The 64,281-nt window shown below is 42.0% G+C and overlaps 3 protein-coding genes across 3 annotated transcripts in view; 1 reads left to right on the forward strand and 2 right to left on the reverse strand.

The window, feature by feature from the left end:
* Positions 1–3,516: 3,516 nt before the first annotated feature.
* METAP1 (methionyl aminopeptidase 1) lies at positions 3,517–32,511 on the forward strand. The gene is made up of 11 exons (XM_054064972.1): positions 3,517–3,652; positions 14,696–14,747; positions 17,055–17,167; positions 18,499–18,559; positions 19,692–19,783; positions 20,443–20,526; positions 22,024–22,162; positions 25,468–25,599; positions 27,935–28,078; positions 30,238–30,303; positions 30,472–32,511. Exons 1-11 carry the CDS (start codon positions 3,539–3,541, stop codon positions 30,630–30,632), a joined length of 1,158 nt encoding a protein of 385 aa, XP_053920947.1. The 5' UTR covers positions 3,517–3,538; the 3' UTR covers positions 30,633–32,511.
* Positions 32,512–34,393: 1,882 nt separating this feature from the next.
* On the reverse strand, positions 34,394–45,682 carry LOC104055303 (alcohol dehydrogenase class-3). Its single transcript, XM_054064973.1, has 9 exons — positions 45,623–45,682; positions 42,208–42,309; positions 41,123–41,264; positions 40,437–40,524; positions 39,403–39,622; positions 38,566–38,826; positions 37,682–37,817; positions 36,706–36,844; positions 34,394–34,704 (listed from the first exon to the last, which is right to left on the reverse strand). Exons 1-9 carry the CDS (start codon positions 45,632–45,634, stop codon positions 34,680–34,682), a joined length of 1,125 nt encoding a protein of 374 aa, XP_053920948.1. The 5' UTR covers positions 45,635–45,682; the 3' UTR covers positions 34,394–34,679.
* A 14,720-nt stretch (positions 45,683–60,402) lies between these two features.
* LOC128852019 (alcohol dehydrogenase 1-like) overlaps positions 60,403–64,281 on the reverse strand; it is a 6,341-nt gene continuing 2,462 nt past the window's right edge. Inside the window, exons 6-9 of the mRNA XM_054065253.1 lie at positions 63,956–64,216; positions 63,507–63,642; positions 61,233–61,371; positions 60,403–60,622 (exon numbers count right to left, since the gene is read on the reverse strand). Coding sequence (XP_053921228.1) covers positions 60,598–60,622; positions 61,233–61,371; positions 63,507–63,642; positions 63,956–64,216 — 561 coding nt within the window. The 3' untranslated portion in view covers positions 60,403–60,597. The remainder of the gene's footprint in view (positions 60,623–61,232; positions 61,372–63,506; positions 63,643–63,955; positions 64,217–64,281) is intronic.

Raw genomic sequence — 64,281 nt, forward strand, 5'->3', positions numbered from 1 at the left:
TTCTGGGTACTGTTTCCTACAAGGGCTCTCCTTCATTCTTATTTTTTACAGTCACACTACATATTTTTTTTTTTATGCTCATCTTTGAGACATTTGTCTTTGTGCACATTTGTGATGGTTTTGCAGTTTCTCTTTTTTTAACATGCACATCCAGACACACCCAGCCTACATAACTGTTGCATTTGGTACCAGAATCTCACTAAGAGCCTATACCATCTGGCCAAGCCATAATAGTGCACATTTCCATGTGGTCAGGCTCCTGGGTGGTATTTTTGCATTGTTTCAGCTATCGCTAAACAAAGAGGTATTTAATTGTGTCTTCAATGAGCCTGAACAGAAGACAGCTACTACACCCGAGAGCTTCACTGGAAAAGCACAATTGCCCAGCCCCCACTGCTGCAATGTACTGAAGCAAAGTGAGGAGGGGGAACGTGAACTATGGCACTCTCTTAATTAAGCAATATCAAATTCAGTGGCCATTTTCTTCCTAACCGGCAGCTGTCTCACCCGCCAGCTGCACTAGCTTTTTTGCAGCCACTCTCTGACCCGTCAGACATTGTTGACCTCTCCTTCTGCCCTCGTTTACTAACCTCGCACTCCCCCAGCCTTGCATCACATTGGAGAAGTTGGGAGGGCAGCAGGAATGCTGCATTGACATAAATCAAGGCGCACAAATGGGCTATGAAATTTCTGACTCGCGCGCCTCTCTGTGCGTCTGTGACACAGGGGGACGGGCAGCTAGAAAGCGACATGAAAAGCCTGACAGAGAAAAAAGAGCTCTGCTTAGGGAAGGTCACAGCAAAGGTCAGTGAACCTCCCTGGTGAGCATGAGTGTGCCACCAGATAATGGGAAACGGCAGTGGATGGACCTCCAGGAGGTGGGAACTGGTTCCCTTACCAAATAAAAAAATCAAGGCCAAGTTGGAAAACAAAAGCATTGAAATACCAAAGGATTCACATAATTTTTACTACAGGGATGATAATACAGGGCTGTTTCAAACTAAAACCCATCACAATAACAATATAAAAAATCGTAGGACAACAAGTTAGTTATTCTAGGTTGGTCCGCAAACACAGTCTGTGTTCTTCCCAAACACTGAGGAGGACAAGGAAGCAAGTTTGTTAACTCTCCAATTAGGGAGCTCGCTGTTCTTTAAATTACATATATTTTGTTTAATCGTTTAATTAATATAATTTGGTTAATTGTTTAATTTATATATGAATCCTTGGCTTCTCCAAGTAAGCAGAAAAACAGCACACTTTTATTTTCACTTCAGGAAAGCAGCTAATAAATGAAACTGAGTTACAGAAGGAATCCCGTCGACTAGTTAGAATGCAAGTCCTCTTTTTTTTTCCTGATGTGCATCACTGTCAACCATGACAAAATGAGCACAATACTGACACTGTCTCAATAAGGATACTGAAAGACACAAACAGGAATAAATTGTCAAGTTATACTTGGACATGAAACGAGTCTTGCACAAGTTTTATGAGGGGTGGCTGAGGGAATTGGGATTGTTTAGCCTGGAGAAGAGGAGGCTGAGGGGCAACCTTATTGCTCTCTACAACTACCTAAAAGGAGGTTGTAACGAGGTAGTTGCCGGTCTCTTCTGAGTAACAAGTGATAGCACAACAGACATCAAGTTGTGCTAGGGAAGGTTTAGCTTGGATATTAGGAAAAAATTCTTCACTGAAAGAGTGGTGATACATTGGACCAGGTTGCCCAGGGAACTGGTGGAGTCACCATCCCTGGAGGTGTTCTAAAGACGTGCAGACATGGCACTTAAGGACATGGTTTAGTGGTCATGTTGGTATTGTGTTGATGGTTGGACTTGATGATCTTAAAGGTCTTTTCCAACCTCAATGATACTATCAAAGTAAATGTGAATCAAACACTCATAACATTTAGTAAGGTATCCTAAATTATTAATGAAGATTATTCTAAGCAGAAGACGCTGGACTAAATCAACCAGTATGCTCCAGGCTTTTTATACCATGTCAGTGGCACCAAGTATTTTTAACCCTGCTTAAGCAGGCAAACGATGTCTGCGACTCCTTAATGTTCTTTAAATGGCACAAAATGGCAACTAAAGTGCGTGAAGGTATCCGTCCTGCCCTACTTGAATTTGTTGGTTGATTTGTTGGTTACTTGGAAAAGGAACACTGATTTTCCACAGGCTGTACACAGTTCAGATTTGACTGAAATTATAGGCTGTGCCTACCAGCTAGTGGGAAGACAACAGAGATTTAAATGGGGAGCAGGATCGCAGCACTAATGGCTCTATCTAGCAAATACGTGCTCTGAAGTCTTTTGCAGCTCTTCTGTACTCAATAGGTCTCTATCTCTCCATCTCGTGTTTTAAAAACAACTTCCTCGGGAATTATGAACTAGTAAAACATGTCTTGCAGCAAGTCAGAGACATTTCAGTACATATTGACAATAGCTTTGACTTTCTTTGTAGAGAATTCAGGCATAGTGAGCTTTATAGGCAAGGGCAGTATCTTTTTTGAGATCAAATGGTATCAGTGGGAGAAGTATAATGTATTAATCACACTTCTTTTTATGACTGAGCATTGGTACCTAATTGTTCTCTTTTCAGGAAGAAAACTAGCATCGTTCCTGTGATAGTGCCACTATGACTCTGCAGCCCGTTTTTCCAGTTTTAGTTACTGCCTTACTGAATATTGAATTTGTGATGCTCAAACACCCACTCCTTTCCAAATGAGAGCTAAAAATAGAGCAAGAGCATTGTAATATCATAGAATCATAGAATGGTTTGGGTCGGAAGGGACCTTAAAGATCATCCAGTTTCAACCCCCCTTGCCATGGGCAGGGAGATCTCCCACCAGCCCAGGCTGCCCAAGGCCCCATCCAACCTGGCCTTGAACACCTCCAGGGATGGGGCAGCCACAGCTTCCCTGGGCAACCTGTGCCAGTGCCTCATTACCCTCACAATAAAAAATTTCCTCCTAGCAGCTAATCTAAATCTCCCTTTTCAGCTTAAAATCACTGGGCCGGGTTATCACGCCACTGGGCCAGGTTATCCCATCACCAGGCTGGGTTATCCCATTGCTGAGCCAGGTTGTCCCGCTGCTGGGCTGGTGTATACCATCACCAGGCTGGGTTATCCTGCTGCCAGGCAAGGTTATCCCATCACGGGGCCGGGGTATCCCGTTGCCAGGCCAGGGTATTCTGTTGCGGGGCCGGATCATCCCATCACGGCCCGGATTATCCGGCTGCCAGGCTAGGTTATCCCGTCGCTGGCCCGGGTTACTCTGCTGCCAGGGTGGGTTATCCCATCCTTGGGCCGGGGTATCCCGTCGCCGGGCAGGTGGAGAGCACAGGGGGGAGCGCAGGGGCTGCAGCACACGACGTAGCGCAGAGGGCAGCGCAGGGGGAGCGAAGGGGCGGCTCGGTGCAGAGGCGGCTCGGTGCAGCCACCTCAGCGCAGGCAGCTCGGTGCAGGCGGCTCCCGCCCGTCCCTCCCCGCCGCGCTGTCCCCGCCCGCCCGGCGTCCCCGCCCCGCAGCCCCGCAGCATGGCGGCCGTGGAGCCCCGCGCCTGCGAGACGGCGGGGTGCAGCAGCGAGGCCAAGCTGCAGTGCCCCACCTGCCTCAAGCTGGGCATCCAGGGATCCTACTTCTGCTCGCAGGTGAGGCCCCGAGCTCCGGCCGGGAGCGGGGGGAGTCGGCGGGGCCGGGCAGCCACGGGAGACCGGGATGCGCTCCGTGCGGGGCCCCGCGGGAGCCACTTGGGGGGTGCGGGAGCACCTGGGAGCCTCTAGAGGGGTTGTGGAAGCTCCTGGGGGAATGGGGAGTCTCTGGGAGGGGGCAGTTGTAGGAGCCCCTGGGGGTGCGGGGACTCCTGGGAGCCACTTGGGGGGGGTGGTGGTGGGAGCTCCTGGGGGGGTGCAGGAGCCCTTGGGGGTGCGGGAGCTCCTGGGAGCCCTTGAGGGAGGGGAGTACAGGAGCCTCTGGGGGTGTAGGAGCTCCTTGTGGGGGTAGGGAGCCCCTGGAGATCCCCTGTGGGGATTCCTGGAAGGGGGTGTGGGAGCCCCAGGGGGCATTGCAGGAGCTTCTGGGGGGCGCAGGAGCCCTTTGGGGTGCAGGAGCTCCTTGGGGGTTAGGGAGCCCCTTGGGAACACTTTGGGGGTGTGGGAGCCCCTGGGGAGCCAGTCGAGGGGGGAAGGGGGTTGCGGGATCCCTGGGGGTGTAGGAGCTCCTTGAGGCGGTGTGGGAGCCCCTGGGGGGATTGTGGGATTCCTGGAAGGGGTTGTGGGATTCCTGAGTGGGGGTGCAGGAGCTCCTGGAGGGTGTGGGAGCCCTTGAGGGCAGTTGTGGGATGCTTAGGTGGGTGCAGGCACCCCTGATCTGCTTCCAGACAGCTCCAGGTTTGGGTGTCCTGGACCCCACCTCCCCCAGGAATGGAGGCTTAGTGGGACAAAATGAGTTGCGCTCATCAAATTCCAGACGTGTATGTCTCTGTGTCTACATCGTCTCTGGCTCTGGAGTTGCTTGGCTGTGATAAACACTGGGAAACTTGTTGCTCTTTTAAATATGAACTTTTGGGAAAACGATTTTCTACTTCTCCCTCCTTCCCGTCCCCCGTTTTTTTTTCATGTCAGTGGCTGTTTTACTTTAAGGGCACCAAACAGGACAGTTCAGGTTAGGCCAGTTGTCCTACTACCATTCAATCCCACGAAACACATTCTGTAGGCCTCAGCTGTCCTCACTTACTATCACAGTGGTAATATAGTTTGATCTTTAATTTAAATAGCCAGGACTGTCTGACGGCTGTTGAGTGGTTCTTATGGCTTGATTTTTTTTTTTTTTTAACTAACTTTAAAATGCATAGCCTGATCCCTTGAACTTTTTGTGTGTGTGATTTCTGGCAGTTTCAGTGAGAACTTATGTGTTTAATTTGGGGATTAATCTGAACTTCATTGTCAGAATTATAATTCAGCGTTGTAGAATCACTTGTTTGGAAAAGACCTTTGAGAACGAGTCCAACCATACCTGTTTACCGCTAAACCATGTCCCTGAGCGCTTAATCCACCATCTTTTAAACACCTCCAGGGATGGTGACTCTACCACCTCCCTGGGCAGCCTCTGCCAGTGCCTGATGACCCTTCCGGTGAAGAAATTTTCGCTGATATCTAATCTGAACCTGCCCTGGCTCAGCTTGAGGCCATTCCCTCTCATCCCCTCGCCTGTTACTTGGGAGAGGAGACCCAACAGCCACCTCACTACAACCTCCTTTCAGGTAGTTGTAGACAGTGATAAGGTCTCTCCTCAGTCTCCTTTTCTCCAGGCTAAACTACCCCAATTCCCTCAGCCGCTCCACTCCTCGTAAGACTTGTTCTTCAGCTCCTTCACGAGCTTCATTGCCCAGTTACTACAAAATATCATTCAAGTTTTGTAGATAAATTTAACAAGATCATTCAGTCACATCGGCTAGATTAACTTCCTAATTGGACAATTTTTTTTCAGAGTCAGGATGTAAACTGATAGTCACAGTTTGCCTAGGACTGGGGAAAACTTCTCACGTGCACATAACACACCCACTGCACGGTTTCTGGTACTTTCCCCTGACGTTTCTGGTGCCAGTTGCTGGGAGTCACTGCTGAATTAGATTGACTGCCACTCAAAATCGTTCTAACAATTCTGTATCTCTAGTTCCTAGGTGGTGCTTTAGGATTTGTTCTGCATTTTACTACCTGTTTTGACATGGCTGATATAAAACTCATTGTAGATGTGTCTTCAGTGTATACAAATACTAGATGGTGATGACAAAAGCATTTATTAATAGATCAAACAAGCCTATGCGAAAAGTTCTTGTAACATCCTCTCTCCTCTCTTGCATCCCCAACTCAGCTGATTTTATAATGGATGCAGAAATTCTTGTTATCTATGTATTAGGTTAATTATTTTGAAATATCTGTTGCTATTGTGAGGTAAAAGGGAAATTACCAGCAATATTTATTATCTTGGTAAAATAGGCTGCTAGATTACTTGCTACATGCTTGTAAAGCTGCCCTGCCTAGAAAATAAGAATGTTGAACTGAGATTCGCAGTCATCTAACTTCTGAGTGGTTTTGGGTGTGTTGTTCCTCCTCACTTGCCTTGTTGTCGTGGTCAGTAAGTTAGGTGGGCATAGTTGTTCCCCATAGGAATGGTGCTTTGAAGGTTTTGAGGTGACACATGAAATTAATGGTAGCCTATTTTCAAGACGTGCACAAAATGTCATACGCTGAGGGAAGAGTCCTCATGTTCAGCCTGCAGCAAGGACCTTCAGACTTGCTTAATACCTTCTGTGGGGCCCAGTATGGGGCTCCCCTGAGCTTGCAGCTCTCCCTGTCATCTGGTAGGTGCAATGGAGGAGAATCACTGCAGTGCCCCACGGGTGTCTTGCAGGCACCCTTGGGAGGGTAGGTGAGGTGCTGCTGACAACGTGGCTGACTGTTCAGATAAGCGTGTGGTAGGCAAATCAGTCTTAAAAGCCAGGAAATGTTCTCTGGACTTCCAGCAAGTTTCAGCTGTCAGTACTGGGCTGGTGAACATTTGTGAAACTTTTCCAGAGTTCTCACTTTGGCAGTTTTCTTTCCATTGTGGTATTGCACGCATAAATAACCATTAGATAAGCTAGTGAGTGGACCGAAGTTGTTATTCCACCCCGCAGCACAGCCAGCACTGTAGCTGGCATGGTCCTATTCCCTCCCTCCAAGGATGAAGGTTTCTACCCCTTCCATTAAGCTGACCCTGGTTCTTTGGTGAGCAGCTTCTGGGGGTTTTAAGGTTTTCTTTTTATGGGGAAAAAGCATTTACACTAAACTTTCTGTTAGTTCAGCTCTCCAAAGCTGTGCGCTGCAGGATCAGACGAGGCCAGCACTTCAGAAGTGTGCTGCCAAAGAGCACTTGCCTTTTGTGGCCCAGTTGAACATAGCCATAAAGTCAACCCTTCCTTACTGAATGTGGTAGTGGTAGCTGTGGGTATGTAGGTGCTTACTCTGAGCTGAGGGCAGCGTGGGAGTGACAACCTACCTGTCTCTTTGAGGGGTGAGAGCATCTGTATGGACATGCACACTGGTTTAATTAATTTGCTTGGAAGCCTGCAATGACTTGCACGTAAAACCAGAACTCCAGTCAGAGCTAAAACCCAATTTGTAGGAGCTGATTTTTCTCCAGTGCTAAGAATAAACAATAGAAAAGTGTGAACTCTTGTAGAAAGGTAACCAGTGTGGAGCAATATGTTTGGATTATGTATAATAACATATAATTTGTTAAGAAATACTAATGCAGGCAGTATAGGACTGAGAATGTCAGTGTAATGAATACATTGATTAAACGTTATTTTTTCATCACTGCACATGGAGAATTGAAGTGAACTTTTCAAGTAGATTGTATAAAGACAGTGATTTCCCTAGTGGATTTATCATTTGTGTTTCTCCTTTTCTTGAGAAAGGGCCTTATTCTGGTAATTTGTTTTTTCCCCCTTTCTGCATCAAAAAGAGTCTGTCTCAATAACATGTCCTGGAAATGCTTACTCTGAAGTAATTTGACATCCTTTGAAATTCCTTTGAGCCAGCACTGTTTCTTCTCTGGGTGTTACACACCTTGGACAAAGGGTACAGCTGCTGAATAACAGTTATGCTTGTGAGTCATGGGTGGAAAGGTGGCCAGGGCAGCCGAGTTCTGGCCTAGCGGGGAGGTTTTTGCACTGGTGATGGAGATGGGGTAAGGATGGCTTTTAGCAGCAGAGGAGCTCTGAGGCGGTATGTTAAACTCCAGCATTATTTTCTTCTTTCAATCTGAGGTGTAACAAGAGGGAGTGTTCTGTCTGCTGTTAACCTTTAATAGCATCTTGATTTTGACTAGAAAATCAGGAATCGAGTACTGTTGCTGCCAGCTACCTTCTTTTACTGTCTTGCTTTCTCTTTTGTAGAGACTTACTACGTACAGCGTTGCATGTGTTTATCATCTTAGGCTGAATTACTGTATCTCACTGTATCTTCGGAATGTGGAAATGACACAGATGCCCAGCATCACATCTCAAGTGTGATGTTCCTCCTACTGAGATGAATTTGCTGTCTGAAATCTGCCTTTATAGGTACAAGTCACTTGCGTGCAGATTATATGTAGCACATATAAATGATTTACGTTTCAACACACAATTTACACCTCTTCTGTGCCTACTACAAGCTGCTGAAGATTAACAGAGGGAAGGTAGTGACTGTTCTTGAGATCTCCAGTTACCACTTTTATATAAGCTTTCTAATTGTAAACTAATCTCTTATTAATGATTTTGTGTTGGTTTCATGAAGACTTCCTGTCTTATACTACTTTTATCTATATAAGTGTCTTGAACAAAACAGAGTAGTGTGATTTTCTGTGGTGTGGAGTGGATGGTGGTGTGGGGTCCCTTCCCCAGCCAAATTCAGAAATATCTATTTCTAGCCACATATTGAAACACTCTCCTAATAGAAAGTCAGTGGCCTGTGCTGTACTTTTCTTCTCCAAGATGTGGAGGCCTCAGATCGCTATTAGAATAGTCCTAACTTATTCAAGGAGAATGGTTGTCCCTTCGTGCTTCATGTGCTGGTGTGTTTTCAGTTCCAAAGAGGCCGAGGTCTGGTTATAGAGTCAGAAGTGAAGACTGTGACATGATGAAGCTGTTGCATGCGAGCAATGGGTGGACACGGTTTTTAGGTGTTTGAAAGGAAATGATTTCTCCAAACTGTAGAGAGGCAGCATTGTCTCTTTTGCGATGGTGGATATCCACCAAGGGTACTCTTTCCATTTGAGGTGGGGTGTGAATTGTTAAATTCCAGAAATGCTGCTCTGTTTTCTTAGTGGTTTCTATACTGTTTTACTCCTTTCTGGGAGGAATTTTCACTGGTACACAGACCTAGGCCCTTTGGATGCTGAAGGTCACGGTGATTTGTGAAAAATTGCGGTACTGAAGCGTGATGTTGTCTTGTCCGTTTGCACTTTCCTTTCACCTTCAGTGTGTGTGGAATGGGGAGCAGTGGACCTGGATGAAACTATTTCTGTTGTGTCAGACCATAGAACCTAGGTGCTGTATTTCGTTCTTGGTTCACTGTTTTTTGCTGTGCCTCAAATAGGCTAGAACCTGCTGCTTGGATCCAACTGCAATGCGTATGGGTTTCTTTTGGTGTAAAGGGCGTGCTGCAGATACTGCCTTCTAGATCTTTTGACATATTCCCTTCTCTAGGAAGCTGGTGTTTTAAATTACCTATAGATCACCATAAATACTGTGGTAAAACTTCAGACTCCTAAAGGCAGGCTTTTGAGCTGGTGTTCAGCGTACTGAAAAGATGGTCCCGTTTGAATTTCTTGGGTCTGTTGTTCCTTCGCTACTCTCAAAAATCACTTCTACACCTCTGTAAACCTAACAAGCTGCAAAATGCAGTCCCTTCCTCAAAGGAGGGGTTTTGTCGTGTGGGACCCAGGAGTCTGGGTGAGATCAGGCTTTACCTGAAGGAGAAAGCCAGTGATGCCATACCCAGGTGCTGCATGTAGGCGCTGCCCTTGGATTTCAGTCTGAAAATGCATACTCGGCTCTTCTGAAAAACAAGCTGGTCATGTGTATGCTGCTCAGACTAGTTTGGGAATTTTGTACTGAGTTTTTCAGGCGAGAGGCTGTCTCTGTGGGCTTGTACCAGGGCTGGAAGAATAGGGTTCAGCATGCTAAAAAGAGCCAACTGCTTTATTTTAACATCAAATGTATTAACAGTTGCATCCCTTAACTTGAATTTATGGATAAAATGTATGATTGATTTGCATTGTATTAAATATATATATATCACTGACAACCTGATATTTTTCCTAAGCTAAATGCAGTACTTAAGTTATTTTGTCTTCTGTTTTGCATACCTTCAAGGTGGTTTGATTGGAAATGAGATGTCATTAAGCAAAATTACGTGATCTATGATTAAGCCAAGACAATTTTGCATTCCAAAGGACATTTTTTAATTCTATTAAAAAAATTGCTTAGAATAATTTTAAATAGGGGTACCGCTTGGCAGTGTTTCCTAGATGTTTTCCCATTACAGTTCAGGGTATAATGACATGCAAAGAGGCAGCCAGTCTGTCCCCATGGTCTCGATTCCTGTAGAATAGGTAGTTTTGGAAATTCATTACAGTGGCTCTAAATGATGAGCAGAGTGGATGGAGAGGGATAATTCCATCGAAGTTGGACATGGATAGGAGTTCTCAGTAACTGCGCAGTGGGGCGAGTTTTATATGCCTGCTGATAGGTCTGTTTACAGTGTCAAATGCCAGGTTGTGTAAAGCAGCGGTACTTGAAGGTGAAGGGGAGCCTGAAGAAGTGTCAGCCTTAAGGCTGGAAATCATTGACAAAGAGTTGGCAAAGCCTAGCTTTGCAAAAGCAGTTCAGAAACACAGTAAGTATGACTTGTAGTTGGTGTTGTGGTGCCCGCATAGTTTCCTGTTCTTGGGTAGCTTATTAAAGCTAGTGTGGTTATATGCTAATCTTGGTAGTTCTAGCATTCTCTTCTCTGGAATGTTCAGTTGGCTGTGCTTTTCTACCTCTTAATCATGTTGCATGGATACGTGAACTGGAAGAACAAGAAGCTCCCTATAATTACTGTAAAGATGACAATAAACATAGGGAAGAAATCCCTGCTAAGTAGCTCAATAATTGTTTTGAAGGATTTGGTTTGGTTTTGTTCTTTGAATGACTGATTGAGAAAAAGACTCCACAAGCCTAAAGCATTTGGTAGTGATCATTGTCTTCATAGCAAAAATACACTCTACTGTAAAACAAGTTCTGCTGTGCTGCATGATTCTGTCGATATTTGAGCCAGTAAATAGATGTTGGATGAGTCCCTAAGGTAAAATATTTGTAGAGAGTGGATCACCATGAGATGGTCCAAGAGAAATCTTTCTGGATTCTAATGCTGATTGTGCCTTCGGTTAGCTTTTGGTAAATAAATGTACGGGTTCTGGTGAACACTGCGTTGAGCTTGTCTCTAAGCTTGGAATCAGTGGGGTTGGTTTTAAGAATGGCTTGGAGCCAGAAATATTGTTGAGGTTTCAATGTGTTGATGGCTTCTGTCTGAAAATCACAATTGTATTTTTCTTACTGATAGAATAGTTGTAGCCAAGATTGTTCTAAACAAATTGAGGATTTGTTTAGAAGCCCCTGCTTTTTTATTGTCATACATTTGACCTCTCTCTATGTAGAGTCCTCTTCAGCATTTCCAAGTCTGTCTTGATTGCTGTTTAAAAACTGCATGCAATAAAAAGAAAATGCTTTAAGTGGGAAGGACGGGGATATTAATATCAGACATAATAACGGATAATGTAGTGTTTGAAATGAAATCCAGGAAGCCTTCCAAGAAACTTGAAGGCAAATTCTGTTATGCTGTTATTCTTGTGTTGCTCTGTTATGCCTGCGTACTTTCCCCCGAAGCTAATTAATCTTCTCAAATCTGGCCATGCGAGGACATGTGTTCTTTTTTTAACCATATCAGAAAATGAATTCTCTCTTCATTTTAGTATTAAAAATCACCCTGGATTTTTTTTCCACTGGATTTTGTTTATTTAATAATTGAAAATTTTCTATCCTGATCTATACATGGAATGGGAATATGAAAGAACCTTTAGAGGCAGGAATGATAATAGGAAGATTGAAGTAAATGTCTCATCAGAAGGCTGAGAGGAGAAGCCTTAGCAAAAAGTAAAATTTTCTCCAGAAAGTTCTCCAGAAAATGGCCCAGATGGAGAGAAAGAGTGGCTTTCTTCCATGGCTTGTCAGCAAGTCTGTTGTATAGGTGAGAGTGTTTGCAATATGCAGTGGTACATCGGTAGTGCTTTGTCACCAGAGCTGTGATTCTCCAACCTGTGAGATGACACATGATTTTATCCACGATTGCCAAGGCAGAGCTCTGCAGGCCTGTGCAATGTGGTGCTTGCGCAGTAAGTTTTTGAATATAAATAGTTCATGTGTACCCAGTCCGGTGCTTATAAGGAGCATATGACTGATCCTACACAAAATACATGGGTCGTAGGTGGATGTACAGCACATCCTTTGAGTGTCTTCCAAAAGCATCAGACCAAGACAGAGATATTTGTTGATTGTACACTGCATGTGTATAACCTGTGCTTACAAAAATGCTTTGGACTTGCTGTGTGTACCTGTTGCAGTTGTTTGATGTGCATATAGCGCACGTCTGGGGTGTTCTGATGTGCAGTGGCTTGTCTGGAGCTATGCTGTAGTAGTTCTTCTGGAGCCTCTGTTCCTCTGGAAATAGAGGGCAAATAAAATCTGAGTAAAATGTATGCGAGGACTTAGACATGTGGCAGCCTTATGCGGGTTCCTCTTAGGTTGCTTACAGCTGCAGGAAATAAGAAGCTGAAACAGAGCGTGTCAGGTTATGATAACTGCCTGCAGTGCAGTGTTTGCCTGGTGTTCTCTGGCTATGGCCCAACAAAGAAGAAAGACTGCTGGCATTGAAGAAAGGAATGGCATTGGAGAATACACCCCAAAATTTCATGAGGAAGGAAAGAATGAACTACAACTAGTAATACCAGAGCTGGTGTCTGTCTTTGCTCCCCAGATGGTCCTTTATATCCCGAGAAATTGACTCTTGCTTTGCAGACATGGTGGCTGCTCTAAGTCCTTAGGTGTGTAAACCTTCTTCTGCTTCAGAACAGAGGCCTGGCATTTAAAAGGGGATCACATCCATCCTGGTGCTTCTTAGTGTCTTTGAAATAGGGTTTTTAGCCATTTTATTTTTTTCTTAGACTAGGTCTCAGTTAAAACCCGCGCCTTTTCTCTCAATTCTCCACCAGAAAACAAATAATAGTGCAGCACAACGGTCTGCATGTGCAGCAATTTATAGAAATGTGACAGTAACACCTTCTGTTGCTTGTTCAAAAAGACATTCTCTCTGGTAATCTAAAGTATTGGCATCAAAGCCTCTTGTTGCCCAGACTGTGATGTAGCACCATGGCATGTTGAGTGCTGGCCCAGAGAGTGTGGCAACTTCAGTTATACAGCACAGGAGAAGACGACAGACAACTGGTTTTGGTGATGAGGGAAATAGCACACAATGGAGTCTCGTTGAACGCAACCATACTTGTGTTCCACGTTACTGTGGTTTTGTGGATACGATTTGATAACTACTGGTTCCAAGACAATGGGAAGAGGATGGCTCCGCTGGAGCAGACAGTTAAGAATCATATAATCATAGAATAGTTTGAGTTGGGAGGGACCTTAAAGATCATCTAGTTCCATCCCACCTGCCATAGGCAGGGACACCTCCCACTAGATCACTCTGCTCAAGGCTCCATTCAGCCTGGCCTTGAACACCTCCAGGGATGGGGCATCCATAGCTTCCCTGGGCAACCTGTGCCTCACCTTTGCATGGTGAGGAAATTCTCCCTTATGCCTAGCCTAAATCTGCCCCTCTCCAGTTTATACCCACTGCCCCTAGCCCTATCACTGCAAGCCTTTGTGAACTGTCCCTCCACAGCTTTCTTGTAGCCCCTTCAGGTACTGGAAGGTTGCTACAAGATCTGCTCGGAGCTTTCTCAATAGTAACTGTGAGGTGGGGGTAGAATGTTGTACACTGGGCTTAGTTTACAGGTTTGTTTTGAACTGGTTGAGTGTTGTATACATTAGGTTGAATCAGTTGTTGGCTCTGGATGGTAGTTTGATGATTCAGCATTAGTATTGTCTCTCCTCATAAAGGAAAACAGTTTGCTTTCTGCCTCTTTTTTTGTGGAAATTCAGCTGTTATTGTAAATGATTGGAATTACTGGTTACCCAATGGTTGTTTTGAGTGCACATAGCCATTGAATTAGACTTTCTGCTACAAAACCAAGCAATTTTCTAATTAGCACCTTAAAGATCACCTTCAACGCTGCCTTCTGCAGCTTTCCTACTCAAATCTCTCCATTTTTTTCATCTTTCTTTATTCTTCTCCAGCTGCCAGCCATTTCCATCTGTCCCTTTGCTGATTCATTGTTCATCATGAACTTACTCTATTTGTTCTTGGGAAGAAGAGAACTCCTCCTTCACATTCACTATTTCCTTGATTTCCATTTCAGCTTTGTCTTTTTTTAATTTCCTGTTTCCGTTCAGTAGTCCTCACTTCTCTCCGCTTTAATCTTTCATTGGCTCCCCTGTGACCATGCTGATTGGCCTTTGTTGCTTTCCTGTGCTGGTGAAGGAGGCAGAAAGGACACAATCAGCAGAAGAAGATGGCTTCTTATAGGAGCCAAGGAAGGACCATCCTGCCCGCTGTGATGCTCTGACATGTGGTATGGAGACAGGCCAGAAGAACTCTTATATCTGTGTTTCCATGAACAGCACAGTGCTTCAGCCAACCTGGAGCAACCATGGCATTTAGTTACTCATTAAAATGATAATATTTAGTAGATAGGATTAGATCAGTGTGTTTCACTATGGGTGCGTCTGTTTGCCTATGCTTTCTGTCTCTTCTGATTCCTAACCTGTGGAATTGTAGTATTTTCTGTTGTTAAGACTAGCAGTTACCATAGCGTTTACTGCATGTTGCTACAAGGGCTAAAGTCGCTCTTTTAGTTTTGTTTTAAGGTACAATTGCTTTTTTTGTTTTCTGGGGATGGCATGTGTGTCCAGGATAATGTTACTTAAAAATATATGTGTTTGTTCTTTGCAATTCTAGGAATGCTTTAAGGGAAGCTGGGCCACTCATAAGTTATTACACAAGAAAGCAAGTAAGTACTTTGTTTTTTAAAAAAAACATTTTTATTATTGTTTTGAATTTGCTTTGTCCTGTGCAGCTGGCTCTAGGAGGCCCTGCTTCAGCAGGGGGTTGGACCAGATGACCTCCAGAGGTCCCTTCCAACCTCAACTGTTCTGTGATTCTGTGTCTAAGAATGATATGGATGTTTTCCAAGATATCTGGCACTGGATTCCACTTATCTGAAATTCTGTCAAGTTCCTGGTAATCTAGAGATCTATGTAAAATTTAAGAGACAGCAGTACAGAAATCACTGTTTCTTATCCTGTTTCTGTTTGTATGAGGTATTCCTTGAGACACAGTTTCCAGTATTTGAACAGAGAAAGAGAGATGCTGAGGTAGAAGGCAAGGAGAATAATAGATCATTATCATAAGGCATCTCCAAGCTTGTTCCATCGTAGCATTTTGATGTCTGATGTAGTAAAGTGGAAAAGGTTCTTATGAAGTTTTATGATTAGACACTTGCTGGAATGCAAGCAAGCTAACTGGAGTGCAGCTGTTCTGTATGTTTTGGGGTCTACCACTTTTTTTTTTGCGGAAAAAGAGGAAGGTGCTTTTGAATGCTGATGTAGTAATTGGTACAATGATGTGTTGTAGCTAGGCTTATGCTGAGTGCAGTTGAAGGTAATTAGAGTACCTCTGTGCCACAGTCATAGCTGGTAGCTCTGTCACAGAAATAGCAGAAGATTCTTCATTACTTGAATAGTGAAAATAATCCATTAGTTTAAAACCAGCTGAACAAAAAGAGAGAGCAGATCCCATTTCTGCCTCCCTTGCCTCCTCCCCCTCACTCCCCTGCCCAGCTTCATCAAGCCCTGCTTAAAAGTGAGGTGGGATTAAAAAGTGGCATGGCAGAAAGACAAATCTTGAAGTCATTTACCTCCTCCTTTGCCAAGAACTAATAAAACTAGTTTTTCCATGATAAATGTTGCACAGTCAGTAGGTTGGAATAGCACAGATGGTAGCAAATGTTTTCCCCTCTTTCTGCTTTCCCAGTGCAGGGGTCTCATAGTTCACACTTGTATTCTGCAGCCTATTTCTTTGTACCTGCATGGATATGACATTTTCTTTGTTAGTAGTCCGAGTAACTTTCTGGTGCAGTCCTCTAATGCTGTTGTTCATCTGGCAGCAAATTTTTTTATGATGCCAATAAAGCCAGGATGTTGTTGGCTTCCTGGATAACTGCCGAACTGAAGCTGAGCAGGCTTCGTTCTGATAGCCTTCAAGATCTCAATGCAACAAACTACTGAAGCATCCCAAGGGAATCTAAAGTATCACTTAATTAAATGTTTGGAGTTTTAAACTATTACTCCTCTGTGGTTCATCTGAACTGAATGTCACGTGAGCAAATGGCTCGGGTGTCAGCCACTGAGACTGAGGAACTCATGTTAGGACTTGCTATGGCAGACCTTTCCCCATCTTTTCATTCTTGTGAGATATAAGAAGAGAAAACAAATCTAAGTTATCTGGTTATGAGTTAAGGATTAATGCTACCGTGCTCTTTCTTAACCCTTGCTTCCCGTTTTGAGTAAATATTTTTCTTTTTGGTAATGCTCATGATCTACGTATCCATATGTAAAAGCCTTCAACCTCTGCCCTGTTAGGATTGTGTTATTTGTGAATGGTCTGTCTCTGGACCACATCAGACAGGAATTTCACAAGGTTGAGAGAGCTGGGAAACTCTTATCAGATTAGGATCATCTAGTGAGGTGCACATACTGTCTGTCTTGAAATGCAGAAGTGGCAGCACCCTCACTCTACCCATTAGATCTGGAGGGGTAGCAGGCTTCATGTATTGAAACTCACAACTGGATGCCCTCCTTCCCACCTCGCTTCTGTCCCTGAATGCTAAGAGAAATCACAGAAAACGGATATTCATCTACAGTGCAAGAGTGTTAATTGAAGCGATAATCAACGTTTCTGTAGAAATCTGCTTTTTCCCAAGAATGAAAACAAGCACAGAACTATGTGTTAGAACTATAAATGAAAACCAATTTAAATAATTATTACACTTTGTTTGTGCATTCAGTACTGCTGTCCTGATGTTCCTCATTTTGCTGTTGAATAAAGATAGAGTTGGCAGGATGTAAATTTTGAGTGTGAAAAACTTAAGAACAATACAAAATGCTAGTTGCTAGTTACACTTTCATATATTGGTACCTAAAATACCAGAAAGAGTCAAATCTAGACTTATGGACTTTGGGATCACTTTCTAGACCCCATAGTTCTTATTCTTGGTTTTGCTGCTGCAGTGGTTTTTGTTTTGGTTTGGTTTTTTCAGAAGATGAAAAAGCTAAGCGTGAAGTTTCCTCTTGGACCCTGGAAGGTGACATTAACACGAATCCCTGGTCTGGTTATCGATACACTGGTAAACTCAGGCCACACTATCCACTGGTAAGCAATATGTGCCACTGTACTCCAGCACTGTTACATTCTGTAGCAACTCATGGACCAGTCCTGACGTGGTTACCTCCCACATTTTAGCTGAGAGAGGAAAGCATCTTAACAGTCTGAACCCGATGGCAAGTGCATGTATGACCGTGTCCTTATTGTGGTTCTTTTTGAATTAACTTGGATCTGTCTTTTGTTATATTTAAAATTGAGGAAGTGCCTGTTGAGGTAACGTGCATCAGTAACAGACTTAAGCCCATACGTTTTGATTGTACCTTTTGACATTTACTCTGGAAAAAGCTGCTGCTAGTTCAGATGCTGTCTTCTCCGCTGTTCACTGTTCTCGTCAATAATTGAGCAGTCTGTCAACTCAAGTGAATTGATTTAGATTTTAAATAAATGGATTTGTATTATTTTATGTAAATGGTTTGAAATTACCTGGTGAGTAAGCTGGTGGACAGGTCTGCTGAAGGAACAGAGGCTGTTGTAATCTCCAGCACTGGAATGATAGAGAACAACTGAGGTCAGTAACACCTTCAGTTGTGAAAGGTTGGTTTAGAAGGCGACTGCAGTATATCTGTATTTTTAAATTGGTGCAAGTTTGTACATGGAAAAAGCCAAAGATTTTACAGGAATAATGGCATTTTATTTACATGTGTCTTTTCTAATTGGTCTGTGCTAGAAATGCTGTCCCTGTGGCATCTTGTCCATAGTCTTCTCCATCTGTTACAGGCTTATCAGAGGACAGATTTAACAGAGCCCGAGTCTGCGTGTGTGTGTGTGTTAGTGTTACTAGAGAAAGGCTGTTTTGGATATCACTGGCCAAGTAATGTAGTAGTGTTATCGCTGTTTAGGTTTTTTTGTCTTCTGACTGCTGTGAGATTGATGCAAGTTAAACTATAATAAAAAGTGCTAATGACTAGGGTAATGATTAGAAATAACAATTGTGCTAATAGAGGCTAATAACCATGGAAAGTAAGGGTGTGTTTGGAACCAGTGTATCTGCAGTCTGGAAAGCAGCAGAATAAACACTACAATAAATAGGCATAATGTTTTATACGACTGATTTAATTTATGTGTCACATAGAAGTTCGGTTTTTATAAAGCTGTGAAGTTGGCTATTAGAGGCTGTATAATGTGAAAGCAATAAAGAGTAACAGGAGAATCTTTGAGAAATGAAAATAACTATTTTGGTGCATTTGCATACTTCACAACTTTTTCTGAGTGGAGTCAGCCATATTTCACTGTATTTAATTTTGCTGCACGAGTCTCTGTTTTTGTGACTGTAATAAGTATTCTTGCAGTCTAACCAGCTTTGACTATGATTTATTTAGACGCCAACAAGACCTGTGCCAAGTTATATTCAGAGACCGGATTATGCTGATCACCCACTAGGTAACGTGAAAAAAATCATAATTATGGAGCGTTATATTTGCTTTCTGCTTTTATCTTAATTGAAAAAGCCCTTAAAGTATGAAGGAGATACTGGAGAAGGGAGCTGCTTGTTTTATCTGTTCTTCTCACTCTACCTCTTCTTCCCTTATGTTAACTTAAGTGATTTTCTAGAAATAATGGTTAGAAGTATTTTTGGAAGTCCAAAGTTGGTAATGTATTACCTTTCAAAGGTGTTCAGGAAGGGAAAGAAAGGGAAAGAAAAACTATGCAAGTCTTAGTCCTGTGGTTAACTTCATAGCAAACAACAATAAATTGTCTGTCACAAGTGAATTCTGCTAAGCCATTCTCAGTGATATCCACGTATCAGCTAGAAATGTGTTATAAAATAACAAAACTAAACAAAACCACAGCAAGCAACCCCCAAAAGAAAACTACTGAGAATTCCAGTCAGTTTCGGATGCAGTGGAAATACTTTCAGGATGAATTGTGTATTAATTTGTTTTGGTATTTTCCCCTTTTTATATCGGTATTGGTGCTTTGCATTTCCTGAAGAAGCTGCTCTAAACACTGTTTAAATTATTTTTAAATCTTCACCCATTCTTTAGTTATTCTTTACAGAATGTAAACATTTAAACAACACAAAATACTGTCTCTTATGTGGTCATTCAACTATAAAACTGAGCTTTCGCAGAATCTGGTAGGAAGAATTTGCATGTTTTCATCAGCTGATTATTGCAGTAGTATAATTGGAGATATTCACAAGCTTATATAATTTTTTGTGGCTCTTTTATGAAGAAAATAGTTTCTTTGTAAACCTGATTTTTAAGATTGTGTTTTGACTGACTGGACACAATGGTTTTATGCAATAAGTGAATGGGCATCCTGAGCATGTGTGGGCGTTATAATATTGTGGAAGGCTTGTAAATTCAAATTAATCTGGATAATGATGATGATGTTATGTCTTGGTGGGTTTGTTACTTTAGTATGTGGTGAGAAAGTACATACTTTTATTGCCATTGGTAAGCTAAGTAAGTTCAGTAAGTTCCTTGATTGAGCGTGTGTAGCAATCACTCTTCTATGTAACATGATTTTTTTTCTTTTTTTTTTCTCCTTCTCTTTTTTTTCTTTTCAGGAATGTCTGAATCGGAACAGGCTTTAAAAGGAACCTCTCAAATAAAAATACTCTCATCTGAGGATATAGAAGGGATGCGAGTAGTGTGTAGAGTAAGAGGTTTTGTTGTGCCTTTATTCTTTAAAAATGTATAGTGGTTGTGTCACAGTTTGTGACAAAACATTTGAGAGTATGAACTTTCAATCCACTTTTGAGCACTGAAAAATAGTTTGGGAAATTTGGTGTTTTCTTTCTTTCCTCGTGGCTCCCAATTCCCAGCAACCTCTTTTGCAAGCAGAGATAACTTTTATGTGTTTTGTGGCTTTGTTGCTACTAATGAGATAATCTGTGGCTGAAGTGTTGTTACTGTTAAGAATATATTTTACACTGCATAAATGAGCACAGAACTTTTTCCTCAGTAAGAACTAAAAAGTGAAATCAAAACAGAGCCCCATCCCTAACAATTTTTGAAAAAAAACTTCAATTGTAATCACTTCCTTGTGCATAAAGTCAAAGTTTGCAATATATTTAGGTAGTCTGGTTTAAGTTTATGGTATTGAAGGAAAGCGTTGTCCAAATCGCAATTTGGTATCTTCAGATCTCACAGAGGTGGCCTAGTAATGCAACCTGTTGATATCTTCCAAGTTTTTCTAGAGCTCAGGTCTACCCAGATTTCCTAGCAATCCCAGCATAGCTGTAGAAAATGTGTTGCTGATCTTCTAGGGAGTACTCCTGGTTTTATTTTAAATCAGTGCTTTTGATTTGTTTGCAGCTTGCTAGGGAAGTATTGGATGTTGCTGCCATGATGGTGAAAGCAGGTGTAACTACTGAAGAAATCGATCATGCTGTCCATTTAGTAAGGTTATTTTACTGTTCTTCTGGCATTCATAAGTGCTCTTTCTCTTTATTTTTAAATTGTTGTGTGGTTTTCTTTGTTGTTGCATGAATTCCTTTTCTTTGTTTTGAACTGTTTCCCAGTTTGAAGCTAGTGGGTAGTGCAGATGTTAGAAATAAGTTAGAGCAAAATCATAAATCCAGAATCAGTGAGGAAGTCCTGGGTGCCTCTCTGTATCAGCTCCTTCCCTGATTTCCAGCTTCAGGTTCCCTCTGAGGTTCTTCACCTGGTTTCTTGGTTAACTTCATATAATTTTATTTCTTCTGAACACTTCTTGCTCCACAGATATCATCATATAAAGAACATCATACGTAGGTTGTGGACTTTTTGTGCTCTGTGTTGTTGGTTAAGACATACAGGCGAGAAAGTTTAATTATTTATGATTTAGAATAGGAACTGAGGAGCCTGATATAGAATTGAAACGAGATGTTTAATGCAGTCAGGCAAACTAAAGCCACAGTCTAGCGACGTGTTTGAAATAAATGTTCGAGTATTTTCTTGGCTTAACTATTCATAGATGCTTGAATTCTGTAGTTTTAATTGTTCTTTGCTGTCTTCTCTATAAGGCATATAAAGTGGTAATTGAGGTGCACTGTGGAGAAGGCAATGATTTTGGCCTGGTTTGAGAGTTTTCTGGTTGCTGTTCTTTTTGTCTGCGTTTGTAGCTGTTCCACCAAGACTGTAAGGAACTTCCTCTGGTTTGATTAGGCTGGAGGTTTCTGTTGAACTGCATTAAACACTAAATTGTTTGCATATGCATAATGTTTTAAGTAGTAGTTAAAATACTTTTATCCCTCCTCAGCAATTTTTGGAAACTTTTTGCCTGGCAGGTTGTTGTTAGTGACCAATATCCCTAATTGATAATTTGCAATTTAAAAAACAGTATTATTTTTTAAAACTAAAAAAGTTAACATGGTATTATTTTTCCAGAATTGCTCAGTATGTCCCTTAGTGTGTTATGTAAGCATGTATAAAATGTATATGTCAGTTTTAGAAAAATCCAACAAAGGTTAGTAAAGTGAGTTCAAAGGAAGCAGGTTCAAGTTTTAAAGCTGGAGATGAAAGAATGGTGCTAAATGTTATTTGTCTATCTTGTGTGTTTTGCAAAAATACTTAAGTCTTAGTCTAGGTGCTTAAAAACAGTAATTGAAAATGGTTTGGTTTTTTTTTTTACCATATAAATATTGCCATGCATTGTTTTAAACCTGAATATTTCAGCCTTGGTTGTTGAACATAAAAATGAGTAGAAACAGTACTAAAATATCCTTACTTTCTTCCTGGTAAAACAGGCAAAGCATAACAAAATACTGTAATGCCAAAAAATGCTTGAAGAATCATCTTGTTTTTAAGACTCAATACTTTTCAACCTATCATTCTTACTGTAAAACTGTTGTGCATATGTTTTCTCTTCGTACAAAACTTACTAACATAAAGTATAAATTGTATTTTCTAAATTAGGCTTGTATTGCAAGGAACTGCTATCCTTCCCCTCTGAATTATTATAATTTCCCTAAGTCTTGTTGTACATCAGTGAATGAAGTAATCTGTCATGGAATTCCTGACAGGAGGCCATTGCAGGAGGGAGATATTGTTAATGGTAAGTGCTACGAAAATTAACCTTCAACATTTCTACCTCATATCCAGTGAAATCGTGCATTAAGGTGAGATTTCACAGCAGGCAGCAGGATTGGAATAGCCTCTTAAAAGAGGCTTTTGTTCACATTTACCAGTTAGCCTCTGCTCTTTAAATATTTAAAATCATGAGTTTATGTAATAACTTCAGAAGTTTGAGCCGCTTTAAGTGCTTTATTCTTCTACTTTGGTCTATGCATTAGTACAGTGCCCGGGTATCCCCTTTACGGGCTAGGTTCCAGTTGTTCCAGAATGTATAAATAGTGAATAAAGTGTATATTGAATTATTCAACTGCATTAGTTCTGTGTGAATGCTCAATTAGATGGCTTTAGATTCTTAAGATTTTGCTATGGACAGGACTGTTATGATGAATGTAAAGATCCTAATGATGAGGCATTGTATAGGTGCCTTTTTGAGCGTCTCATAGCCTAACAATACCAGCTTTTTTTGTTTGTGGTACTCAAGGTACATATGCTTTCTTGGGTGGTGAGGGATACTTTTTATGAATTACTGACCATTTTTTGTTTTCTCATTCATCTCTTCTTGGTTTGGCAATAAAAATTAATTACATTTATTTTGTACAAACATTTGCATTTTTGTTTATTGAATTGGTTTGCTTTTCTCTTATCTGTAAATAAATACCCAGGGTATCCTAATACCTTCTAGAGGTTTTGCCTACCTCTAGAAGCAGGTTGGAATCCTTTTAGGTTGTCAGGTATTTGATGTATATTAATAACAATAACAGCTACTAAGTCTAGCGTTGAGGACAGCAGCCTTTTCAGAACAAAGTCTCATGACTGCTGCCCCATTCTAGGCCAAGTTTGGTCTGGCTGATAGCTCTGAGCTGTAGCGTACATGTAACCATTTGGCCAAAGCTACTTTATCTTAATTTCAAAGATTATGCCTTTGAACAGCTCTCTGTTGCCATCTTTCTGGGAATTGCTGGAGTCAAAACTAAGAAGTTCAGTTGAGCTTAACTTGGTTGGCTTCATCTACACGGTGCCTTGCCTCTCCACTATTTGCACGCCAAGGCTGTACCTCAGCACTAGAAAACACCTTTCTTAAGAGGGTTTAGTCATGCCTTTGTTCACATCCCTGCTCTGACTGCACTACATCAAGGTTTGAGCCTTCTGCGGTATTTTTATGAGGAAGAAATAGTTTACTCTTTTGTGGCTGAGTGGGTCTTCTTATAAAATGGTCCGCATTTTATGGATTGAATGTGCATTCCCCAAGAGCTCAAAAGGCTTCCTGGTCTTGTAGGCTTCCTTTTGTTAAGGTAGTGGCTCAGAAGCCTCTGTAAAAGAAGGAACAAAGCTGGCTACAAGGGAAGAGGTAGGAAAAGTACTTTGGAGGAAAGATGCCCAGTGAACAATAGAGGGAAGTGCCCATCTTTCTTCTTACTTAGAACTTCTTAGCCTACTGGAAACAAGAGACTGCCATGTCAGAGTCCAAAACAGGTTTCTAGAATCACAGGAAAACATCATCCAGAAGGATGTTGGCTGTTGACCTCTAGGCCAACCTCCTGCTCCAAGTCAGGGCATTGTAACATTACGTTATCATACTGTTCTCTGGGAGCAGATTCTTGAGCAAAGCTGATCTCTCTGCAAGGTGAGATGTTCTGTCCAAATCTGGCATCATCAAGAGAAAGTCCTGTAAGCCCGTGGCCTATAGAGATAGCCTCTTTGTAGCAAGAGGCTTGGGCAGTGTGCTAAGGAGCTCTGACACACAGTACACAAGATGTTTATCTCAATAGGTTTCCAGGGTGCTGGTTTCTGTACAGTCCTATTTTGATGTTGCTAGATCTGTAACAGGGGTCAGAATGTTCCAGCAGTCCTATGCAATCCTGCCGTGAGTGTAGTGTAACCCTGCACACACGTGCATCCACAACAGTCTTGTTTTAGTGCAGTCTTAATTTCATTCTTAGATGTTGGCTAGCAGTACAGATTTACTGCTGATACCAATGTTTTTTCCCCATGTTTTCCTGTCAAGGATCTCCCTAAGCGGCTCCTAAACCATATTCCTAAAGTATTATTGCTCAGTACAGTTTCCTTCACTTCTGTTTACCTGTGAGGGGATCTGCGTGTGGATTTCTTTATGAATAGCAGAGCAATAACTATTCTGATGGGTTTGGTACTCCAGCAACTGTTAGATCTACCAGACCACTAATGCAGTCTGTTAAAAACAGAAATACCTATATTGCCACAGAAGTCAACTCAATATGCAAATCTAGACTATTTTTTCGTGTGTTTACCGTAAATAGTGACTATATGATGGCAGGTTGTAATTTTTTACTCATCTGCTATGAGAAACAGGATGTTAGAGTAGATGACAGCTGTGTCTAAGTGGGTAGGCCTGTACCCATGTTTTGTGAAAGGACTGTTTAAGAAGCATCTTGTATGGATGTTCGTAATTGAAAAAAGCATATTTTTTTTGAAGGTGTTAATAGGAATTTTTTATTTTTATGCTGCTATTCTTCAAAAGTGAGTTGCATCACTTTTAGTTTACAAGCAACTTTATGCATAAGGCAAAAAAAAAAAAAGAGATTTGCTGAAACATAATGCTAAACTCTTATTACATGTTTTTCTAAACCTTGGTTGTTTAAGCGTGCCCTTCTCATTCTTGCTGTTTACCTGATACTGAATGTTTCTGTTCTTTTGTGTGAAGGAAGAAAGAAAAAAATGTAAGTCATTTGGTGTGTTTTTCTTACTCAGGAAAGTTGCTGTATTTAATGTTCAAGAAGTTTTACCTTTCTTGGCTGGAAGCAATGGGTTTTGGTGTTACAATTTTTGCAAAGATGTAACTTCTTATCCTAAACATGCACAGACATTTCTGAATTTGAAAATAGGTTAAAACATGATTACACACCTTTTTAAATTTTATTTCCCCTTATTAGTGCTGGAATTATTTCTAAGGTAAATGGAGCAAAGAGCTTCTTTTTCCTGTTTTTTAATTTAGCTATAAAAACAGTCCCAAGCTTGCTGAGTCTATTGCATTGTTGTGTGTTTTTTTCTCTTCCTATTTTTTTTTTTTATTAAATCAAACTGTTGACCAATGAAACATCATCTTATTAATTAATTCTGTAGAATCTACAGTCTGAGAGAATTGATTCTGCTGAAAGAGTTTACATCTGGAATTCTTCCAGAGTAATCTTGTAACTTCACAATTACAACACTACATTGTTATGCATCTTTGTTGTCCTTTAACAAATCAAGAGACAAGAAGTAAGAAACACAGTGCTAATATTGCAATATATCTGGCATTCTTTGCAGTGGATATTACTGTCTATCGTAATGGCTACCATGGTGATCTGAACGAGACATTTTATGTTGGAGAAGTTGATGAGGGTGCAAGGAGGCTTGTCCAAACAACTTACGAGTGCCTAATGCAAGCCATCGATGCAGGTAAACCCTTTGGCTGGGGCTTGAAGCGTTACGGTTTGTCTCTCAAACATGAAAGTGCTCATATTTACTGTTACTTGGGAGTGACTTCTGTTGGGGAACACGGAACCATTAGTGTGTGCCACCAGCAGATGATGTGTGTGGTATAATACAGTGATTCTTCAAATGGCACAGTTCTGTGTGTGGTGGTTGTGATTTCTATTTGACATGTGGGTTGACAAGGAAAGTCAATGCTGAGCTGATCTACATATGATGATATTTACATGGAAACGGCCTCTTCGGACAATTAGTTAGATGAATAAGACGTCCTTGATCTGACTACTTGAGAATGTGAAGAACAAGATGTGGTTTGGAAAACCAAAGTATGGCTTCTTACTTTTATGATTTATATGGTGGTGTACAATGAAACAATAAGGCAAAACACTGTTTGAACACTTAAACATCTCTCTTTACCTCTGCCAAACCCGAGGGTTATTTCATAAAGCTAATTATGAGATCTTGATTTTAAATTGTGAGAATGTGATAGAGAAGACAAATCCATAGCCTTCAATACCCACAGAATTTTAATTATGTTGCTTAGATATAACTTAGGACTTCATTGAAACATACAATGAGAGAGAAGAGTAGCTAGACAATGTCGTGTTCAACTTCATCATAAAGGAATATACTAGATTCTCCTTGACAAACAGAAATCAAAGCAAAAAGCTTCCAAGTCCCTGGCAATATTTCTGTTGTCTGTATATTACATACCCTGCAGCTTCTTAGAATCTTCAATAAAATTTATTCACTTCATGGCCTCTGCAGGCTGAAGTTTAAGGTATGTATGAAGGCTTTCAACTTGCATTTAATGAAAAGTAAATGAAAAAAATTATAATGAATTTACTTTGATTAATAATTTGGAGGTAGCTAGCCAAGCTGAAAAGACAAAAATCCATATAATTTATTTCTTGTATGTCCATTGTGTGATCAAGAAAACACTGCAGAGTTGTGCTGTGAAGAATATAGATTACCTATTTATGTGGGATTACTATTCGGAAATGAAGATTTTGTTTTTCAGAGCTAAATCAGAATGATGTTTATCTTTGTTCCTGGACTTGATTTTTATGGAAAATGTTATATACATAGTCTCTTTATCTTTCATATCCTGGCTTTGATGTATAAGCTATGACAGAAATTCACCTTTGTGTTCATTTTAATGAAATGAAAATTCTCAATGTGACTTTTTCTTTACTAACATTTTAGATGCTGTAACAGGTTTAATGGGTTTTAGATATTTCCTGCTAGTAGGAATTCTAGCAACAAGTGTCTCAGCTCTTAGAAAGGGTTGACACTCACTTGTTTAAATCATCTTAATTTCTTGGTGCTAGACCAGCAGAGCTCTAACTGTGCAAGTTATATGAGAGAGAGAAACAAAGGGTCCCTTGCTATGTTGGGATGAGTTGCTTGGTGGTGTCAGATCTGGAGGAAATGGTACTATGTCACATCTATTTAGCATAAACCAAACAGATTAAATTTTCTTCTCTTCTCCACCATGTTGTGGTTTTTTTTTTTTTGTATTTTTGGGAAAAGCATGCACATTCCAGTAATCTGAAAGTATTGTTTTCTTTTTAGTGGCTCAAGGTTGCTTTCATTATGCATCTTCATTAGCTGATGGATGAGGCATAAAAGCAACAGCTTTTATGGTATTATTACTCCCGTGTCCACGTGCTCAAAGTCAATTTTTCACACTGTTTTAATCTGTTTCCAACTCTTTAATTTTGAAGACTTTCTAAACAGATTATCAAAAACGTTAGTCCTGCATGTGAACAGTCTTATTTACTGTAAAAATCTTGCCTAAGAGTAGAGATACCCAGTTTGTCATTTCTTTCCTCCTCTTGGTCCGTTACGTGTAATAATTTTTCCTCTTTATTTGTGTAGACTTTCACAGAGTAGTACATTAAAATATAGTTCATACATTCATTGAAAGAAGCATTGCAACTCTGGGGATGAGAAGTTACCAAGTACTTTGAAAATCTTTTGTTGTCTTTGATTTCAAACTTCATCCTCCTTTTGATATATGAGCATTTCCATCCACAAAAAGGAGAAAGGAGTGTTCTTGCGAAGGAGTTTCCTTCTTTCTCTCATGTTCTTTTTTATATGACACCACTTCCTCCATCTCTCATGTTATTATGCTCACTCGCCCTTCGTGGATTAAGTGACCATAGGAAGTTGGATACTAGAACAGATGGCCATAGAAGCCAGGAGTGCTACAGAGGTATTAGCCAGAGTGGTGTTTGATGGTTAGTTATGTTGTAAGAAAGCGCTATAAATTTCCATCCATATTTCTCTAATTTTGCAGTAAAACCTGGTGTTCGGTACAGAGAATTGGGAAACATTATTCAGAAACATGCTCAAGCAAATGGATTTTCAGTGGTTCGGAGCTACTGTGGTCATGGAATCCATAAACTTTTCCATACAGCCCCCAACGTGCCACATTATGCCAGTGAGTATTCATTCTCTTTGGGTTGTCCAATAGACAAGAAGTGGTTTGCAAGGAATGCACCCATTTTACTTCTTGCTTATAAGTATATATATTCTAATAAAGTAACATGTTGCCATCAAGTTAGCACATTTGTACACGTGAAATATTTTTTTTCTGAACTCTGGACCATAGCATGCTTTATGAACCTAACTCATAGAATCATAGAATAGTTTGGGTTGGAAGGGACCTTGAAGATCGTCCAGTTGAAATCCCCCCTGCCATGGGCAGGGACACCTCCCACTGGATCAGGCTGCCCAAGGCCCCGTCCAACCTGGCCTTGAACACCTCCAGGGATCGGGCAGCCACACCTTCCTTGGGCAGCCTGTGCCAGTGCCTTACCACCCTTATCATGAAGAAATTCTTCCTTATGTCTAGTCGAAATGAGACCCTCTCCAGTTTATACCCATTGTCCCTTGTCCTCTGTTACTACAAGCTTTTGTAAGAAGTCCCTCCCCAGCTTTCCTGTAGTCCCTTCAGGTACTGGAATAAATAAGGTGAATCTATTATATACTGAAACAACCTGTGCCTGATGGTTAGTGTTAGCTCTCATCTGTACTGAGTAAGTGCTCAATGTTTTTGCATGAATTCCCAACTAATCCTTTAGATGTCTTTGCCTGACACAAAGAGGCAAATGCTTCTGTCTTCAGAAGGTCTAAGCAAAAACTTACTGCCATTTCCACATGTAAATAAAAGGCTCTTTTAAGCAAAAGATTGATTTATAAGCCTTTAAATTATTTAACAAAATTATGAAAGCTACAGGCAATAAAGGGCAAAGTTTGTTCAGGTACAGAAGACCAGAAAATGAAATGTAAGTGTTGAGAGCAAGAAATACCAGCAGATGATGGAGATAAAGGCAAGACCCTTTAAGTAAAAGAAAACTTTTCTGGTTGTGGTTGTGTCAGCTTGATGTCTGAAATTTGTAAAGCATCTGTGTGATTTAGACAATTTAATAAATTTACATGGTTAGAATAGGCTGGAGGATGTGGAATCTGTACGTAAGAATTGATGCAAATGGTCTATAGCAGCAAAGTAGCTTGGAGCTAACAGTTCCTCTGCTGTACTGGAGTTTGTTCCAGCTCTCTCATGCTAGGCTGAGTTAGATCTAAGCTGCCCTACCATTCAAGGTGAAACAGGGCAGAGATAAAGGGCTGAAGCCTTTCTTGAGTCAAACTACACTCCTAGAGATGTGCTGTGCATCAGTTCATGTGCCTCGCCGCCAAAATTTTTGGTGTACAGAACATGAAAAAGTTGCAGTATTATTGTCCTGGATGCCTTGAAATTTTCTGCCTTTTTATATTAGCTAAAGAAATACAGCATTATCACCCTGACACTACCATGACCGCGTTATACAGAGTAACGAGGAGGGGCAATGTCTTTCATAAATTGAATCACAAGATTACTTAACCACTATCATATTTTGACTCTTACTGGAGCTAATGGTTCAGTGGGAAAAAAAAAAAAGAGGTTTCAAGACTTCTCTGAATATCTTAACTGCTTCTTTTTTGTATTGATTTTTTTTTTTAATTATGTTTTTCATCATAGAAATCTGCAGAAAATCTTGCATTACATTTGTTCAGTGTTTTTACAGAACTGGAGTTGAACTCCAGTTCTGTAAAAACACTGAACAAATGTAATGCAAGTTGAACTCCAGTTGTTGGAGAGAAAGACAACAATTAATTTTAAGCTCTTTGAGTATATATTGCAGTATTGGGGGAGGGGAGAAGGAAAGAACTAAGGGAATCATAGAATCATTAGGTTGGAAAAGACCTTTAGGGTCGTCAACTCCAACTGTACCTGTTTACTACTAAATCATGTCCCCAAGCACCTCATCTACCCACCGTTTAAACATCTCCAGGGATGGTGACTCAACCACCTCCCTGGGCAGCCTGTGCCAGTGATTGAGAACCCTTCCTGTGAAGAAATTTTTCCTAACGTCCAATCTAAACTTACCCTGATGCTGGAAATCGTAATGTGGAATTAAAAACATGCAAGTGCACTTGTAATATGTGAAGGGTTTTTCTGACTTTACAGTATTCCTGCTGTATTCTTTTAGGACAAGAATTCATTAATTTACTAAGATGGGATCACTTTTTCTAACTTGAGTGTTCATTTTATTGCAGAAAATAAGGCAGTTGGAGTCATGAAGCCAGGTCATGTATTTACCATTGAACCAATGATCTGTGAAGGTGAGCAATTTGGCAATAGAGTAAAATGTTTACTGTTGTTTACTATTTAGTAGTGATAGAATAGGATGCTGGTTCTGTTCTGTATAGTTGATAAGATTTTTCATTTCTCTTTGGGGAACTGATATATGTTGCATAAAAACAGTTAAAAGTCAACATTTATGTTTTTAGGTGGTTGGCAAGATGAAACATGGCCTGATGGCTGGACTGCGGTAACAAGAGATGGAAAGCGATCTGCCCAGTTTGAACACACTCTTCTGGTCACCGATACAGGCTGTGAGATCTTGACTCGGCGGCTGGATAGTATTCGTCCCCATTTTATGTCTCAGTGATAGTCTAGACTGAGCAGGCGGATCTGAACAATACACATATTCTTTTTTTGTCTCTGTACTATGCATTTTTTAAAAAGTACAGATTAGAGATTTCATCATTTACTTTGTTCTCAGCGATTGTAGATAAGAGGATTATCTTGAAGAACTTGACCTGATATCTGGAAAAGCAGAGAGGAATTTGATTTCCTGCTTTCCTCCTACCTTCAGCACTCATGCTATACTTTACTTTTTTTTCTTCAACTATCTCTTTAGCACCTTTCTTCCAATTAGAACCACAATTGCTTCTGTTGCTGCCACGATATTAACTAGAAAAGTGTGGGTAACCTTTCCCACTGGGACTTGATATTTTGGGATCCAGGTTTTTTTCACCATTCAGTGTGCCCTGTCTCTCTCAGTAGGTGAGTGGCACCTGAGATTTTAAGCATTTATAGTTCCAAAGACTTGCTCCTACTTTTGCAGCTACTGTTGTAATGGGCTGGGTCTTGTTTGTTTATCAGTTGAGGGGCCAGAGAGAAAGACATGCATATTGCCGAGAATGGGCTACTCTTACCTTTATTTCAGTCCTGGTCTCTCTGCTGATGGCCTCTGTGGTGATTGTGCCTGTAGGTGACACAGTTTTAATAGCCGGACTTGTTTCTCTTGCTGGAGATTTGATAGTAAGGGCTTCCCACAGATAAAAGTAATAAATTCTGTCTCATATGCAGCTCCCTGGAATAAGCTGCTTCTCGGTGAAGCAGTGTTTGCAGGCAATTCCCTGCTCCAAAAGCTTAGTGAAGCTGATGTATCAGACTTGGCTAGGGAAAGGAATGAAACAAGAACCAGAAAGATCCCATGTTTTGTGTGTTAGCTGTGGGGTGTTTTTTTTAAAGGTACATCCACAGTAACTGGGGGGGGATTGGATTTGCAAGACTTCAGTGAAATGAGTATGGATCTCAAAACAAGTTTTGAGTGTGAGAAAACCAGACACCTTCAACGCTGTATTAATTTCCATTTGGCAATTTTTAAACAGGTCATTTTACCCACCTCAGTTAAGTGAGCTTCATGCTTTTGGAGTGGTAGGGAGGCAGCTATGAAAACTGATCTTTTTCCCCTAGACTGGGTATGATGTGCGCACTGTGAGTATATACACCCCTTTATTGTCTGCTAATGGGTCATGATGAGCTGGAACCTGTCATGTTAAGGACATGTGGATTGATTAAGCCTTTCTTCTTTCTACCCTTTCTTTCCCCATGCCCATTTCCTTTCCATCCTCTTTGTCTCTGCTGAGGGAATTAATGTTTCCTTCTGAATTGTAATGTAAAACTTTCCAGACCCCACTGCAGCCGTAGTCTTACACCACTGTAATGCAAGAAATAGCTAAACCAACACAGACATTAAATCATACAATCATGGGCATAAAATACACCTTTTACAAGGTGTCTGGTGAATTTCTTGCCACGTTAGACCTAAGCATATGAGGTACCGCGTATCTTCAACTCCCCTTGGCACTGCAGAACTTAGGTGGGGGGGGAAAGGGTTCAGTGCTTCATAGAACTGGACTCGTGCTACCAAATACCAAATTTGCCAGAAAATGTCTTCTCTGCCCTGAGTGCCTCAGACCTCTGTTGCTGTAAGAGTATCATTGCGATGTTTTCATTACCTTTTATTATTATTTTTAATTATGCAGTAAAGTGACCTGAAACGATGCATATTGAGCGTGTGCGTGCGTGTATGCCTGTGTGCGTGTGTATAGATTTTTACCAAACGGACTGTAGGACTTGAGTGGAATTACCTGTGCTGAATGAGATGTAACGTATTGAGATGACTGTCCTGGAGGTTTGCCCACCATATCATTCACTCGAATGGTTACAATGGTCTTGCCTTTTTCTGTATGTGTGTGTATGGGGTGGGGTGGGAGGGCTTCATTTTTTGGTCTATAAAATAAAAGTTGCAGCTGCTTTTAACAGAAACAATTTTTTTTGTCATCCAAAACCAGGTTTGCTTGCACTAGTGCAAGCCCTACTGGTAGACATATAAAACCAGTTGTCTTGTTGTTAGCTGAGCAACTTCGCAAAGACTACTTCAAACATGCAATACTTTTCAGGACAAAGTAGTCGGAAAGCTCTGCTACATAAGGGCTAGGACATCAATTCTTCAGGCAGGGAAGAAGCTTTAAGTTTTGACCTAAATGCTCTGGTATCACTAAATGTCTCTGTTGTTGACTTACCCTAGAATTATACCAGTACCTTGCAACAAACACTCCCAAGATGCAGACTCTCTAAAATAACAATGTCATGTAGACAACGTGACTGTAGAGTCTTGATCTAGTCTGTGCAGCCTAGAGGAACAACTGTTATAGTATAAATATTTTAAATCTGTTAGATCCAGTTGGTTGAATTAATATTCTATTGATACCACCTTGTAGTTATAGAGTACTCTGTCTGGAATGGCTTGACAGCAAGTTTTCTGCTGAATTCTTTCATGTTCAATCAGCATTTCTGGAGCTACAAAGTACCAAGAATCACTCCACTGCTGTATTGAAGGGCTCACTTTCTGGTACAAATTAATGCTTTATTTCTTCTGGATGCTTAAAATTGAAATCTTATGACATTCACAGGCGTTAACTTTATTGTTTACTCTGTCTGCAATGAAGTTAGAATTGCAGCGCTTTCAAATATTTTCAGAAAGCTCTAGGGATATCTTTCCAATGACAAATGGAAGAGATGGAATTGTCTCAGTTTCATAGCGCTGTCCTGAGGTAAAGTAGTTGTTAGTGGTGAGAGAGAATTTCTTCTAATAAGATTACTTTTCAGAGTTCTCTGTAACAGTGATTTTGACCAGGCTTCCTTAAAACATGTAATTTCTCTCACTTAGTGTCCTTGGTTCACTGAAAAGCACTGACTTTTAATGTATATAACTTTAACAGAGGCCTTTCTGCCTCTGCTTTGCAGTTTGTTTTATGTTGTTCCTGTGTGTCTTTCTGGAGCTATCTCAATGCTTCCAGGTTTCAATTCAAAGAAATTTTATCCAGTGAAAGCACTCCAACTGTAGTTAAGATAAAAACCTGCAACTCCAAAATTAAGACTTAACCCCCTGCAACAAAGAAAAACTTGTACAAATGCCTGAAGCCATCGCACAATGCTTTTTACTGTTGTTCCCCTGCACCTCTCAAGCAGATTGTTGCTCCAATAGTAAAGTTACCTGCTTCAGTGGCACAATCCTGTTTCTGACTAAATAGAGGTAGCACTCCCACACTGTTACTTTTTGCAGCACTGGCTACAAAGGCTGCTTCAGTTGCCAGTAAGTTTAAGGCAATGGCAAAATTGTGCTACTGAAGTCTTGGAAGACATCTCTAGGGCAGTGACCACAGTAATCTATGCGTATCACCTTTACAACAGGCCTGCCAAATGAGCCAAATGAAAAATAAGGCCAAATCTGGACTTCCCAAGTGAACACATTAGGTCATCTGTCCAACCACAGTCTGCTCTGCAGTTGGCTTCAAGGTAGAGCTGGATGGTACATCCTTTATAGTCCTCATATAGCCTCAGAAGACTAATAGCTTATTAGGGTTCTTGCCTCTCTCTCAGTATGGTTAACAGCACACCGATGCTGCTTCTCAACCCAGTTTTGCTCAGCAAACTGCATCGTATAAAGACTCTCTCATCATTTGCTGCTGACTCTGAAGGATGCTCTTCCTCTGTTATATACACACATACTGTAAAATCAGTAAACAGTAAGACACAGTAATCAGTCACAGTCTTAGGGCTTAACAATTCCAACACTGTTTAGAAATAATCTTTTATTAAGTAGATTAATTCAGTTAGGCACTATGGAATTTGAAGAACAAGTACAGAAGTAGAAGTTCCACAACTAGTGCTAATTACATAATGCTATTCAGTGGTTACTGATTTTTTTTTGTTACTTAATATTCAGAATGCTCACCCTAAAATATATTGTCTTCTTAGTCCCAGTGAGTTTTCATTTGCTCCACTCTACTCTTTATCAGAGATTCCATTATAAAAGGACAGTTACCGTGTTGCTGGCCAGCTGGAAGGTCCATGCTTGTCTCTAAAGCTTTAGGACAGTTCGAATGCTTAAAATGGAAAAGAAAAAACGAGTTACTGATAAGTCCATTTTCTCCCCATCTCTTCCCCTCCCTTTCATGGCCGAGACAGACTTTAACATAACTTCACTCTCTCGTAAGAATGAAGCTATGCTTATGCCTGTAATATTTATTTAAAATCTTGGTTAAAAAAGCGTTAGTAATACTTGCTACCTTTGGGTATTTTTAGTCTCCCCACCAATTAGATATGCTTAAAATGCAAGCTTTTTCAAGCTGCATGTGTGTCAGTTTTCAGTACCTAGACAAGAATAACAATCAGGAACGTTACTATTTACAGGCATTCCCTCTTTTGGCCACGTGGAGAATTTTAAGTAACTTTCATTATTGATTTGATAGGACATGCTCATGTAGGAATAAAGCATTGAAATGATACAGAAGTTTGTAATTGGGAAAGGGAGGTAATCACTGGATGAAATTTGTGTAGATGTAGTGTTTCCAATTGTAAAAAGTACAAGTGCAGTTACTGGTAACTGACTTATGCAAAATAGGAATACAGATGGGATAAAGCAGATCAAGTTATTACTTTTGCAGAAGTTACACATCAGTATAGTTTGAGATCAAATACAAAGACTATGCTGGTTTCTTAAGATAATGCTGCCATTTATTCATCTGCAGATGAACCTAAACACAGATAAACAGAGTTGCCTGCATTAGTATAAATATGCAGGAAAATATTTTCTTTTTTGTACTAGAACGTATTTCCAATTTTTCCTCTTGCCCACCTGCTGATTCTTCCTTACATTCAAAGCATGCATGTGACCTAGTCTGCTAAATCAGCTGGTTTCTACTCTTAAAGGCACTGGTAATTATCTCATTAAGAGTCTGAATTTCCAAAAAATTACAGAGCATCTCATTAAAACTCTAATTTAAAAGTGGCCTGCTCTTGAAAAGACCCAGTAGGACAAGCTTTAACATGTCTCATGCTAAACCTGTCTGATCCTTTCCCCTTTTCTGCGTTAGATTTTAACCTGCAGATGCAAGTTCTGCAGTATCCCCATGCAGGTCCCCATTTTCCCTCAAGCACATCCATGCCCTTATCTGTACGGTGCTTTACAAGGATCAGCCAATATATCGGCTGTAAGAATACCCTACTTTGCACTGCTTTTGCATGTTAATCGCTACTTTCAAAGTATACCGCTATAAGAGCAGGAAGGCTCATCACACATCCAGCATTATTTTACTAGCAAGTGGTCACTTCAATATTCAGGGAAATGGGGCCTCACTAGGAAGTTTAATACAGCTACGGCTTAAGTCTGCAAGCAAACTAGTATAACAGTCCAAATTAATAAAGGCAGAATGTTAAGAAGTACAAACCCACCCTATGAATATTCTACCCCAGTTCAAAGTAGAGAAAAAAAAATAAATTAAAATGTAGCATATTAACAGATCATTCCAAGTGATTTGATTGTGCTAGATTTCAGTATATTTTCAAACTATTCAATTAAAACAGACTAATAACTTAATGACTTGTAAAAATGTATCAATGTGAACTCCCCTTCAGTCTCTGCATTTCTTCTTCTGAGGAAAACTGTTTTAGTAATCACAGAATCAGAATAGTTTGGGTTGGAAGGGACCATAAAGCCCATCCTGGACACCTCCCACTTGACCAGGCTGCCCAAGGCCCCATCCAGCCTGGCTTTGAACACCTCCAGGGATGGGGCATCCACAGCTTCCCTGGGCAACCTGTGCCAGTGCCAGTGTTGGAAGCCTAGAGTTGACTCGTCCCCTTTATCAAATTTACATACTTGTGTATTTCCCTCATACACTGTTGCTTGCTTTTTGCTTTTGCCTGTGTTTTCGCACATGCCTAGATGCTCAGAAAATGCGATTGTTTATTTTGGAATGAATGTGTGTGATATAGGTCAGCCTTTATTCCCCCATTTAAAACATGCGAGTGGGCAGGGAACTTGGTATTTTGACAGTGTCTCATGATGAGATGTCTTCTACACCTTTCACTATTATGAACATTACCTCATTCCTGTATGCATCAATTCAAAAGCCTCATTAATTTTGTCAAAAGGCAGGGTGTGAGTCACAAATTCATCAACCTTGATCTTTTTGGACATGTAGTCAGTCACCAGTTTCGGTACATTGTCTACACTTTTCCAGCCTGAAAGACAGAAAGCATGCATTTGGTTTTCCCCTTTCCACCCACCATGGAAAATAGAGAGAAAGAAAAATTACAACATTCCATGGCTACTTCTGTGATAAACATGAAAAGGAGCTGACATCAGTGACGTGCCTGTCCCTCCTGCTGCAGAATGCAAAAGGACAGCTAGGTCTAGCAAGAGACCAATATCCAAACTTACAAGCACACTAACCTTTCACTAGGTATTCAGCATTCAACATAACGGCAGCCCTCACCTTGGAGAGCGTGTACGAGGCATCTCTATACCTCTGTGTATCTTTATAACCCAACTAAGTTTTGTATTACTTGGAAAAAGAGTAGTGTAATAATAACATCGAGTTTGGATTCCTCTGTGAACTTCAACAGTTACTGAATCCTCCCACATCTCAACGTGGCTTTGGTCTGGCAGCAGGAAATGTGTATCAAGCACTTGTTGCTTTTTATTTCATAGCACATTCGCACGTCAGCCCCACAATTTGTTTAGAGATTAAGCAACACAAACATGTTTATGCGAGTTCCCAGCTCCCTAAATACTGGGTCCTTTTGCTTGGTGATAAAGCAATCCCTCTATACCACTGCTTTAGTACTCAATAGCACATAGATACATTCTCTGTTCAAAGTATGCTAGATACCATACCAAGAAGTTTACTTGTAGCCTGCCTGTAGGACTATCAGGTGTTGAGTCTTTAAAGTCAATGCAACATTTATGAATAGCCTGTCAGTAGCACGTTTCTTGCACAAGCCAAAGCAAGGTGGTGCGTTCTTCCCAGCTTTAACTTGTAGTAAATTATTTTTAAACCCACATCAAAACAGAATTACCTCCAAATGCGGTCCCTTTCCATGTCCGCCCAGTTACTAGCTGGAATGGCCGTGTGGAGATCTCCTGACCAGCAGCAGCAACTCCGACTATCACACTGACTCCCCAGCCTTTGTGGCAGGCTTCCAAGGCAGCCCTCTTCGCAGATGGATAGGACAAAGCAGAGTGTTTATTGCTAATATTTGCGCTGGCTAGACTGGCACAGGTTGCACTTCCTTTCCCCCAGTTCATGAATCATCACATCAGTATTTAAGGAACAATAAATACACTGAAAATTACATTAAATTTTGGTTACATTAGACATTGGTTCAGACCCCTTCTTCTGTTAAAGATTTACTTTGCTCTTTTTACATCCCACCTGGCTTCTAGAGAAGGCACTCTGAAATCCCACTTGGGATAAACTGTGATCAGAAACAATGTAGACCATGTTCCTAATGGTTAGGAATGGTCTTGTAATTCCTGAAAACCTAGCCTTATGTTAAGTAATACTTCTGCATTTCCAAAGGTAAAAATGATTATTTGGGGAATTAGGGAGATACTGAGTGGTCCTTGAGATTTTACTGTTTATTGTACAGGGAATTTGATGTGAATTTTGTTAATTTTTCAACTGTCAGCCTATGAAAATTCAGGATTTCAAGGAACTCCCATTAAGAGAAAAAAATCTGTAAATTCTAAGTGCAATTTTCAACCGAAGTAGCATCTGCTTTCATCATATAATTAGGATTGGCCTTTTTAGTCATAGTGGGTATGATTACTATTTAAAAAAGTAATTAAATCAGTATGACATGTTTTCTGTAGCAAGAAAGTAGTTCGTTTTGCTACTTAGTTAAACAACTAAGTGGCAGCCAGCTACCCCTCCATGTACTACTGTTACACAAACACTCACCATGACTCCAACATTACCAATGCACTCAAATGAGTAGTCTACACCACCATCGGTCATCTCAACCAGCACCTCTTGTATGGGCTTCTTGAAGTCTTGAGGGCTAATGCACTCAGTAGCTCCAAACTCTTTTGCTTTAGCATACTTTTCCTTGTTAATGTCAATGCCGATGATCCGCGATGCTCCTGCTATTTTACAGCCCATAATAACTGCAAGACCAACTCCTCCTAAACCAAAGACTGCACAGGTAGAGCCAGGTTCCACCTAGGAATAAGAAAAGAGCCATAGGCAACACAGACATTTCATCCTTCCATATCAGTGGGAAACACAGGTTAAGAAGTCTGTAATGAAGGAAATATGGAAGCATATATATAAGGCTATGAAACTATTACTTAGATAAGAGAAACTATACAGAAATGTCATCCAAAAGCTCTTTAGGTGCTAAGCTTTTTCTTTTTGCCCAAAGACTCGACTCCTCTAACCTGCCCTAGACTCAAGCACAGTCACCTGTCAGCTCTGTCTCACCCTGAGCTTCAAACTACCAGGAAGATTTGCAGCAAGATTAAGATGAATTGGAAAAGTAATTTATATTTAGCTGGTATAAAAAGGGATGCAGAATATTCTACCTGGATTTCCTCTAAAGGGTACTGATTATTCTAACCTGATCTGACCGTCATGGAGAAGTTAGAGATTCTTAGCTAAACTCAATCACTTGAAGAGGAAGAAGAAACAGGGATTTAGTACATCATCCTTGCAGCCCTAATCTAGCTCCTAAGCTATCTGTGTCCTCTCACTCAGACACAGTTACAGAGAAAAGCCAAATGTAACCACAGCCTTTACCTTAGCGGTGTTAACAGCAGCCCCATAGCCAGTAGAGATGCCACAACCCAGCAGGCACACTTTATCGAGAGGTGCTGCAGCATCTATTTTGGCTACTGAGATGTCAGCCACCACAGTATACTCGGAGAAGGTGCTAGTCCCCATGAAGTGGTAAATCTGCTTTCCTTTGCAGGTGAATCTCCTGGTACCATCAGGCATGAGTCCTTTCCCTTGAGTAATCCTTAAGGCAAAGACAGGAAAGTACAGTCAGAGTCTTAGGCAGTAAATACCCCCATCAGACAGTATCTGATAAATAGCACGGAGATGCAGTTGCATGCCGGCACCATTATTTTTTAATCATTTCAGTAAACGCAGGTATTCACATAAGTTAGATGCTAAACTCCTAAAGCTTCATGCTGTTAATTCCTTCATGGAAGCACTGAAAGAAATGGAGTTCTATCAACATGTTGTTGGCTACCAATGCTAACTGCTTGTGCTACAATCCACACTCCCACCTTCACCTACTTCACTACGCTTCCCTTGCACATCACCTGCCAATTATGGCACCAGAGTTTGTTTAGTTTTGACAGACTTTTTTTTCCAGAATAGGAGATGGAAATTTAGCTGGGAAGCAGGTTTTAAGGAAAACAAGAACTTTCCGTATAATTCTGTACCACCTGACAGCTTTGGTGTTTGAGTCCAGGAGCTAAATTCCCTGAAGGGGCTCCCTTAAGTATGGATTGAATAGGGAGTCAGAACATTTATGTTTTCAAAGCTCTGGACACAAGCAAGCACATGTTCATGTGCATGGAAAGAAAAAAAAAAAAAAAAAGGAGAAATAGTTTTATTTAAGGGCAAAACAGAAAAGAAATTTTAAAGGCGAATAGAAAGTAGTACAGAACTGACTCCCTAAAACACGTACTTTGAAAGTCATTAAATTATGCATCAAGAGGCTCATTCTTCGGTACTAATTCCTGCGAATTACTTTTGATAACTAGAACAGGTATACAATGAACAACTACTACAATACATGTGAAGATTAAAAGTATACAGACCTTATCTTCTGGCACAGATTTGTTTTGGGATTCTTACAGAACTTGCATTCTCCACACTGAGGGATGTATAGAGGGATAACAGTGTCCCCTAAGAGAAAAGAAAAAGTGTTCTGTGTCTAGTTATCAAGTTAAGCAAGGCATTAGAAATAAACCTGAAGCTACTTAATTTTCATGGCTTTTATGTGAGTTTGTGTTCACTTACAACCTTCTCTGTGTATTTAAAACTGCTTACAGTAACACTGTTTATAGAGTGTGCTAAATAAAACACTTTTTTCTCACATCTGAGCAGGCAGAGCAGAAGTTCATCATTCCAGAACAAATAGGAATGTTACTGTAAAACAATACAACCCCAAAACAACAGTGAACAACATGATTAAACATTTTTTAAGCCCCTTAATTAAAACAACAGGTAACAACTATAATTAAGAAAAAAAACCGTCTTCTATCTATACTGGTACAATTTCAAGTAAAATTGGTATGCTGGGCTCTTTCGAGCATTAAACCAAGGACACATCGAACCGAGTATCTGAGTACCTCACAGACAAGGGAGATCTACACAGGCATAGACCCAGAATAAGTCATATTAAGTCCTGCAATAAGCATTTCAGTGGCCCAATTTGACAGTTAACCTTGTAGCAAAGTAACACTTTAAAGACAAACAGAAAACCTCTAAAATATTTTCTTACCTGGCTTTACTTTTGTTACTCCTTCCCCAACACTCTCTACAATTCCTGCTCCTTCATGACCCAAGATCACAGGGAAACATCCTTCAGGATCAGCACCACTTAGAGTATAGGCATCAGTGTGACAGACAGCAGTGGCAACTATCTGTGAAGAAAAAGATCATCTGAGGCACCCTGAAGAACAGAATAGCAGCACAGATCTAAATACTTCCCTTTGGTCAGAAATACAGAACAATTGCTGGGACAATCTGCCAATCCTGGCAGCGTTTGTGATACAGCCAACATACTTTCGTTCTTGGCAAGGCACAGGAGTAGCAAGCCAAGGCACTTTTTCATACTTTGAAAGACTAAAGTCATGATAGTGCATATTTTCTTGTTTTCATCAACTAAATTCTGATGTTGAAACGGGTAGAAGATGACATCTGATTTCCTAAAGCTAGAAATCGGTACTTCAAGTTGTCACAAAATAGGTTGGCATCTCAGATTTGAAATATGTTAAGTCTCTAGAAGGTAAAATGACCCGAGAGACCACACAGAACTCTCAGTACTGCATAAATCCAGTGTTTCTTAAGCACCATGCAGAGACTATTCCCACAGAGATCAATTTCACCTTAGTGTATGCTTATTTGCTTTTTGGCAGATATGAAAAATCCTGATCAAATCAGAAACTTGGGTATGGGAAATCCAAGAGACCAATCACAGCTCAGCAGTCAGTAATTTATGGCCTGACTAAGTAAAATCTAACGTGTTATACAGCTGCAAACAGGTCACAAGCTGCTGCTCATCAAACAAGATGAAAGGTTCTCCTAGCTCAGATGTTTTGTGGAAACTTAGTCTGTAACAACTGGAAAGGATCCCCAAGACTAGCCATCCTCTTCAGGCCAGACTGTGAAGTGAGACCAGTAAAAATTAAAAGTGTTTTTTATAAACAGAAGATCTAAACACCATAATTTTCTTCTTTGTAAAGCCAGCTGATATACTAATGAACTAATCCATTCAACATTTCTTCTGCTAGTAAACACACTCTTCAGCTCTAACACTCAGTCTCCCAAAATACAATGCATGTTGCTAATGATTCATTTAATTACCTTGATACGAACTTCATGGGCTTTTGGTGGAGCAACCTCCACCTCCTCAAGAGAGAGAGGTTTACCTGCTTCCCAAGCAACAGCAGCCTTGCATTTAATAACCTAAAAGACAACAACAATAAAAAAAGATGACACTTGTTGTATGTTTTATTTAAACTCATTCCTGTGCAGCCAAGTGAGAAAATGAGAGAAACACTACTGGCTTTTGGAAAGAATCCCAGATCCAAAATTCATAAGTTTCAACACAAAGGCTTGATTGCCCTACATTTGCTTCCAGGAAGCCAAACATAACGAGTGAACCAAGGTCTGAAATTTGGATGTCATTCTCTTATTAAGCAAAAAACATAAGCAGCCCAGGAGCACTTAGAAGACACTCAAATACTGCAGTGAAATGAGCAATAGGAATGGGAAGATTGCATAATGAAAACTGTGGCATTCATTTGAGATGCGTTCCTCAAGCACATACTTTGAAGTTTAAAAAATTCAGAAAGCAAACTGGAGGTCAAATAAGGGTCCAAGACCCATATCAAAAGTGATCCTCTTGCTCCTTATCAGAATGGCTTCCAACAAAGATTTTGGCAAGGGGATACCCCTGCATACAGCTGACATGCAAAGCCCTGCAGTGGTGCATAGGGACCAGAGAGATTTTGCTATATGTTTAGTGACAGGGAGCTACTGAGCACCAACACCCCTGCAGAGTCTTCATTCACCGCTCTCAGCTTTGTGACAAATCCTGTTCTGCATCCTATACATCCCAGGAAGCTTTTCAAGCCAAATGGTGCAGAGTCTGGATGAAAAAGGGGGATCTGCAGATCTGTAAATCCAATCCTATCAACAGGTACATATGCACAAGTGACTGAGGAAATCAGAAGGCATTACAGCCACACAATCCCGAGCAGCTCCAGGTGCTGCAAGGGTAAGCATCTGGTGTACCTTTAGATATCAGTTTTACAAAGCATGACTCCGGATCTGTCCTTTAGGATAAAATGGGCAGAGTATCAAATAATCTGAATTTTGCTTTCTGACAGACACAACATCTTTTAGCAAATGTGGTAAGTAATAGCTTCCTGCAGGACACACAGACCAGTTGTGAAATCAAATTCGAGACCCTATCTACCTAAAACCTGACAAGGAACGCTGTCGCAGACTAGACTGCTTTGGAACAGATTCCTTTGCAATCTACTCCAGAACAGCATCCATGTATTTTGGAATAATTCAATTACACCAGAAGACATGTACCGATTTCCTTCCATGTAAATAAGGTCTAAGCCATTGCTATGACAGTTGGAAATACGAAGCGTTTCACAGCACGCACTATAAATTGATATAAGAAAATGACACTTTGTGCTTTCAAACTAGCTGTGATGTTCCTGTGGAATCACTGAATAGGGATTATTGCAAAATCCCAAGACCAGCACACAGTCATGCAGCCTTTTTGAAATTTCACTGCCTGGAAGAAATAACAGCACCGAGACATTCATTGAGCTTGCCAGGTCTGATTCATCACCTGCACGGACAGGAGAAAACAATGGGTAGTTTCTGACTTTCTGTAGTATTTTTGTTGTACAATAAAGAGTATCGGACTTTGTCAAAACCAGTTAACACCCTCGCTGTACCAGAGACAGCAGAAGTGCAGACATTTATCTTGGTTTAAACTTGCTAAAATAAACACTGCCAACCCTGAAAGGTCAGAAAACAGTTACCCAATCCTACAGCCGGCAAGGTCCTAGATTGGACAGAAACACCCTTAACCTAGAACTGTGAATGGCCCTTGCCTTGCTTTTTATTACCAGAGTCAATATAAAAATGCATTGAATATGACATAGTAGCTAACTGTGGAGCCACAGTATGGGCATCCGGTCATAACTGCTAAGTGTACCAAAGATTTTGCCAGAAAATCTAAATTCAAGGCACAAAGTGCAAGAAGAGCCATGATTCAGTAAATCATTTACTGGTTTTCAGTCCATCCTTCATCCTCTCCTCCTGAAGCTGCTTGTTCTCACACAGGAGACTGTGCATTTCTAAAATCTGAACTTCCACAAGCTTAGTTAAGCCCAGAATTAAAGAAAGGAGAAAAAAAAAGTCTCCTTATGGGATAAATCTGATCTTCCTAAATCTAAGGAAGTCTTAAATAATAACCAATTCAGAAACTTGTATAGAAGCTGTCTTTTGAAGCCATAGTTACCTCATACAGCCATTAAGGCCCCCAGACTTTTCATAAAGACTTGTAGTGATAGGACTAGAGGGAATGGCTATAAACTGGAGAGGGGAAGATTTAGGCTCAACATAAGAAGGGATTTCTTCACGATGAGGATGGTGAGGCATTGGCACAGGTTGCCCAGGGAAGCTGTGGCTGCCCAATCCCTGGAGGTGCTCAAGGCCACGTCACCTCGTGGGTCACACTTGGGGCAAAGCAGCACCTTCCCACACACCCATTCCTTCTTCTCCCACTCAACAAGCGGAAGAAGTGGGAGTCCCAGGAAGCCAGCAGCGGGTGCATGGTGCTCAGCCACCTCTCCTCCCATCTCAGCCCACAGCATGCTCCTCACAGCCTTGTGGGAATGTGGGGTGTGTGGAGGAGTCAGCGCCCCACAGCCCCCTCCACAAACCCACATCTGTGCAAATCCCCCAGGAAAACACACAAGCTCCGGGTACTCTGCTTGTTCTCCCACCACCCTAACAAACAGCATGAGCGCACAGAGGGAACCAGCAGGCCCAGAAAGGGTGTACGAGGGCCGATTATAACACATGGCAGGGAGGCAGAGTGTGTTTGTGCTCCTAATCCTGCAAACACGCACAGCAGGAGACCCTCACGCCTCAATAGTGGCACTGGTCTCTCCTCAGCCCGAGCTCCAAGCTCCAAGCCCCCAGCTTCAAGGTCCAAGCCCCCAGCTCCAAGGTCCAAGACCCCAGCTTCAAGGTCCAAGACCCCAGCTCCGAGCTCCAAGACCCCAGCTCCGAGCTCCAAGACCCCAGCTCCGAGCTCCAAGACCCCAGCCCCGAGCTCCAAGACCCCAGCTCCGAGCTCCAAGACCAGAGCTGCAAGGTCCAGCCCCCAGCTTCAAGGTCCAAGACCCCAGCTTCAAGGTCCAAGACCCCAGCTCCGAGCTCCAAGACCCCAGCCCCGAGCTCCAAGACCCCAGCCCCGAGCTCCAAGACCCCAGCCCCGAGCTCCAAGACCCCAGCTCCGAGCTCCAAGACCAGAGCTGCAAGGTCCAGCCCCCAACTCCAGCTCCAAGCCCCCTGCTCCAAGCCCCCAGCTCCAAGCTCCAGCCCCCAGCTCCAAGCTCCAGGTCCTAGCCCCAGCTCTTAGCTGTAGCGCCAAGCCCCCAGCCTCTAGCTCCTGCCCCAGCTCCAGCTCCAAGCCCCCATCTCCGAGCTCCGGCCCCAGACCTCAGCCCCAGCCCCCCCTCACCCCGCTGGCCATGGCGCTCGGTGCCGCTCCAGACGGAAGGGGCGGGCGAAGGGGAGGGAATGGCGCCTCTCCTTCCCGCCGGCGCACAGTTGGGGCGGGCGGGGGATGGTGTCTGTGGAAGGGGGGTCAGTTGCCCCCTTCCTTTCCTGCTGGGATACGGGCTACTTGCGGCGTTTCTGTGAGGAGCCGCTGAGGGAGCTGAGGTGGTTTAGCCTGGAGAAAAGGGGGTTAAGGGGAGACCTTATCAGCGTCTACAACTGCCTGGAAGGAGGCTGCAGCGGGGTGGGTGTTGGTCTCCTGATACAAGAACTCGTTACTATTACAAAAAGTGGAATATCTTTGATTTAAGCTAGAGTTAACTTTCATCTAATCGTGTGCTTTGAAGGTTAGCCAGAATGTCCCTCTGACAGCGTGTTTTCTTTCAGAAGGTGTTTCTCCAGAGACTGTTCATTCTTTGGAGATGATAACATCCTGTGTCCAGTCTGATCTGTGCTGAACTGGTGTCTGTTCTCCTGCAGTCCCCTCTGTTTGCAGCCTTTCCCCACCTCCAAGGCAAGGTCAGGCAGAGCTGGAGCCAGCTCCAAGTGAGTTCTGACTGTTGCAAAGTTCATAACATCAAAATTAGACCATGGGAAGTAATAGCATATGCGTAAGATTTCTGGAAAATTTATCCATATGCACGTAAGTGAGAAATCCATTCCATAACAGCTCGTCTCGCTGCACACGATTGATGGAGATCATTCCTCGTGTTGCCCAGCCCTCGTAAAGGATCCCTGCTTTCTAAAATTCAAAAATGAGTCTTTGGAGAGTTTTATTTGCTGGCATTTTTGGTATCACTCCCAAGTGACAGGTGATAGGATGAGACAGAATGGCCTCAACTTGTGCTAGGAGAGGTTCAGATTAGACATTAGGAAAAACGTCTTCACCAAGAAGGTCATCCAACACTGGCAGAGGCTGCTCAGGGAGGTAGTTGAGTCCCCATCCCTGGAGGTGCTTAAATGATAGGTGGATGAAATGCTCAGGGATTTGGTTTGGTGATGGACAGGTACAGTTGGACTCAATGATCTCAAAGGTCATCTCCAACCAAGTGATTCTATGATCCTTCCTGCAAACCACGGAACAGGTGGGGATCTGGCTGTTTCAGTGTGTGTGATGTTGCTTTGTGGCGTGGCTGGTCTTGTGCCTTCTGGAAGCCATTATCAGTGTCTTGCACCACAATCCCATCAGCCCGGTGGACAGATTTACACTGTGATGCCTGTGAGGGAATAGGCCTGTTGTCCTGGGCAATGGGCTTAATCCTGTGATCCTGGTGACACCAGGTTGTCCAGCTTCCTTCCCGAGCAATGGGATGTAACCGACCCCTTCTGCGCTGCTGCCGGGAGGCCACAGTGCGTGCATGTTCCTTCTGTTGGGGAGTCCCCCTCTTGCAGTCTGCCTGGAGATACTTGGTACCTCCTGTATTCCACCTACACACAGGCGGGAAGTGTCTTCATGTCCCAGTGCAGGTCCTTCACACCTGAATCTGTACGTGGCTGGGTGAACTGTAGTGGGGGATGCTTTACTGGGCAGCAGCATGCTTCAAACTGGGTGGAGGCAGCCCCCTTTCCTCCATAGGCTATGGGCTCTGTTTTGCCAGGGACCCCTGAGATCCCACCCAGCAGTCATTGAAGCAAAGGGGCTATTGCTACAAGGTGGGATTGTTAACCTGCTCACACTGTCGTTCCCTTCTCTGAAGGACCTTCTTTCTCCAGGCAGGATAGGAGATCTGCAGATATGATTGTACAGGATCAGGTGAACAGTTCTGCAATGGGCTGCTGGGATTTTACATGAGAGGTGCTGGTGCTTGAGGAGTTGCAGGGTGCAACTAAGTCCCCCTCAGTAAGAAATGGCTACCACTAAAACCTCGTTGTTGAAATAAAAGCAGGCCTTGTCCATTGCCTTGATTAAATTCAGCTCTGCCAGCCTCTCTCACGAATTTCGTGCTCTTGGTCACCTCCGGTTTGTCAGTTCTTCCCAAAAGACTTAAAACGTTTTATGTTTAGTTAAACTCTGCAGATACTCAGCTTTTGTTAGTATCTGACATTCTAGAAGCTGCAGTTACTCTTTCTTGTAAATGAAAGCATAAATACATCAATCATAACTCCTAAATGCTTATTGTTCAACTTCAGAGATGAAAAGAGTTGGTTTTTTTTCATTTTTCCTTCCTTTGCAGTGTTGTGGTGCTGTCTTCTCTGTTGCTGTGTACTGTTGGAAGCCCCTGGACAATGTAAGTGGTTTTGCAACTTTCTATTCTCTGTACCATGCAAGTAAATCAATTTATCATCCTGTGCTCTTGACTGAAGTATCTATGCTTTGTCATGTGTGTTATAGGTGTATATATGAAAGTTCTGTAGATGAAGGCTCCCAGTACTACTGTGGCTTTTACATTGGGTTGGTTTCGGTGTGTTGTTCTACCAGATGTTCTGTACTAATCAGAAACATCAGTTTGGACTGAAAAAAGAGGTGAGCTTGGAAGTGCTGTGAGCACATGGAAAAGAGGCCCAGCAATTGTGGTTTTACATGGAGGATGTTTTCTGGTCTGTGTGGCGAGCAGGGGAAAAGCCCAAAACAGCTGCTTTGGGACCTGCATTACCTTTCTTTCTTTTAGTTGTATTATTGTGCCCATCCTGGAGGCATTAGTTTTGAGTGACTGTTTTCTGTACCTTAGTTTGACTTTTGAAGTACAAGAAGATGCAGAGCAAGAAGTCACTTGCAATCCTGGCAGCCAGTATAGGCTGAAAGAAGTGATCTGCCAAGGTCCTCAGTCCAGGGCAGCTGAGTACCAAGAGCAGAAGCTGGTCATGTGCCACTGTCAGAACCATCACCACTGTCAGAGGTGATGGTTAGGCACTGGAACTACTGGCTACAACCTCCCACCCTAGTGAACAGGTAGATGAGACACAGGGAGGCTGGAAGGGACAGATGTGCCTATTCATAGGCACAATTGAAATGCAGTCACACAAACATTGTCTGGTTTATTTTCCCCAAACAGAAATGGTGCTAGATTGACCCAGAGGTTTTTTTTTCTCATATTGATACAATTTTCCAGATAAAACTGGTGTAATTTAAGCAGTTTTGATAAGATACATTTCATTAGAACAACCCCACTGAACCTGGGATAACCTGTGCACAGGTTTCAGCTGTGGATGCTTGAGTGTAGCAGTCTTTTCATGGGATATTGTTCTCAAAACTATCTCTTTGAGTTTTAATTTAACCCTTCTTATATTTTCCTGCAAAATACTGGAGGGTAATACCAGTGTAGCACTAAAAAAACTTAGAAATTCTTGTCGTTCTTCTAATCAGCATCGGTTTATTTTTGTAAAGTACCAATATAGCTGGTTGAAAAACGAAAACATTTAAAAAAATCGAAATTGTTTGTATTTAAAATGTTCAAAGCTGATTGATGTTTCTTTGGATAACTCTTAGTTAATTAAAATAGTCTGGTTTTGTAAATGCAAATACAAGTTTAAAATATTGTCCAGTATTTCAAGAAGTGGTTGGTTCAAAGCAAAAACTTCAGGACTGATTTCACTGATTGATCCTAGTATTTACTTATTAATCCTAGTATAATACAAAAGTATTCAAAACAAAGGCCCATGTTAATTAGATGTAATCAAAATAAATATAGAAGTGACCATGACAGTTTTGCAGGAGAGACAAAAGAGACTGGGATGCTGAAAGATTTTTAATATTGCAGATATGGAAATAAGTAATTTGTGGGGTTTTGTGATTAACTACTCTCGGGTATTTGATTTCATTGAAAATCAAATAAAAACCCCAAAAGCTGATCTTTTTACATGCTGATTCTAATATGTTAATATCAAACTAACAATGCAAGGGAAATTTGAAAGCTAAAAGCAGGGGAAGGGTTACGCTGGCCCCTCCTTGCTTGCATTTTTCTCCTGGTATGCATAAATGTCTTTGTTAATCTTTCGATCATAATTATTTGGTCAGCTGTGAAACCTGTGGTGTTTTAAAAATCAAGCAGAATTTGAGAAGCTCTCTAATTATCTGCTGAAATTTGAAGTCCTGGCGATGGTTATCAGAGGGACGGGGGCATCTCCCAATCTCTTGGGGAGTTAGCGGCGAGGCGTTCTGTGGGCAGGGCAAAGCTCGGGGCGGCTGCGAGCAGGAGCAGGAGCAGGAGCAGGACCCACCTTCTGCATCCAGCCCTGATCCACCAGGCGGCACTGCTGCCCCGGCAGAGCTCCTCGCTGTCTCATCGAGCAGCAGCTCGAAATAACCGCTAAAGTGCGAGTTACAGTTGCCTTAGGGCGGAGTTGTTTCATAGCAATCGAATTTCGTTTCAGAGAATTTGGGTTGAAAGGGACCTTAAAGGTCATCCATTTCCATCCCAGCAGCCCAGGCTGCCCAAGGCCCCATCCAGCCTGGCCTTGAACACCTCCAGGGATGGGGCATCTGCAGCTTCCCTGGGCAATCTGTGCCAGTGCCTCACCACCCCCAAAGAGAAGAATTTCTTCCTAATTTCTAATCTCATCCTATCACTCCATGCCTTTATAAAATGTTCCTCCCCAGCTCTTCTGTAGCCCCTTCAGGTACTGGAAGGTCGCTATAACATCTCTGAGCCTTCTCTTCTCCAGGCTGAACAAGCCCACCTCTCCCAGCCTTTTCTCATATGGGAGGTGCTCCAGCCCTCTGATCATCTTTGTAGCCCTCCTCTGGACCCGTTCCAACAGCTCCGCATCCTTCTTATGTTGAGGATTCCGGAACTGGACACAGTACTCCAGATGAGGTCTCAAGAGAGGAATAGTGGGGCAGAATCACTTCCCTCAACCTGCTGGCCACGCTTCTTTTGGTGCAGCCCAGGATACGGTTGGCCTTCTGGGCTGCGAGCGCACGTTGCTGGCTCATGTGGAGCTTCTCATTGACCAGCAACCCCAAGTCCTTCTCGGCAGGGCTGTGAAATTAGCAAAACTTCAAAGTAATGCATGATGGTACAGATGGAGGAGGTGGTCTGCTTCTGACACATCAGTGTGCTGGGTTTCTTTTCCCAGCTTGGCACAAATCTATTTCTTTATATTTATTACTAGTCTAATGGATTACTTTTTTAAGACTTATGACTAGGATAAATTAAGGCTGTGCAGACGCACATGCAGTATTAGGGAAACATTGTATATTGGGAGAAACTTCTTGTAGTACTTTCTTGGGAGGAAAGTGCAAGAACTTAATGAGAACATTTAATGTGTTACTTTGATGTTATCTCTTTAAGTGAAGTCTTATTGGTTTATGCTTAAAAAGTAGTTAAGAGAATTACAATTAACTTTTATAGCTGGGCAAAGTGAATTCTACGTGCAGAAGTTACTCTAAGTTGGCAGCCAAGATGGATTTTTCTTAAACTTTGATAACTCGTTTGTGCATTCATGATATGCTGTGTAATTGCTGATCATGCTGAGGGGTTTCCAAAAGTTCAAAGGGCTATGGATTTGGATAAGATTTGCTCAAAAGAGATCAAAAGGCATAGTGATATGAGTCCAATGTTCAGCACTGAAAGAAGGATCTATTTAGCAGATGACCTGGTCCCAGTGGCAATCCAGTTCTCTGGGACAGATTTTGTACAAATATGCTGTAATATTCTGTGGAACTTGGTACTGGAAAGATATTAAAAGTAAATAATTTGCAAATATGAATCCATATCCACCTATGCATGTATAAATGTTACATGATAATAATCACAGAATCGTTTAGGCTGGAAAAGACCTTTACGATCATCGACTCCAACTGTAAACCAAACTCTGCCAACTCCACCACTAAACCACATCCATAAGTGCCACATCTACTCATCTTTTAAATACCTCCAGGGATGGTGACTCAACCGCTTCCCCAAGAAGCCTGTTCCACTGCTTGACAAACCATTTAATGAAGTCATTTTACCCAATATCCCGTATAAACCTCCCTTGGTGCAAATTGAGGCCATTTCATCTTGTCTTATTGCATTTTACTTGGGAGAAGAGAACAACACCCACCTCACTACAACTTCCTTTCAGATAGCTTTAGAGAGTGATAAGGTCTTCCCCCCTCAGTCTCTTTTTCTCTGGGCTAAGCATCCGCAGCTGCTCGTTATAAGACTTGTGCTCGAGACCCTTCATCAGCTTCATTGCCCTTCTCTGGACGCGCTCAAGCCACCTCAATGTGTTTTCTGTAGTGCGGGCCCAAAACTGAACACAGTGTTTGAGGTGCAGCCTCACCTGCACTGGGTACAGAGGGATGATCACTTCCCTGGTCCTGCTGGCCACACTATTTCTGATACAAGACAGGGTGCTGTTGGCCTTCTTGGCCACCTGAGCACACTGCTGGCTCATATTCAGCCAACTGTTAATCAATACCCTTTTCTGCTGGCCAGTTTTCCAGCCATTCACCCTCAATGAACGGCTGTAGTGTCGCATGGGGTTATTTTGTCCCAAATGCAGAACCTGATACTTGGCCTTGTAGAACCCCATTGTGCTGGCCTCAGCCCATTGATTCTGCCTGTCCAGATGCCTCTGCAGAGCCTTTCTTCCTTCAAGTAGATCAACACTCCCACCCAACTTGGTGTTATCCGCAGACTTACTGCGAGAGCACTCAATCACCTCCTCCAGATCATTGATAAAAAGATTAAACAGAACTGACCCCATCACTGAGCCCTGGGGAACAGCACTTGTGACCAGTCACCAACTGGATTTAACTCCATTCACCACAATTCCTTGGGCCCTGTCATCCAGCCAGATTTTTACCCAGCAAAGGTTATTCCTGTCCAAGCCATGAGCAGCCAGTTTTTCCAGGAGAATGCTGTAGGAAATGGTGTCAAAGGCTTTACTAAAATCTAGGTAGACAACATCCACAGGCTTTCCCTCATCTGCTTAGCGTGTCACCTTGTCATAGAAAAAGAGCAGGTTGGCCAGGTGGGACGTGCCTTTCCTAAACCCATGCTGACTGGGCTTGATCACCAGGTTGTCCTGTATGTGCTGCGTGATGGAACTGAAGATGATCTGCTCCATAACCTTCCCTACCACAGAGGTCAGGCTGACAGGCCTGTAGTTCTCAAGATCCTCCTTCTGGCCCTTCCTGTAGATGGGTGTCACATTTGGTAAAATCTCCAGTCAACTGGGACCTCCCCAGTTAGGTGGGACTGAGGCATACAAGCCCTGAAAACCTTGAAGGAGCTTACTTAAGTCCACATAAAAGTTTTAGCACTGGATCAGTAAATAAACACAAATGTAACATAACAGGAACATAAATTTTGCATGTGAAGGCCAGAACACATTATAATCTGCTTGTTACCAACTGTAAAAAGTATGTACGTAAAGTATGCAAATATAAGCCTGAGTGATTAGTTGCTAAAGGAGATGAATTCTAACTCAAAGCAAAAAAAGGAACCACAGAGATTTGAATAGCAAAATACTGACTGGTGAGATTCCTTTAATACTCTTCTGGTGATAAAAAAGATATGATATTAAAAATTATATGCATTTCTGTCGAAACACATCTGTATACTAAAACTGATATTCAGATGTACAACAGAAGACTTTGTCTGTCTTGCATTACCATGCAAAGCCAAAGGAAATCCAAACAAAAAAAAGTACATTCCTGTAATTCTACCAAAAGTTAAAAAACAAAGTAAGACCATTCCTGCATTTGTTAAACCTATAGAGCAGAAAAAAAATTTAGCAAGTTTATTGCAAATAATGGTTTCAAGAGATATTGCAAATGCTTTTATTGCAAATGTTTAATTATTATTGCAAATATTTAATTATTCAAAGCAAATTTGTGCTGGCTTTTTTCCCCAGAATTTGGCTCCCATCTCAGCTTGTGCAAACTTTGGGTTATATGACTTGGGTAATATGACTTGGGTAATATTATCGGTTTAGTGCTGTCATAAAGCTACTAATGTTGTTGCTGACATGTTTTTGAAACATTGACCCTTTCACTGAGAAAGAGGAATGTTGCCTCCAAGTAAAACATGATATTGCTTATTTAAAGACTTTATTTTTTCCTGGTATATGGTGAGAATTGATCAGTATAAATGCTAGTCTGATCAGGAATTTAATTGACACTACCCCATCTTTTCCTTTAAACTACATGACTCAGACTATAATTGACTTCTTACTGTCTGTAACAATTGGTTGCAAGTATCTAAACCAAGCGATCTTAAATGTTACAGCAGAAAATCCAATTCAAGTAAAAACATTACCAAGATTTCAACTATTACAATTCGACTTATTTGCTGCAGAACAGCATCCAGATCAGCGGTTTAGACATCAATCATGTAACAAATGTGTTTTTAAATACAAAATTTGATAAGATTATCTTAGTATAGCTAAGTAAGTCAGTGAGTAATTGCTCTTAATGCTTTTCTTTTTAGTTCTTATCCTTATGAAGCACTTCACTATTGGCAAAGTGCCTGGGTGCTCTCAGTTAGAGCAGCTGCCACCTCTGGAGAAAGCCATTTGCGTTAGAAGTGTTCATGCAAAGTGCTTAGTCACAGGTACAAAACTACTTAAGTGCTTGTTGACAGAAGAGTTGCTTCTGCTGATTATCTAAACAGTTCCTAGATTTCCCTTTGCTTTAGGCTTTGTATCGCTTTAATCACACAGCAGATACAGAAGGAAGGAAATTAGGAGAATGAGTATGTGCTTAGTGTATTTCCATTCTGAACTCACAAGAAAGACCTTCAGTGCGACACACGTGCCCCAGAAGTGCGTGATCCTGCACGGCTGCTTAGGCAGAATAGGATCAATGGAGAAATGCCTGGAACAGCAGCACATCTGTGCTTCAGTGTTGTGTACCACATGATGTGCCTAAGGGGCTGGATAGATATCTTGTTTGAAATGCTCTGTTTGAATGTAGGATGTAATTGCAATAAATCTGAGTTTATTCCTTTGCTGCTGGAGGAACTGTATCACATAACCCTTATCATAAACCTGTCACGCTCTGTATTAAAAACAGGAAAGGTTACTGCTGTTAAGATTATTTACAGTAGTTTGATCTGATCAGTCTTTTAATTTCTAGGCTACTTTTCCTCACTTGTTCCTGTGCTAATAATGCCAGTTACCACAAAAAGTTTTTCCGTTGTTTAGTGTTTATACACTGAATTTACTTTTGGAAGGTAGCCATGTCCTTTCACCCTCACTTTTGTTAGACTGAGTAAGCCACATGTTTATAGTTTCTTTTATCACTATAGCTTTCTTTCTTCCAGCTAGTAGTATACCTTTGCACCTCTTCCAGTTTGAATTCATTGGCCTTGAACATGGTTATCCAGAATTTTTTTACTAGTTGTTCTTCATGGTAATTTTGTCTCAAATAACTGAAAACTGAAGCTAACATGTCTGTGCGAGAGGGAAGTTGTCAAAACGATTCTGTTTGGCTGCTTTATGTAGTAACTAACATAGCTAAATGAGCTACTTTGTGTAGTTTCTGTCTTTTGTGTATTTATCATCATAGTTGTAACTGGTTAATGTGTACAATATGTACATTCATGCTTCACTGAATCCATGGAAGATGCTGTTTCGATACCAGTTACTATGGATCACAATCTGATCTCACACCAAACTAGAAATATGGCTAAGACTAGAACCTGGCGTTACAGGAAAAGAATGCTGCTTCAGTAAAATGTTGTGGTTTGTAGTTTTTCCAGACTAACTGAAAAACTGTACTTTCAGGCAGAGTTTCTATTTATTTCCCTTGGATTCACTTCAAATACTGGTTGCCAAAGTCTCTAAATAAAAGCTAAAGGGAAATTGCTATTTCTTAGGTTTGAGAAGATGTGCTGTCCTTTGTCTCACCGGGTTCAACGAGAGGAAGCGCAAAGTCTTGCAACCAGGGAGGAAGAACTCTATGCACCAGTACGTACTAGGGGCCACCCAGCTGCACAGCATTTTTATAGAAAAGGACCTGAAGGTTCTGATAGATACCAAGCCAAATATGAGCCAGCAGTGTGCCCTTGTCACAAAGAGGGCTAAATGTGTCCTGGGCGGCATTAGACAAAGTCTTGTCATCAGGTGATGGAAGGGGATCCTTCCCCTCTACTCAGCACTGGTGAAGCCACGCCTGGATCGCTGGGTCCAATTTTGGGCTCCCAGTACAAGAGAGACATGGACATACTGGAGGGAGTCCAGCGAAGGGCCACGAAGATGATTAGCAGCCTGGATCTCTCCTGTGAGGAAAGGCTGATAGAGCTGGGACTATTCAGCGTTGGGAAGAGAAGGCTCAGGGGAATCTCATTCCTGTGTACAAATACCTGGAGGAAAGATGCAAAGAGAACAGAGCCAGGATTCTTTCAGTGGCACCCAATGACAAGACAAGATGCGATGGGCACAAACTGAAATACAGGATGGTCTGTCTGAAGGTGGTACAGTTTGAGCAGTATCTGCAGCCCTGTCAGAAACTACAATACGAGCCGTCCATGCACAGTATAAGTAACTTCAATATAATTTGCTCCAGTTTCCTTACTAACATTGTTGATAGTACTGCCTGGCAATGGTGCTGGGTAAACAGGGGCATTTTTTTCTGGCTCTGGGAGATATTTTTCTTCCTGTTGTCCTGGAACATGAAACCTGTGATTCCTTCCAGACTTGCCAAGTTGTGTCTTTCATAATGGGCATGGCAAAAGGATTCTGCTGCCTGTTCTACAGAGGAAAATTGTATCAAATCAAAGGTAAATGGTGCTACTGTGAGCTGTACTCACTATAGCAGGCAATTCCAAGGATTTCCAGTGTAAAATAGATGAAGTGGTTGTTTCTGTGGTACTATTCTATAATAATTTCTGTGAAACAGAGAGACTGCTGTATACACATGTCATTATTGACTTCTTACTTCTGGCTTGGATGCTCCAAATCAGGCTTTTCTTCTCCTCCAGGAGACTCTGAAATGTATTTATGAGAACTAGGAGCTTTCACAAACAAAGATCCTCAAGGCAGAGATCCTCAAGAGGATGTTTTGACTCTGATGTTGTGAGCAGTCTGAAGGAAGAGCAAGAGGAACGGGGAGCAGAGGTGCTAGAGGTTTATATTATGAAAGAAAGGAGTGTTGGGCAGCAATGCTAACAGTGATGGGTGGGAGGCATGTTAACATCAGAAGATTTAAACTCTATGGACATAATGGAGTTTAAATTCCACTCAGTGAAGATAAACTCCATTAAGCTTTCTCAAGCAAATACCGCTTCTGACACGTGATGTTACTGTGAAGGGATGTTTGCAACACATGCACGTGCAGATAAATAATTTGCCCTCTGGCTCTGTGCACAGCTTACTCACAGCCAGGCATGTTTCCAAATCTGATAATGAAGTAACTCAATTGTTCAAGCCAAATTTTCCATCCCAGTGTATGATGGTGCAAAATCAAGACATGCTTTCCACAAGCTTAAATGTAGGTATACACATTAGATGTGTGCTATACATGTATATAAATATATCCATGCAGCAAAATCACCGAAGTCCACCCCTACTGGCTGCTTGGAGTCCACATAGTTATTGTAAATCATTTGCCAGTTGAAAGAGGCTTCCTCCCCCCTCCCCCTTTTTGTTTAATACCATGACAAAAATTAGCAGGTTGATTATTTGATCTCAGGTTTCTAAGCTTCTAGAAGGAAATCATCATTTCATCTCTACATATACACAGAGAAATTCAGATACCCTGACTTGTTTCATGGCAGGAATCTGTTTCCTTTCTTCAGTAGGCAGAGGTATTACTTTTTCTCCTTCATATCACCTTCCATTTTCAGGATAGAATATGCATAGAGAGTAGTAGTTTTAAAAACCTTGATGATGCTAAAGGGATCGGAAATTCAGTGACAAGATAGCTAGATGATCTCCACAATACCAGGTTATTGTTGAGCAATCTGTAGTACTCTAGTCATTAAGTTGTGGCCAAGCAACAGATTCCATGAGAAGAGGCTGGCAATTTGTGGTGTTACTGTAAAACAGGCACCCAAGGTGATGGGTGTTGTCTGTGAAAGTTTTAATTTTCCCCAATCTCACCAGTAACTGCAAGCTCCTGACAGTTTCCATGGGACCCATGACAGAAGTCTTTCTGGAGAAACATTGTTTGAATGCTCCACTGCCCAATCTGTATTCAGTCTTTTGCCAGTTATCACTAATCTAGTAAACAGAAAATGAGACATTGGAAAGACACTCACTGGATTTAAAAAGTGTTGAGTGAGATACAATGTCCAAGTTTTCGCCAGCTGCTGAAATAGATACTGCTTCACAGTGACGTGTTTTTTTGGGGTTTTTTTTTGGACTATGGGATTTATCAAAATATAAGTTTATGCTAGAAAATTTCATTGGTCTTACACTTCTGGACAGTATTTTAGTGGAATTACTAAAAAAAATAAATTCAAGTATATTCCACAGGGGACCATAACATGGAACAATATTTCCATTTAGGATGTAAATAGAATAGTGGAAAAAATATTTCTCATTTTGTATTTTACTAGGCAAATTTGAGAAAATCAGTCCACAGGGTATTGGCTAAACCAAAAAGATGGATCAACATCCTACAATAAAATGTATTTAATGTTCTCCTTTCTCTAAAGCTGTTGGGCACAATCCATAGTATATTCAGCTCTACTATGTGACTTTGCTGTTGGAGTAGAGAACACTCATTAAATGTGCAGATAGCAGAAGAGTCACAAGTGCACTGAAAGAGAGGATTAGAAAATTATTCTGACAGTTTAGGGCAATGGTTTTAAGGAGTTTGGATGCAATTGAGTGCAGTGATCACCATAGGATGGCAAGTTATAAGTCAGTGGCAGTTCTGCAGAAAAAAGGGAAAGGGAAACACAATAGAGGCTGTGGAAACAGGAACAGAGTTGATGAGAAGTAACGTTTCACTGTGGGAAGGGTGATGGGTATGGTATAATAGAGTTTGATAGAGTTTGAAATGGTAATGGAACAGATCATCGTTGGAGGACTTTGAGTGCAAATTATCTCTTTTGAGTGCAAATATCTTTTGAGTGCAAATTATCAAAGGAATGATACACGGAGTTTATCCCAAACTGGGAAAAAAGCTAAGCTACATGGTCTCTCAAGAGCCATTCGAGATCTGTTTTCAGATTTCATTACTTTCATAATCTTCTTTTGTTGTTGTCCACCACAGTGGATTGTGGTGTTTAAAAAACACGTAGGATGTTAAAAAATCGCACATTTGATCAGTATTGTAGGAGATTTGCTTGCAATATCATTTCATTGATATGAATGATATGGCTAGAAGTGAACATCACCACCAGTTTCTTTAAAGTGGTGGTGGTGTAAATAACTACAATCTCAGGATATGTTGGATTTTTATGGGAAGTGGGTGGTATTTAAAATGTTGGTATTGTGTGACAGAGTATTTGGCATGGCTATTTAACATTTGTATAAGTCAGAGCCCAGAGTGTTCAACTTAAAATAAATGCCAAAGGGCTATTAAGATTATATAATACATTTACACAGTATTAGTTTACATGGTTCTAGAAGCAAAGATAGACATTTGTGTTTGTGTTACTTCAGCAATGTGAAAGATGTAGAAAGGAGACACTTGACGAGAAATGGTGTGTGACTGTCATCTCTCACATATAATAAAAGAGTAGAGTCACAAATACTCAAACAGAAAATGAAAATAATTTTAAGTGATGGTCTGTTCGGAGCTGGGTAATCTCTACATTTACCTCTAACAATGTTCGGTATGCCAGTGCTTTGTGAATATGTAATGGTGCAAAGCCATACCTGCTAGGATATGATCTAGTTTCCCTTCATAGCAGAAATGCAAAGAGTGTCTCTGAAAGTGGTGCCAGTTACACTGAAGACAAAAATATAATGCTGAGTCATTAATGATGGCATTAATATTTGTCTTTGTCTTTTAAGTAAGAATTATTGAAGGCTTTGACCTACTGCAGGCAGGGGAAAAGATAAGATTTGCACTTAGCCCTTGTAAGTGCATTTCAGTGTCTCTTGCACAACGTTTGACAATAATCCAAACCCTGACTTGCTTTCATCTTTGTAGCCAGTGCCTGCCCCAGCTTGTGTATTATTTTCATTTCCTGTCTGTATCAAAGGAATGGAATAACGGGAAGAATATTTTGACAAAAATCACACTGTGCAGTGGACTGTGAATTGCACTTGTGAGGGCTAAGTACAAATCTTATCTTTTCCCCCACCTGCAGAAGGTCAAACCCTTTGATAATTTTTAATTAAAAGACAAAGGCAGATACTAATGCCCTTATTTATGCCTCAGCGTTAGATTTTTGTCTTTAGTGTAAGTTTCAGAGACAATCTTTGCATTTCTACTATGAAGAGTGAACTTGCATTTTGTAGCAAGATTGAGGATTCACTCTTCTTTAAGATGCCCTGTTGCTTTAATTTCCTTTGGGACCAAAGTATTGCACAGCTTGTACAAAATGGGAAGGGGAGGAGGCAGATAAGGCAAGGAGAATTAGATCCACCCTGATAATGTGTACAGTAAAGAGATATAACAAAAACAGTGATAAAGGTCTGTTAAACATGTACAATTGATTCTATTCACCCCAGTGATGGAGAATGGTTCACCCAGGTGAGATGGGGGCAGGGACGGGTGGCCATAGGTGTGTGGGGTGGGTGAAGGCAGGGAGCAGCAACAACAGAAGGGGCAAAGGCAGTTGCTCGCTGCTGAGGTAAGGTCTGCGATGGGAGGGCCTGCGGTAGGAGCAAGAGCTCCTCCTGACCCATGGGACCTCTGTTGAGAGAGTGCACTGCCCGGGATGAGTTTGACCAAAACTTTTTATTGGCAAAAGCTTTTGATTCAAAGAGGTGTACTTTGGGGTCTTGGCCGGGCGTGGAAGCGTTGTCAAGAGGCAGCGGCGTCACCGAGTTCGTCGTGCTCGTCTCTTTGCCCCTGACAAAGGGAGATGCTGAGCGAGAAGGGTCTGTGTCAGGAGAGTGTCTGCTGTGCTGGTTCCTCTGCTGGATGTCGTGTGGCTGTGTCCTTCAAAAGAGCAGGACGCTGCGAATACTGAGAAGTGGAAAGGGAGGGAGGAGTTAGAGGTGCTGTGTCTGGGGGTGTTGAGGAGCAGGCATCAGGGCAGGCAGGTGTGCCTGAGGACTGGCTGCCTTCTTTCTCATCCAGCCTTTCCTAAGTCAGCTGCGTGAGATGGGAAGCAGGAGGGCACCCTTCAAAACCCTGCTGGAGGGAATCTCTCAGGAGCTAAGGCACCTTGTCCCTCCCCAAAGGTCTTGTTCTGCCGCTGTAGGACACGGTCTTCCTTTGGCTTTTCTGCAGTTGTTGCCAAGGACGCCCCTTATTCCACATTCTCCTCTTCCTGTCCCGTGCTTTCAAACAGTGCCCTGAGGGTCTGTGCTGGCTTCAGGGCAATGTCGGGGCTGTGGTATCTCTGCTAAGCTGAGCCATGGGCAGGAGGGTTCCCTGTGCTGAGCGCGGGCTCTTCCCTCTGGGCTATGGCAGATCCTCCCAACACATGGCTCTGGTCCCTGTCCCCACAAAAGGGTCGAGTGCTTCTTGCGAAGGCACTATTGCCTGCTCTGCTTGCCAGAGTGTTTGGGCTTGTTGAATTTTAGGTGAAGGTGGAGTTTTCTGTCGCTCGCTCCCGCTAGGCAGGGCTCACCTTTTTCCTGCTCGTAACAACTCAAATCCTTCATTCACTTCAGCAATCGGCAGCGTGTGCGTGATCAACAAGTCTGAGTTGATTTTCTTCTCCAAATAGCTGGAAACTAATTTGGGGATAGAATCTTTCATCCTCCAACCTAGAAATGGGAGAAAGCACCTTGAGTGAATAATTAGAGAAAAGCTGTTTTGCTAAAGTAACATTTGTAGAGTTTGCTGGTGCCAACCGGGTAGGAGCTCTCCTCTGAGGAGAATAGTAGAGCCGAGCAGAGACATTCCCTTCTCCCAGGCTGTGCTGACCTGTTAAACATGTTTGAAGATGTGCCCTTTTAAGCCGTGGTACCTCCTTCTTGGAATGCATCAAAATTAAAAGAACGAGACTCTAAATGTGAGAAAGTCCCGTCTTTGAGCTGGGAGTAGAGGTGGAGGGAGTGAGGAGGTCCCTGCGATGCAGCGTGCCCTCTTCTGGCATAAGACAGAAGCACTTGCATTGCAGTAAAATGCAAGCTGAGATCAGTTGTGGGGGGTTAAGGTGAGTATGTGTGAGTGACCACCTCTGAAAGTCCAGGTAGTGGGTTTGTGTGCAGCAGAGGGGCAGGAATGAGAGAAAGCAAGAGGATAGGAGAGGGAGGCATCTTGTAGTGGAAGGAGAGAGCAAGGTGCAACAGGAAGGTGTTAGTGGAGCAGCAAGGAATTGCTCTCGAGGAACATGTATCATCTTCCTAGACATACTGCAGAGTCAGACCTGAGTGACGACTTGTGAGAAATTTTCCTCTCCTTGAGACGAGAGTGGTTTTGTGCTTGTGTTTCAGTCTCCAGTTTGCATAGGCAGTTCTGTGTGTTGAAGTATGTGAAAGAGTTACAGGTTTATGAGTGTGTTTCATGCCTACCCGTGCAGTGGAAATGCAGTATTTAGTTGTGGTTTTGGTTTTGTTTTTTTTTTTTTTTTTTCCTGGAGAACCCTCTTAAAGAGCTTCCTTGTACTCTGCCGGTCTTGAAATATTCTTTGTGACCAAGGGCTTAGTGAATAATGACTGTGAGGAAAAGTATCTTTTGTTTGACAGCTGCGGGCATCACTCAGATGAGAAAACTCATTTCCAAAGGGAAAATTATTCGTATGCCCTGAGGGGTACCTGTCCTGCAGACACACTAGTGACAAGCGGCATGGATACCGCTGAGGGACTGAACAATTTTTTTTTGGTGTTTTCAGTGGTAATCTCTCTTCCCACATCTCTCAAGTCCCTGAACCTCAAGGCAGGGTCTGTGGGAATGAAATCCCTCTCATCAGAAGTGAAGATCAAATTCAAGACCACCTTGGGAATCTGGACCTAGCTGAGTCATGGGACCTGGCAAGATGCTTCCCACAGTCGTGAGGGAACTGTCTGATGTAGTGGCCATGCCACGCTCCATCCCATTTTAAAAGCTGTGGTGGTCAGGAGAAGCCCACAGTGACTGGAGAAAGGGGAACACCACATGCATTTTCCAAAAGGGTGAAAGGAGGACCCTGGCAACTACTGACTGGTTAATGTCAACTCTGTGCCTGGTTAGAAACATATGGGAGACAGGGAGGTGACATGTCTCCGTTTGCCTGACTAACTTAGTGGCGTTCTACAATGGAGAGACTGCATCAGCAGAAAAGGGAAGAGGTCTGGGTGTCGTTTCCCTCAACTTCTGTAAGGCCTCCGATCCATTCCCACACACCATTCTTGCCACTAATTTGGAGGGATCTGGGTCTACATCCAAGTGAAACCAGTAACGGAGAGTGTCCCTCAGGGTTCAGTACCGGGACCAATGCTCTTTAAAATCTTTGTCAATGACACAGGCAGAGATTGAGAACATCCACAGCAAGCCGGCAGGTGTGGCTGCCTTGAGGAGTGGGCCCAAAGGAATGTCATGAAGTTCAAGAATGCCGAGTGCAAATACCAGCACCTGGGTTGGGGCAACCTCCAGTACCAGTATAGAGAGGGGATTGAAGGCAGTGAGAGCAGCCCTGCAGAGAAGGAACTGGGAATACTGCTGGATGAAACATTGGCCATGGACTGGCAATGCCCAGAGAAGTTACTAATGCCCCATCCGTGGAAGTGTTCAGGGTCAGGTTGGATGGGGCCTTGAGTACCTGATCTAGTGAAAGATGTCCCTTCTCAAAGTAGAAGGGTTTAACTAGGTGGTCTGCAAAGTTCCCTTCCAAATCAAACCATACTGTGATGCTATGATTTGTAAACTGAAATGAAAGGAAAAGACTGAAAGGTCTAAAATGTTTTCTTGTGTTTCATACCTCCAAGCAGAGTCCCCTTCCAGGTACGCCCAGTCAGCAGAAGCATAGGATCAAGGGAAAGTACTGAATCAGCAGGCGGCTGCCCAATCATCACGCAGACACCAGTGTTCATGTTGCAGGAGGCCAGGGCAGCAATCTGGTGAGACAGGCAGGTGAGTTAGAGAACGCGCTGATGAGTTAGTCAGCAAAGTGTTCTTTCTGTGCAGTTGTCTGCCTTTTGCTGGTAACCTGAAAACACAGACTCCCTTCTGCAGCAGAGGAGGAGAACTCAGTGCCCGTTGTGAGACACGTACACAATTTTCTCCCAAGGCCAAGAGACTGCCTTTCTGAGGAAAGATGTGCCCGGCAGTGCAGGCAGCAGGCAAGGAACTGCCTGTGGGAGTGCCTTTTTCCAGATGGGAGCCTGTGAATGAGCAGTGAGGGAGGACACGTGCTGAAATGCCACCTACCATGGTATCTGGAAGCCCAATGGCCTCAAAGGAATAGTCCACACCATATCCGGTCATCTCAGTGATCACCTCCTGGATGGGCTTGTTGAAGTCCTGAGGACTGATGCATTCGGTGGCACCCAGCTCCTTGGCCTTGACAAACTTATCCTTGTTGATATCGATGGCAAAGATGCGGGAAGCTCCAGCTGCCTTGCAGCCTATGATAACAGAGAGGCCGACTCCTCCAAGGCCAAAGACAGCGCACGTGGAGCCTGGTTTTACCTGCATGACATGGGACCCTGTGAGTCTCCAGCATAATGAGGAGGATTGTGGTTGCAGAGGGCTGG

The sequence above is a fragment of the Cuculus canorus genome, chromosome 4 (genome assembly GCF_017976375.1).
Source record: "Cuculus canorus isolate bCucCan1 chromosome 4, bCucCan1.pri, whole genome shotgun sequence".
Lineage (NCBI taxonomy): Eukaryota > Metazoa > Chordata > Aves > Cuculiformes > Cuculidae > Cuculus > Cuculus canorus.

What these genes read in the sequence shown, in the direction of transcription:
- METAP1 (XM_054064972.1), top strand. Translation starts at nt 3,539, where the DNA reads ATGGCGGCCGTGGAGCCCCGCGCCTGCGAGACGGCGGGGTGCAGCAGC. An exon ending in TCGATCATGCTGTCCATTTA is followed by an intron (nt 20,527 to 22,023) that starts GTAAGGTTATTT and finishes TTTCTAAATTAG; the next exon opens with GCTTGTATTGCAAGGAACTG. An exon ending in AATGCAAGCCATCGATGCAG is followed by an intron (nt 25,600 to 27,934) that starts GTAAACCCTTTG and finishes CTAATTTTGCAG; the next exon opens with TAAAACCTGGTGTTCGGTAC.
- LOC104055303 (XM_054064973.1), bottom strand. An exon ending in CTGCTGTTAACACCGCTAAG is followed by an intron (nt 38,827 to 39,402) that starts GTAAAGGCTGTG and finishes TCTTATTCCTAG; the next exon opens with GTGGAACCTGGCTCTACCTG. An exon ending in TTGATGCATACAGGAATGAG is followed by an intron (nt 34,705 to 36,705) that starts GTAATGTTCATA and finishes TTCCATTTTAAG; the next exon opens with CATTCGAACTGTCCTAAAGC.